We start from the raw sequence: 60,948 nt of genomic DNA on the forward strand, positions 1-60,948 counted from the left end.
TTTGTTTAGTAAATATATTAGATACAATTATATGCAATTATATGCAATATATTTAATAGTTACAATAGATGTGCAGACATTTTAAACGAGTGATGTTTGCAAACAATTAATCTGTTGTTGTTTTTCAAATACAGGTCCGTACATGATTATTTTAAAGTATTTACCTTCCTATTCCATACTTGGGTCAACGTCTAAATAAGTATTGCTTATTTCAGACAAGTAGCTACGATACGATAAAGTTATCTTCTCAGAATACCATATTTGCAGGTAATTGTCTTCTCGCGTAACCGGTTCCAGTGGTCTCAAAAAGAGCATTGAGAGTACCTTTTGAGAATAATATTAAACCGTATGGGCCAATTTCTTCTTGAAAATGATAGTTAGTTTCATCACAAATTATTTCGTTTGCTTCAAGCAGAAAAAATAATCTATGGAAAACAATACATATTTGAAAACTGATGCAATATATTTTTTCTATATTATTTTCAATTATTGGGTCTTGTTTAAACTCAATTATATATTGCTTTTTGTAACTCAATTTATAGTTCTAATTTGTGGAATGATGAAGGCTTATTATTGGGTAACATGCACATAGTACATGGCATCATATTAAATTAATAAAATTGTCTAATGAACAAATAAGTTCATACAATGAACAAACAAGTGCGTAAAATAAAATGTTTTTATCTAACGTATATTATATCCGTTTTATCTTTATTTTCCGAGGGTAACTCATTAAGACAACACATACAAAGTCATGCAAACAGTTTAAAAATGGCAATCTTTTTTCAATGAGGCCTTCAAACAACTATGGTATGTATAATGCAATTTTACATTTTCATGCGAACATGTTGACTTTGAGTAATGTAACAGTGTAATAGAAGTGTTATAAAAAGCATGTCTATTACATCACAGGTGGTTAGCGTGTGGCTATGCTATTAATTAGTGAAAACATCATTTTGAATGATAAATAATCATATTATAACGAAAAATTAACTTTTCTGAAAAAAAATATTTCACTATCAAATATATATATATAACAAGGTATGCAACTCAAAATCAGCCCAAAACGGGGTGCATCGCTTTGAACAGCCATATCTTCATCAATTTTGCAGCGATTTTCACGATTTCGGTCTTATTCAACGCAGAAATGAATTTCCTTTCTGGAAATGTATATGTCTTGCAATATTTTTACAAATGCTGGGTCAACTTTTAAGAAATAACACGATACACAACACGCATGACCCAGTTGACAGTGATCATGCTGTCTTTAAGACTGAAATCTTCACGGAGTAAAGGGCAACTTCCCTATAAAGTTCATGTAGTTCGATACCATAATTCAATAAAACGTATGAAAAAAACATTATTACCGTTCTTGTCGTTACATTCTGCATCAAGACTAACTGTCCAGCGCCGTTTGAAACCTTTGTTTACATACATTTCAACTAACTGACATTTTAAACATACGAGTGATTTCATTGGTCCAATGCGGAGGTGTGTCTTTACAACTGGAGATTTCATTCATAAAGAATACATGATCACTGTCAACTGGGTCATGCGTGTTGTGTATCGTGTTATTTCTTAAAAGTTGACCCAGCATTTGTAAAAATATTGCAAGACATATACATTTCCAGAAAGGAAATTCATTTCTGCGTTGAATAAGACCGAGATCGTGAAAATCGCTGCAAAATTGATGAAGATATGGCTGTTCAAAGCGATGCACCCCGTTTTGGGCTGATTTTGAGTTGCATACCTTGTTATATATATATTTGATAGTGAAATATTTTTTTTCAGAAAAGTTAATTTTTCGTTATAATATGATTATTTATCATTCAAAATGATGTTTTCACTAATTAATAGCATAGCCACACGCTAACCACCTGTGTATTACATGACTTCTCTTATATTATTAATTTTTCCAACCAATTTTGAAATGGTCTCAAGGAACATTTATTTATTTACAGAAAGTATTTAAGAATACAGATTTCTTGTTGATAACATTTTCACATATGCACACACTCGCACGCAGGCACGCACACACACGTACACATACACACATATATACACACATATACACACACATACAATTATCATATCTTAATTAACACGACAGATAACAATAACAAGAAGTTAATACGACAAGCCGCGTACATTATTCTACAAAGTCAGAGTTTAAAAACGTGAAATACATTATTCTTGAAATAATTTACAATTGACGGAAAGTGGCTGATATACACAGATATTATAAATACAGAAAACAACATTCATGACCAGTGTTCACAATAGGATATGACATCACACAACTGTTATGAAGAATAGCTTGCAACTCCTTGCGAAATAAATAGTTAGAAAAAGCAATATGTATATATTTGTTTGCAGAAATTAAATCTACAATAATCATTACGGCACTTATGTAGTATTTGACTTTTGAATAAGAGCAAGACAGAAATGTTTTTCACGCGTGAGACTCATTTTGCGCCTCAATAAGGAAATCTTTCTTAAGCCTATGTTTGAAAGTGGTGAGAGTGAGAGATTGTCGAATACTTACCGGAATGTGGTTCCATATTCCCATACCAGAGTAACGACTTTTTAAAAGGTTTGTGTTTTATGCGTCAAATCATTGTTTGATATCGATCTTACATTGTAATTATTGTTTTTCACCAGTTTTATCAGGTCGTCGATATATGTGGGCGTTAAATTATAAAGAGATATGTAAATTATTATACTTGTGAAATATTTACATATGTTTTCAAAAGAAAGCCATTGTTTGAAAATAATCTTCAAAGACGAATCCGAAAAATGATATAGTTTTAACTTGTGCAGAAGAATGTTGTGGTTTACTAAGTCAAATGCTTTTTTGAAGTCCACAAAACAGTTCCTATCAAATAACCATCGTCCATACAATTTAACCATGAATCAACGAGTCTAATAAAAAGCAGTTTGGCATGAGTGGTTTTGTCTAAATCCCGATTGGGGTTCATTTTGTATACAGGTATCTTTTAAATATTTATTCAATTGAATGGCTACATATCTTTCAATTATTTTAGAAATTGTAGGTAATACAGAGATAGGTCTAAAATTATTAGGTTCATGTTTATTTCCTCCTTTGTGGAGAGGTACGACACTTGCTAATTTAAGTAAGTCTGGAAAGATTCCAGTTTAAATTCAAGTATTTATTAATGTCGTTAGAGACTGTACAATATAATCTTTGCAAAGTGTTAGGATATCATGTCTTATTCTGTCTAAGCCACTACTTTTATTAGGATAAAGTTTATCAATAAGTGTAAGAACTTCCACAGGCGTTATATATTCTATTTTGAACGCTCGACTACCCAATTTTTCATCTAAGAAATATTTTAAATATTCAAAATTTCAGGTTTGAAAACTGTTTTCTTAATTATATGAGATATGTGTTAACAAAGTGTTTGTTAAGTTCATTAACACCAATCTGTTTCCCACTAACATTAACATCGTTTATGTTTAATGTTTCAGGTAAAATTGCACTTTGATTTTCACTATCTTTGGATATGCGTTTGATAGATCGCCACAATTGTTTAATATATTTCTTCTCTTTGATAACATTATTGAAAAACGCTCTCTTATTTTTCGTAATTATGGAATTGCATTTGTTTCTCCATATTTTATATTGGTCAAAATTGTTGCAAGCTTTAAATGTATCCCTTTTTAATCTAGCCTGCTTTATTTCATCAGAATACCATCCAGGCTGATGTATTTGTTTTACCTGCTTACTTTTAATTGGTGCATGCTGGGATAATACTGTGTGTAATATATTGTACATTGTCCTTAGGGCCAAATTCGGATCATTGGTAGTCTCTATAATATTCATATCATACTGACCTAGATCTTGTAGAAACAGTGTTTGGTCAAAAATTTAAACGATAAAAAAGTTATTAGTCCATGTTCGGATATAGACTTACTTTGAAGTTTCAAAGGAGTGTACACGTGATTGGATAGTGGTCACTGAGGCCTATTACTGGAACGTTAACTTCTGATACGCAAGATACTGATGTTGTGTATACATGATCAATTATTTTTGATGACGTTTTTGTTTTTGTTATTTAGTCCTTTTTAACACGTATATTTGTTCTCGTAGTGGGAGGTGGACAATTATGAATTGGTAACATGCAGATACTTCAAGAATTCATATTTAAAGGGTGTCATTTTGAACAAACAAGAACATAAAAGATACTGCTGTATTAAGCATACCGTAATATTCAAAAGATGCCGTAGAAAGATCAGCAGCTATCGTACTCTGATCAGAATAGTTTGGCATTTCTCGCTTTGGTTACTTTAAAGGTGCATCAACGCATACCTCACTTAGAATAAATTAATGATATGAATTCTGCTTGTAAATAGACATTATGAACAACAGGTATGGAGAACTATGGCACCAGAGTCATAAATCACCATGATAATGGTATTTGCAAATTGAGCAGAAATTCGTTTTCCGCTTGTAGTAAGATTTACGAACCGCTTTAATAAAGCTTGGTGAAATTTTTATTGATGTTCAATTCAATTTCTAATATAGATGCAATTAAGGAAGAACATTCTTTGTATTGAAGAACGACTAAATTGCATAGGTACTAAGGGGAAACATAAATAATTAGCTGGGTTTCTATTGAAATCATTTGCATCACAAAGAAGCTATGATGACTAGTTTTTTCTAACAAAGTAATATTCAAAATCTTATATTAGTATATAATATTAGCAGTAATCACGTAATTCGTAATGTTCATATTTGTTTTACAATTTTCACCTGTACATTTCTATTATCTTGATAGATAACAAATATGCAATTAATTTGTCATAGATGGCTCTAATATTTTGTTCATTCTATTCATGACAATAATTCTTCGTCAGTGTTAGTTTTTTGTCAGATTTATCGCAAAAATTATGTCATAAAAATAGATGATGAATTCATGGACTTGAACAGTTACAGACATAACTTCAAATAAATGTAATAACACATTAGGTGTTCGTTGTTGGTTTTCTTTGCTTTAATCCGAGTCAAATTGATCAAATAATTAATAATATGATCATGACATTATTTTAATGAATACTTTGTTTAGTAAATATATTAGATACAATTATATGCAATTATATGCAATATATTTAATAGTTACAATAGATGTGCAGACATTTTAAACGAGTGATGTTTGCAAACAATTAATCTGTTGTTGTTTTTCAAATACAGGTCCGTACATGATTATTTTAAAGTATTTACCTTCCTATTCCATACTTGGGTCAACGTCTAAATAAGTATTGCTTATTTCAGACAAGTAGCTACGATACGATAAAGTTATCTTCTCAGAATACCATATTTGCAGGTAATTGTCTTCTCGCGTAACCGGTTCCAGTGGTCTCAAAAAGAGCATTGAGAGTACCTTTTGAGAATAATATTAAACCGTATGGGCCAATTTCTTCTTGAAAATGATAGTTAGTTTCATCACAAATTATTTCGTTTGCTTCAAGCAGAAAAAATAATCTATGGAAAACAATACATATTTGAAAACTGATGCAATATATTTTTTCTATATTATTTTCAATTATTGGGTCTTGTTTAAACTCAATTATATATTGCTTTTTGTAACTCAATTTATAGTTCTAATTTGTGGAATGATGAAGGCTTATTATTGGGTAACATGCACATAGTACATGGCATCATATTAAATTAATAAAATTGTCTAATGAACAAATAAGTTCATACAATGAACAAACAAGTGCGTAAAATAAAATGTTTTTATCTAACGTATATTATATCCGTTTTATCTTTATTTTCCGAGGGTAACTCATTAAGACAACACATACAAAGTCATGCAAACAGTTTAAAAATGGCAATCTTTTTTCAATGAGGCCTTCAAACAACTATGGTATGTATAATGCAATTTTACATTTTCATGCGAACATGTTGACTTTGAGTAATGTAACAGTGTAATAGAAGTGTTATAAAAAGCATGTCTATTACATCACAGGTGGTTAGCGTGTGGCTATGCTATTAATTAGTGAAAACATCATTTTGAATGATAAATAATCATATTATAACGAAAAATTAACTTTTCTGAAAAAAAATATTTCACTATCAAATATATATATATAACAAGGTATGCAACTCAAAATCAGCCCAAAACGGGGTGCATCGCTTTGAACAGCCATATCTTCATCAATTTTGCAGCGATTTTCACGATTTCGGTCTTATTCAACGCAGAAATGAATTTCCTTTCTGGAAATGTATATGTCTTGCAATATTTTTACAAATGCTGGGTCAACTTTTAAGAAATAACACGATACACAACACGCATGACCCAGTTGACAGTGATCATGCTGTCTTTAAGACTGAAATCTTCACGGAGTAAAGGGCAACTTCCCTATAAAGTTCATGTAGGTCGATACCATAATTCAATAAAACGTATGAAAAAAACATTATTACCGTTCTTGTCGTTACATTCTGCATCAAGACTAACTGTCCAGCGCCGTTTGAAACCTTTGTTTACATACATTTCAACTAACTGACATTTTAAACATACGAGTGATTTCATTGGTCCAATGCGGAGGTGTGTCTTTACAACTGGAGATTTCATTCATAAAGAATACATGATCACTGTCAACTGGGTCATGCGTGTTGTGTATCGTGTTATTTCTTAAAAGTTGACCCAGCATTTGTAAAAATATTGCAAGACATATACATTTCCAGAAAGGAAATTCATTTCTGCGTTGAATAAGACCGAGATCGTGAAAATCGCTGCAAAATTGATGAAGATATGGCTGTTCAAAGCGATGCACCCCGTTTTGGGCTGATTTTGAGTTGCATACCTTGTTATATATATATTTGATAGTGAAATATTTTTTTTCAGAAAAGTTAATTTTTCGTTATAATATGATTATTTATCATTCAAAATGATGTTTTCACTAATTAATAGCATAGCCACACGCTAACCACCTGTGTATTACATGACTTCTCTTATATTATTAATTTTTCCAACCAATTTTGAAATGGTCTCAAGGAACATTTATTTATTTACAGAAAGTATTTAAGAATACAGATTTCTTGTTGATAACATTTTCACATATGCACACACTCGCACGCAGGCACGCACACACACGTACACATACACACATATATACACACATATACACACACATACAATTATCATATCTTAATTAACACGACAGATAACAATAACAAGAAGTTAATACGACAAGCCGCGTACATTATTCTACAAAGTCAGAGTTTAAAAACGTGAAATACATTATTCTTGAAATAATTTACAATTGACGGAAAGTGGCTGATATACACAGATATTATAAATACAGAAAACAACATTCATGACCAGTGTTCACAATAGGATATGACATCACACAACTGTTATGAAGAATAGCTTGCAACTCCTTGCGAAATAAATAGTTAGAAAAAGCAATATGTATATATTTGTTTGCAGAAATTAAATCTACAATAATCATTACGGCACTTATGTAGTATTTGACTTTTGAATAAGAGCAAGACAGAAATGTTTTTCACGCGTGAGACTCATTTTGCGCCTCAATAAGGAAATCTTTCTTAAGCCTATGTTTGAAAGTGGTGAGAGTGAGAGATTGTCGAATACTTACCGGAATGTGGTTCCATATTCCCATACCAGAGTAACGACTTTTTAAAAGGTTTGTGTTTTATGCGTCAAATCATTGTTTGATATCGATCTTACATTGTAATTATTGTTTTTCACCAGTTTTATCAGGTCGTCGATATATGTGGGCGTTAAATTATAAAGAGATATGTAAATTATTATACTTGTGAAATATTTACATATGTTTTCAAAAGAAAGCCATTGTTTGAAAATAATCTTCAAAGACGAATCCGAAAAATGATATAGTTTTAACTTGTGCAGAAGAATGTTGTGGTTTACTAAGTCAAATGCTTTTTTGAAGTCCACAAAACAGTTCCTATCAAATAACCATCGTCCATACAATTTAACCATGAATCAACGAGTCTAATAAAAAGCAGTTTGGCATGAGTGGTTTTGTCTAAATCCCGATTGGGGTTCATTTTGTATACAGGTATCTTTTAAATATTTATTCAATTGAATGGCTACATATCTTTCAATTATTTTAGAAATTGTAGGTAATACAGAGATAGGTCTAAAATTATTAGGTTCATGTTTATTTCCTCCTTTGTGGAGAGGTACGACACTTGCTAATTTAAGTAAGTCTGGAAAGATTCCAGTTTAAATTCAAGTATTTATTAATGTCGTTAGAGACTGTACAATATAATCTTTGCAAAGTGTTAGGATATCATGTCTTATTCTGTCTAAGCCACTACTTTTATTAGGATAAAGTTTATCAATAAGTGTAAGAACTTCCACAGGCGTTATATATTCTATTTTGAACGCTCGACTACCCAATTTTTCATCTAAGAAATATTTTAAATATTCAAAATTTCAGGTTTGAAAACTGTTTTCTTAATTATATGAGATATGTGTTAACAAAGTGTTTGTTAAGTTCATTAACACCAATCTGTTTCCCACTAACATTAACATCGTTTATGTTTAATGTTTCAGGTAAAATTGCACTTTGATTTTCACTATCTTTGGATATGCGTTTGATAGATCGCCACAATTGTTTAATATATTTCTTCTCTTTGATAACATTATTGAAAAACGCTCTCTTATTTTTCGTAATTATGGAATTGCATTTGTTTCTCCATATTTTATATTGGTCAAAATTGTTGCAAGCTTTAAATGTATCCCTTTTTAATCTAGCCTGCTTTATTTCATCAGAATACCATCCAGGCTGATGTATTTGTTTTACCTGCTTACTTTTAATTGGTGCATGCTGGGATAATACTGTGTGTAATATATTGTACATTGTCCTTAGGGCCAAATTCGGATCATTGGTAGTCTCTATAATATTCATATCATACTGACCTAGATCTTGTAGAAACAGTGTTTGGTCAAAAATTTAAACGATAAAAAAGTTATTAGTCCATGTTCGGATATAGACTTACTTTGAAGTTTCAAAGGAGTGTACACGTGATTGGATAGTGGTCACTGAGGCCTATTACTGGAACGTTAACTTCTGATACGCAAGATACTGATGTTGTGTATACATGATCAATTATTTTTGATGACGTTTTTGTTTTTGTTATTTAGTCCTTTTTAACACGTATATTTGTTCTCGTAGTGGGAGGTGGACAATTATGAATTGGTAACATGCAGATACTTCAAGAATTCATATTTAAAGGGTGTCATTTTGAACAAACAAGAACATAAAAGATACTGCTGTATTAAGCATACCGTAATATTCAAAAGATGCCGTAGAAAGATCAGCAGCTATCGTACTCTGATCAGAATAGTTTGGCATTTCTCGCTTTGGTTACTTTAAAGGTGCATCAACGCATACCTCACTTAGAATAAATTAATGATATGAATTCTGCTTGTAAATAGACATTATGAACAACAGGTATGGAGAACTATGGCACCAGAGTCATAAATCACCATGATAATGGTATTTGCAAATTGAGCAGAAATTCGTTTTCCGCTTGTAGTAAGATTTACGAACCGCTTTAATAAAGCTTGGTGAAATTTTTATTGATGTTCAATTCAATTTCTAATATAGATGCAATTAAGGAAGAACATTCTTTGTATTGAAGAACGACTAAATTGCATAGGTACTAAGGGGAAACATAAATAATTAGCTGGGTTTCTATTGAAATCATTTGCATCACAAAGAAGCTATGATGACTAGTTTTTTCTAACAAAGTAATATTCAAAATCTTATATTAGTATATAATATTAGCAGTAATCACGTAATTCGTAATGTTCATATTTGTTTTACAATTTTCACCTGTACATTTCTATTATCTTGATAGATAACAAATATGCAATTAATTTGTCATAGATGGCTCTAATATTTTGTTCATTCTATTCATGACAATAATTCTTCGTCAGTGTTAGTTTTTTGTCAGATTTATCGCAAAAATTATGTCATAAAAATAGATGATGAATTCATGGACTTGAACAGTTACAGACATAACTTCAAATAAATGTAATAACACATTAGGTGTTCGTTGTTGGTTTTCTTTGCTTTAATCCGAGTCAAATTGATCAAATAATTAATAATATGATCATGACATTATTTTAATGAATACTTTGTTTAGTAAATATATTAGATACAATTATATGCAATTATATGCAATATATTTAATAGTTACAATAGATGTGCAGACATTTTAAACGAGTGATGTTTGCAAACAATTAATCTGTTGTTGTTTTTCAAATACAGGTCCGTACATGATTATTTTAAAGTATTTACCTTCCTATTCCATACTTGGGTCAACGTCTAAATAAGTATTGCTTATTTCAGACAAGTATCTACGATACGATAAAGTTATCTTCTCAGAATACCATATTTGCAGGTAATTGTCTTCTCGCGTAACCGGTTCCAGTGGTCTCAAAAAGAGCATTGAGAGTACCTTTTGAGAATAATATTAAACCGTATGGGCCAATTTCTTCTTGAAAATGATAGTTAGTTTCATCACAAATTATTTCGTTTGCTTCAAGCAGAAAAAATAATCTATGGAAAACAATACATATTTGAAAACTGATGCAATATATTTTTTCTATATTATTTTCAATTATTGGGTCTTGTTTAAACTCAATTATATATTGCTTTTTGTAACTCAATTTATAGTTTTAATTTGTGGAATGATGAAGGCTTATTATTGGGTAACATGCACATAGTACATGGCATCATATTAAATTAATAAAATTGTCTAATGAACAAATAAGTTCATACAATGAACAAACAAGTGCGTAAAATAAAATGTTTTTATCTAACGTATATTATATCCGTTTTATCTTTATTTTCCGAGGGTAACTCATTAAGACAACACATACAAAGTCATGCAAACAGTTTAAAAATGGCAATTTTTTTTCAATGAGGCCTTCAAACAACTATGGTATGTATAATGCAATTTTACATTTTCATGCGAACATGTTGACTTTGAGTAATGTAACAGTGTAATAGAAGTGTTATAAAAAGCATGTCTATTACATGACTTCTCTTATATTATTAATATGTTTTCAAAAGAAAGCCATTGTTTGAAAATAATCTTCAAAGACGAATCCGAAAAATGATATAGTTTTAACTTGTGCAGAAGAATGTTGTGGTTTACTAAGGCAAATGCTTTTTTGAAGTCCACAAAACAGTTCCTATCAAATAACCATCGTCCATACAATTTAACCATGAATCAACGAGTCTAATAAAAAGCAGTTTGGCATGAGTGGTTTTGTCTAAATCCCGATTGGGGTTCATTTTGTATACAGGTATCTTTTAAATATTTATTCAATTGAATGGCTACATATCTTTCAATTATTTTAGAAATTGTAGGTAATACAGAGATAGGTCTAAAATTATTAGGTTCATGTTTATTTCCTCCTTTGTGGAGAGGTACGACACTTGCTAATTTAAGTAAGTCTGGAAAGATTCCAGTTTAAATTCAAATATTTATTAATGTCGTTAGAGACTGTACAATATAATCTTTGCAAAGTGTTAGGATATCATGTCTTATTCTGTCTAAGCCACTACTTTTATTAGGATAAAGTTTATCAATAAGTGTAAGAACTTCCACAGGCGTTATATATTCTATTTTGAACGCTCGACTACCCAATTTTTCATCTAAGAAATATTTTAAATATTCAAAATTTCAGGTTTGAAAACTGTTTTCTTAATTATATGAGATATGTGTTAGCAAAGTGTTTGTTAAGTTCATTAACACCAATCTGTTTCCCACTAACATTAACATCGTTTATGTTTAATGTTTCAGGTAAAATTGCACTTTGATTTTCACTATCTTTGGATATGCGTTTGATAGATCGCCACAATTGTTTAATATATTTCTTCTCTTTGATAACATTATTGAAAAACGCTCTCTTATTTTTCGTAATTATGGAATTGCATTTGTTTCTCCATATTTTATATTGGTCAAAATTGTTGCAAGCTTTAAATGTATCCCTTTTTAATCTAGCCTGCTTTATTTCATCAGAATACCATCCAGGCTGATGTATTTGTTTTACCTGCTTACTTTTAATTGGTGCATGCTGGGATAATACTGTGTGTAATATATTGTACATTGTCCTTAGGGCCAAATTCGGATCATTGGTAGTCTCTATAATATTCATATCATACTGACCTAGATCTTGTAGAAACAGTGTTTGGTCAAAAATTTAAACGATAAAAAAGTTATTAGTCCATGTTCGGATATAGACTTACTTTGAAGTTTCAAAGGAGTGTACACGTGATTGGATAGTGGTCACTGAGGCCTATTACTGGAACGTTAACTTCTGATACGCAAGATACTGATGTTGTGTATACATGATCAATTATTTTTGATGACGTTTTTGTTTTTGTTATTTAGTCCTTTTTAACACGTATATTTGTTCTCGTAGTGGGAGGTGGACAATTATGAATTGGTAACATGCAGATACTTCAAGAATTCATATTTAAAGGGTGTCATTTTGAACAAACAAGAACATAAAAGATACTGCTGTATTAAGCATACCGTAATATTCAAAAGATGCCGTAGAAAGATCAGCAGCTATCGTACTCTGATCAGAATAGTTTGGCATTTCTCGCTTTGGTTACTTTAAAGGTGCATCAACGCATACCTCACTTAGAATAAATTAATGATATGAATTCTGCTTGTAAATAGACATTATGAACAACAGGTATGGAGAACTATGGCACCAGAGTCATATATCACCATGATAATGGTATTTGCAAATTGAGCAGAAATTCGTTTTCCGCTTGTAGTAAGATTTACGAACCGTTATCATCTAAAATTATCTTTAATAGCTTAGACTATGACGATGTTAAACTGATATGTACATGCCAGTTCATAAGTACAAGAAAGTGCGTTCATAAGTACAAGAAAGTGCATTAAGAAGGCTTCTTTTTTACTCGTTAAAAGATAGTTTCCAGATAAAAGAATGGACATATAAAATTGAATTGATATATAATAGTTGTTATCTTAATAAAATACGTACACATTAAATGGACCTTTTCACAGATTTTGGCAGATATTGAAGCTTGTCATTAAATGCTTTATAATGATACATGTAAACATTGAATCTAAAACGCTTCAGTAAAAAAAAAAACAAGAAAAATACAATTAAAGAAAGTAAAAAAGCAACCCTCAACTGGGCTCGAACGACTGACCCCTGGAGTAAAAGACTAACGCTTAGGTCACTAGGCCATCCATCCTCATACAATTAGTCATGTATTTTATGCTTTATATAAGCAATCCTCGTAGTTTCATAAATTATAACGACAACATAACTCTCCAAATTATTCAATCGTTTCGCGTTGAAACGCTTTATAATTTTCAGGTTTTTAAATCGTCAAAAGATGCATATAATTGATATTTTAGAGCATGGTAAATGTTCAGTATTACTGTTTCCTCACAAATATCATAACAACAACGAAATTTTGCATAATCTGAAACAATTTTTTTTTATTTTGTCAAAACGTGAAAAGGTCCTTTTAAGGTATCCATCAGAACTATTGCACGAATTATCAAAGAATGTACCGAAATGTGTACACTTTAACATTCCGGTGACCCGTTTGCTTTATTTGTAGGTAACTCTGTCAAACTATAAAGTAAAACGCGCAGTAAAGTGATTCTGAATAGTACATATTATAATAATAATTGTCATGTAAATAATTGCAAACCTTTTTAAAAGTAATTTACAAGTAATTGCAGCAAGAAATATTTACGAAACCTTTTAGATTTTACGGCGTCGTCCTGAAATGTAATACGATGATCTTGAGCTAAACGAAATTTTTGGGTTTTGAAAAAAAGGTATTGATGTCATACTTAAACTATAATATACTATAAAACATAAATGATATCATTGTGCCTCAGAAAATTGTTATTATATTTAACTGATAAAATGTTATACTATTAAGTAATTAAATTGTAATTTAACTTACTTGACATTCTTTGTTATTTATCTCATGCAATACCCTGTTTCCCATGTAATATAACCATTACGAATATTTTTATCTTTCACATAGTGTAATGTACTTTTCAAGCGTTTTCATTGGCTTAGTTTTCGTTCGATTGACCAATCGCCTTTTGTCATTTTGCTGAAATGACGTTGCAACGTCAAATGACGTCACGAAATGTAAACCAACATTCGGGACTTATCATTATGTATGCGTAAATATTTATTTATTTTGCTCATTTAAAAGCATGTGATAACAAAGATCTGACACTCGTTGTTATTTCCTATCATATTTTATTAAACTCGTCCACAAAATTCGTTTGTAAGCTCGCCAAAGGCTCGCTTACTAACCAAAGTCCTGAACTCGTTTATTAAAATATGGTATAATATGACAACTCGTGCCAGATCCTATATGTCTCTTTAGTTTGAGTTAATTTGAGCTTAAACATAATATTGTCATAAATTTGGAGTTTTTAATAGTTTGCCGTCTGCAGATAATATTTGCATTTGAACTTATTTTAGTCTTTGAAAATATTAGTATATGTTATCATAAACATGTAGAATTCTCAACATATATATTGCAAGGGATTGGATTACATTCGTTCAGTTGATCCCTTTTTACTACACACATGTATAGGGAAACAAATAATCTATTGTGTCACATTTTGTGATTTTTGACGATGCTGGAACAGCATCGTCTTAGGTATGATAACCATCAAAAAAAAATCACAATGGCGACCGATGTAAAAGACCGAGCCAGTCCGATTGAGATAACTCGATTTTCAGTTACTTCCCTTGGCATTCGCCACTGCGTAGGAGATTGCTCGTTGATTTTCATTGATAACATTCTCCTAGCAGAGTTGTCGTTCGTGTTTTGAACATTCAACAATGGCCGCCCCGTGAGAGTCTCGATTCAAAACTTTTTTTTATTATTCAATATCATACATACAATGTAAACATGTATATGATCATACAACATAGTGATTTTACAAAGCAATAAAGTTCAGACATGTTATACAAGATATGCTAATATATATATTTTTTAGAGAGAATAGAAAAGAACAACAGAGGAATAGTTATGAAAAATGATGAGTTGTATAAAGTCGGAAGAAAGCATACTGGACTTGTGTGTTTTGTTTTATATTCACAATGATCTTGTCAGATTGAAAATAATAAACAAAACTATTTTAGAAAGATAAACTAACATTAGAGTGAAATGTATAAAAGTGGACAAAACATTATGAGAATTTAATCCGATTCCATTTTAGTTCAAAGATTTGTAATGTGTCATTACTGAGGGCTATTTCTTTCTCAATCTGGATTTTAAGTTTAAGACTATGGACAAAACAATTAAAATTTGGTACTTGTTTTTTGTATTTCATGTTTAAAAAAAATAAACAAAACTATTTTAGAAAGATAAACTAACATTAGAGTGAAATGTATAAAAGTGGACAAAACATTATGAGAATTTAATCCGATTCCATTTTTGTTCAAAGATTTGTAATGTGTCATTACTGAGGGCTATTTCTTCCTCAATCTGGATTTTTAGTTTAAGACTATGGACAAAACAATTAAAATTTGGTACTTGTTTTTTGTACTTCATGTTTAAGATAAAATATTTCATCAATATAACCATAAAATTCACAATATTATTACCGTCTATTGATTTCAATGAGTTAATTCCGAAGATAGTTTAACGTTTAGTTGCTGTTGTTCAAGAAATGATATTAATTGATTCCAAATAGGCTGGATGTGTTTGCACTCCCAAAAAAGATGTTCTATAGTTTCAATGTTTTCACTGCAGAAGTCACACAGATTTGAGTTAGCTAATTTGCATTTAAAGAGATAATTATTTGTAGTTATAATTCTATGGATGTATTTATATTGAAAATTTCTCAGAGTGCTTTCAATGGTTGCTTTATATGGCATGGTAAATATGTGTTTCCAATTAAGTTCATTTTCTACAAAAAGGTCTTGCCATTTATTTTGGATTTTGGAGTTTTCTGTAGGGTTTTTAATTTGTAGTGTGTAAAATATTTTATTTGTTTAGTTTTTTCTTCCAAGTATGTTTTCTACAAATGTTGTTTGAGTACATGGTGTATTATTTGTATTGATTTCAGATTTAATATGTATGGGTATGCTTTTGATTAGTGTGTAGTACTTCAGAAAATTATTATAAGGTATTCCGTATATGTAGCATATATTATCAAAAGAGTAGAAATCCTTAATTCTGTAGTCATATAATTGGTCGACATATTTAATGCTTCGTTCAAACCAATCTTTATAGAAAAACGTCTTATTGTTTGAAGTTGTGTCTTTATTGTTCCATAAAATTGTTTTACTGCTGGTTTGGGTTTCTAAGTTATGAGTGACATCACTCCACGCTGATAGAACATCAGACAGAAATATGTTTTCGTTTGCAATTTCATGTAAGATAGTATTGCTGATGTTACATTCAAAGAGTATGGAGTCACCATATTTTTTAAGGATTTTCTGGTAGAATAATTTCCATTTACTCGTATTGGTATTATCTAGGTATCTTTTAACCCAGCTGCATTTGATTGCATTCAAGAATGAGTCAATGTTCGTTAATTGGATACCTCCATTTTCTACAGATTGAATTAACTGAGTTATTTTTATTTTATCAGGCTTACCGTCCCATATGAAATTAAATATTGCTGATTTTATATCGTTAATTACATCGTTTGGTGGATTTGGGAGAACTGTTAATACATATATTAATTTAGGAAGTTTAAACGTTTTCAATACTGTGTTTTTTCCGAGTAGTGTAAGTTTACGATGATGCCATGATTTTAAGCAGTTTTTAAAATTCTGTAATTTAGGTAGTGTGTTTTTAAGAACTGTATCCTTTTCATTATTTGTGAAAGTAATGCCTAACGTCGTGGCTTCATCGGATGTCCAATAAAATTTCATTTCTTTTTTATATTGAACAGTACTTTGTTTTAATTTACCTACTCGTAGCACAGTACATTTACTTTTGTTTAGTTTAAGACCCGATGTCATTCCGTAAAGGGTTAGCGACTCTATTAGGTTATGGAAAGAATCGTAATTGTCGTTTAAAAAATAAGTTGCATCGTCAGCAAATAGGGATTGTTTGATTTCTTCGTCAGGTTCTAGTGATATGCCTTTTATGTGTTTATTTGATTGGATTTGATGTGATAGATACTCGATGCAAATAATAAATAGCGATGATGAGAGTGGACATCCTTGTCGAACCCCTCGTTCGATGTTAAAACTGTTTGAAAAGAAGCCATTGTTAATGAGTATACTGTTAATATCGGTATAGAATAGTTTGACCCATTGAATGAGACTTTCACCAAAGTTCATATTTTCTAAGCAAGAGAACATAAATGAATGATCAAGCGAATCGAATGCCTTTTCAAAGTCGGCAAAGAATATTAGACCAGGATTATTTGAATTGTTGAAATAGTTTATGCATTCTTGGATAAGACGAACGTTTTCACCAATGTAACGTCCTTTTATAAAACCAGATTGAGATTTTGAAATGATTGATGGTAATATTTTTTTAATTCTGTTTGCTATACTTTTAGTTGCAATTTTATAATCATTGTTTATTAAACTAATCGGGCGCCAGTTTGATAAGGATTCTAAGTTTTTTCCAGGTTTTGGAATAAGCGATATAATACCTTGTTTTTGTAGCGTAGTTAAGTTTTCGTTGTTAAATGAATAGTTAAGTGAATTAATTAGATGTGTTTTTATCTCATTCCAGAATATTTTATAAAACTCGATTGTGATGCCATCAGATCCTGGGCTTTTGTTATTTTGCATTTCTTTTAGGGCTAATCCACATTCATATTCATTAAGCAATCCGTCGCACAGTTGTTTTTCCTCTTGGTTTAAAGCGTGATGTGTATTTTTAAAAAGGGTGTTATTTTCAACATTTTTTCGTTTATAGAGGGTTTCGAAAAATAAACGTTGTTCTTCTAGTATTTCAGTTCTGTTTGTTATATCTTTGCCATTGACTACTAATTTTTGTACAGTTTTTTGTTCACTTCTACGTTTTTCAATGTTTGCGAAATCTTTTGTATTTTTTTCATTGTGTTCAACATGCTGTGCACGCGCTCTTAGTATTATTCCATTGAGATGTGTATGATAGATTCCATCTAATATTTGTTTTTTTAATGTTATTTCATTTTCAATGTCGGTGGTATCATTTGTGTTTGTTTGATGCAATTGTTTTTCAAGTGTTTCAATGGTTTTGATGGTTTCAGTTTCAAGTTTGTGTGTTTCTTTTTGTTTAAATGATGTGTATCTAATTGTTGTGTTACGTATATTTCCTTTAATTACTTCCCATAAGGTGTTTGGGTTTGCATCTTTATTATTTTGAACTGTATTTAATATTTCCTGTTTTATTTGTGTTTGATATTGTGTATCTAATAAGATGCTGTTGTTAATTTTAAAGTATCCTGGGCCTCTTTCAGGTTGTATATTGTGCAGTTTAAGTTCAACTAGAGAGTGGTCAGTCATAAATCCTGGTTTTATGTTACATGTGTCAATAATATTGCCAAGAGATTCAGATATTAAAAAATAGTCTAATCTACAAAATATTGTTGGTTTTGTGTTTGAGTGCCAGGTGAATTTGCTTTCGTTTGGATATATAGTACGCCAGATGTCTACCATATTGTAGTTTTCAATTATGTTATTTAAAATGTTTCTATTTTTAGGATGAGTATAAAGGTTTCCATTCTTTTTGTCTAATAATGGGTTAAGAACAGTATTAAAATCACCACCGACTATGATGTTTTTATCTTGGTTATTAATTATAAAGGATTGTAATGTTTCGTAGAATGTGGAATCATCTATGTTAGGGCCGTAAACATTAATTAATGTTAATTCTGTTTCGTGTATTTTGATATCTATACTTGCTTGTCTGCCAATTATTATTTCGTTAAAGTTATTGACTGTGATCCCTATATTATTTTTTATAAGAAAGGCAATGCCTTGTTTATAAGTATGTTCTCCACTGAGATAGATTTCTCCGTCCCATTCATCTTTTAAGGTTTGTGCTAAAGTAGGTGTCAAATGACATTCTTGTAAAAGGCATAGACTATTTTTTTTTCGTCTAACCATTTGAAGATTTTTATGCGTTTGTCTTTATTGTTTAGCCCTTTTACATTCAATGTACATAATTTAATCATTTAAAGGAGGGTGATGTAAATGATGATTTGTGTGTGCTTGTCCAGTTAGTTTCAAATTTAAAACATCTCCAGTTAGTTTCTATTGTAAGATAAGATACGTCTCTACATACAAACAAAATATGGAAACAAAAATGAGCAGAAAAAAAGTTATGTTTACACCCCGAAAAGCAACGGGTACACATGATAAAAAAAACTGTTTACAATGACAAATAGGAAGAAAGGGTTCCGCCAAAAAAAAAAATTGTGTAACAAACACTATCATTAAACAAGTGAAAAAATGCTTAAGAGAAAGAAAAACAGCACACAGAACAACGCAAACACAAAAAACACTGGCATGCAAAAACAACAACAAAGTTTGCGTGGCGTTTGCGTATTTAAACTGTACGTGCTTTTGTTTCCTATGCCGTAATCTCAAGTAATAAATATGTTTAGTTTGTACGCCTGCTCGTTGATATAATGTGATTGTTAATAAGTATATGCGCAAGTTCGTGCATGTGTGTGTGTGTGTGTGTGTGTATATGTACATTCATGCGCGCGTGTGTGTGTTTGTGTACGTTCATGCGTGTGTGTATGTGTGTGTGCGGGTGTGCGTGTGTGTGTGCGTGTGGGTGTTTGTGTGCGCGGGCGTGTGTGTGTGCGTGAGTGTGCGTGTGTGTGATTTTTGTGCGTGTGTAGGCGCGCGTATATGTCCCGGTGTTTTGTGAAAATATATAAAACATCTAAAGGGACAGAGAAAAAAACAAAAGAACTACATTAAACATACATAAGATACAACAACCAAACATGTTGAAAATTCTTTTGAACATAAATAATAAAATTGGTAATTCGTTTGTATTCGAGAGAGCGTGGTTGCTTGCATGTAGCCATGCATTGGTGTGTTTTACTGTGTGTGTGTGTGTAACACTGATTAATTTTTCACCAAAAAAATAAAAGTGTAGTTTGTACGCCTTCTTGTTGATGAAATGTGATTGTTAACAAGTATATGCTCACTTTCGCGCATGAGTGTGTGTGTGTGTGCGTGCGTGCGTGCGTGCGTGCGTTCGTGCGTGCGTGCGTGCGTGCGTGCGTGCGTGCGTGCGTGCGTGCGTGCGTGCGTGCGTGCGTGCGTGTGTGTGTGTGTGTGTGTGTGTGTGTGTGTGTGTGTGTGTGTGTGTGAGTGCGTTCATGCGTTTGTGTGTATGCGTGTGTGTGTGTGCGCGTGTTTTTTGTGTGCGCGTGTAAGCGTGCGTGTATGTCCCGGTATCTTGTGAAATATATAATACACAAAAAGAAACAAAGAAAAAAAATATTAACAAACAGAACAACATTAAACATAGTAGAAAAAAACATAAGGTACAACAACCAAACATGTTGAAAGCTATTTTAAAAAAAAGGTAATTTGTTTGTGTTCGAGATAGCGTGATTGCTTGCATGTATGCATGCATTTGTGTGTTTTACTGTGTGTGTAAAAGTGATTCATTTTACACCAACAAGGAAATACAGCAACAAAACAGCAATGTACAAGAAAACAAAACCGAGCGTGACATATAGTTTTTAATGATATACAACACATTATTTTAAGAATAAGTTTTTCCGATCAAGTGAAAATTTTAAGTTTAAGTGAAATTAACGTGTTAAGTTCGTTGTTGGCATTTTCACAATTGTAACACAGAATAAGTTTGAGCAATAAATAAGTAAAAGAACCATTTGGTTTTACTATCAACTATCACTAATTGTTGGACAAAAAGGAAACACAGCAACAAAACAGCAATGTACAAGAAAACAAAACCGAGCGTGACATATAGTTTTGAATGATATACAACACATTTTTTTTTAAGAATAAGTTTTTCCGATCAAGTGGAAATTTTAAGTTTAAGTGAAATTAACGTGTTAAGATCGTTGTTGGCATTTTCACAATTGTAACACAGAATAAGTTTGAGCAATAAATAAGTAAAAGAACCATTTGGTTTTACTATCAACTATCACTAATTGTTGGACAAAAGTTATTTTATCTACCAGCCATAGACGCAGTATTAACGCAAATCATTTCAGAGGGTAATACAATCAAACGACTTATATAAACTTTTCAAAAAGAGTTCATTCGTCTGTCTTTTGTGTGTGTACGTGCGTAATGCATCCATCACTATACAACTGATTAATAATGTAAAAGCAGTAGTTGCCTCTACCAGCTCTTGCAAGATTAAACAAGAGACACAATCACGTTACAGGCGTGCATTAGAAACGCACAATCCGTTTTTGTTGTTTTAACATAAAAGATATAACTAATTTACAACCAACAATTATTGAATCTATTTATGTAAAGAATAGATTCATCTATTTGGTTTTGTAATGTTATAGATATCGTGGGGACTTTTATTATATAAGACGATCTTTGTTAGAAAAATCTACTGTATAGTGTATCGTTCAATTTAATTTTGTTAACAGTATGTTGGGTTCAAAAACAATACAGCTTAGACTATTGTGTATGCTTCCTTTTAGATGTAATTTTTATAGTAGATAATTAACGGGGATTTAAGTTACAATATGCAGAAAAGAATGGTGTGTAAAAAGCTACTAAAAAAATCAATCAATAACAGCGATTGTTTCGAATGAAAAACCCAACAGTAAGTGCGGTTATAAAAACATCGTTAAAGTTCGTTTACGTTTTGCGGTTTTCACGCCCCCTTTATATGAACAATTAGTTTTTTTTAATCCCACAAGTTGGCAAGTCTAGCGCGAAAATGAAAAACTAGATAAGCCTCATGGCTATATAATTTCAATGATAGTTAATAATTATTAATAACTCTGTTAATATAAAAAGTGTATGTATTGATTGTATTAGTTGTTTGCGTACGTATAAATTGTAAACCTAAATGTGTACTGGTTATTCAACACGACATCAAGCAAAGTATAATTTTATCGATAAGAGACAATTAAATTAGTGTTCCTGCGAGTAGAATCGTTTTTCTCGCCCTCTCGTTGCGCGGTCTGCACGTCATATACAATGTTCAACTGTGAAAATCTCGTGGAGCGTTTCTGGTTTATGGACACAGTGTTTATAAAAGAAAAGAGATCACATTTTCAATACTGGCTTAAGTGCTAGGCCATGGTAGATCCAGCCAGTATTGGTATTGGTCTTTGACGACTTTGTGTACTATCTCGTTGACGTCGCGGTAGTACACATTTCCCTCGCGTGACCAGGTCGACACGACTATGTCTCTCTGCTTTTTCCTAACGCAAGCAAGTATTGTGGTATTGAGCTTTGTAAGGTGATCATTCACATACACCGGGTCTTTTAGTGTTCGCAAGGCTTTCGCGTTTCTCGTTATTTTGTTTTTTGTCATTCTCGAGATCATTTTCATGATTATTGGTCGGCTTTTTCGAGAGTTGAACGGCCCAATTCTATGAGCAATGTCAATGTCGTCGCGATTTAGTTTAAGGTCTGTGATGTGTCGATTGAGAAGTTCTATTACTTTGTCTGCAGTTTCCAGGCTAGTTTCGTTTTCCTTGTCCTGTACTCCATCTATCTTAATATTGCTGCGTTTGCTATACTGTTCAATATCGTTGAACCTGAAATCGTTTGCAGTTTCCTTAGCTTTGATGGTCCGTTTCAGCATTTCATTTTCATCCTCTTTATCTTTCAGTCTTTGGCTCATTTCTTCTATCTGCTTCGACAGTTTGCTGTTCGTTTCCGCCTTCTCAAAAATTTCGCTTTCGAGAATTTCCACTCTTAAGGTTATTGAGCCTAAGAGCTCGTCTTTCAATTGACTAATGATATCTTTTATCATGGTTTTTAGTTCTGTGCTATCTTTCGTAAGAACATTATTTAGTTTAATGTTTATTTCTTTTAGTTCTTTCATCACAATGTTTTCCGTTTGATTAAATTCCTGGTCTTTTGATTTTTGCTTTTTCTTTGATTGTTTCACTTGTGTTTCATCGTTCAAACTTGTATCTGTTTCACTAACGCTACTCAAACTTCCTACATGTCGGCTGCGTTTATCATCTGCTTTTGGATACGGCTTAGGGTTAAGTTCAACATCACATTGTTCTCCCTTTTTTGAATTTGCTTTGTCATTCATGCCTGCAAGTATTTTCTCTTAACTTCTATATAATTTACTTATTGCTGTCTTTTCTTTATTGCGCAGTATACTTTTACATTTTCATCACGTGGACAGCTTAGGTATTGTTTGTTACGTGCGGCATCAATTATGCAAGAGAAAAAATGGCGGCACCCATTACACGTTTATGAAAAGATTATCATGTTTATTTACTTAGTATTAAGTTTTAATATGTGTTCTTATAGCTAACAAACTGTTACCGTTTTCTTACTGATTTAAAAAATCCATTTTCCAATATTATCCGAAGTTTATTTTTATTGTTTAATTGATTTTAACACTCATCACTTTTCTCGTGCTTTCAACATAAAGGCAGACCACTCTCTCTCGATTCAAAACTTTCTTACTGCATAAATTGGCTTGTTTCGCTATTGTGAAGCTGTCATTTATGATATATGAATTATTTATTCACTAAATCTCCGCTAATGACAACAATTGATGGAATTCGAAGGATATATTCGATGTGAATGGATCACTTTCTACAATAATAATAAATAAGTGAAATGAAGCACTTTCTGAATTCTGGATCTCGACATTTTGACAAGGCAAAACTGGCATACTGATAATACTGGTATTTTAGTTATCAATTTAAGTCACATTTTGCTTTAAATAAATTGTATTCGAGCATTTTGCGACTTATTGAATGACTATGATACCCGATATCAACATTTCATCGGGGATTTGCAGATCACCAAGCTGTCCTCAATTCAACATTGATTTCAAACTCTTTACTGGTTTGTACTCTCTCTTCTATGTTAGTACTTTTCATCATTTTAAAGTTAAATAAACTGTGTCACAGTGAAAGAGACATTAAGGTGATTGTGGCCAGTTTGGATCTAGATCAGCCTGCAGTCGCTTTCAAGAAAGCTGTTTGCTTAAAAGCGTTTTTCTGACAATAACAAATAATTTAATTGGATACTGATTGGACTGCGCTTTTCCTGTGACCTGGCTCAAATAATAGAATTGTCATTAATCAAATTATTTATTTCGAACATTAATCAATAGTTTTTCTTGTCCCTCGGGACCAATGACTCCAGCACTTTCCTGTTGAGAATTGAATACTGCTAAAGGCGATGCTAGGGGACGTGAGAGATGTTGCACCTTCCATTATCGCTCGATTGTTCATTGTCGGCTCGGGTACTAGGTACATGTACCCCGGGTACTCTTAAGTATACTTACATGTATCCCGGGTACGGTAAATATACTAAAATGTACCCGGGAAATTTAACCCTAAATCAGTCGTTGTCGACTATTTTTTTTTGTTTTAATTATATATTCACAATTATGTCAATTTTCTGTAGAATGGCCTGTATATTATCGGAACACATACTCAAAAAGCATGTTGATGCAGTGTTTTTTGAAGAGAAGTGTGTTAAGATAATCGGTTGCGCGTTTTACGACATCCGATTTTGGGCGCGAATACAATTCGGGTACAGTCTAATATGGACCGAGTACAATTACGTATATTTACCGTATCTGTGGTACATGTAAGTATACTAAGAGTACCCAGGGTACATGTAAGTATACTTAAGAGTACCCGGGGTACATGTAAGTAGTACCAGAGCCGACAATGACCAATCAAGCTCCATTATCCCTCATGAACCGACTCAAAAAACCGAGTCGGCAATATTTGACTTAATTTTTGGTTTGGTTGCTCTCGAGGGATCGAACATTTCAGAATCTTCCTAAAAGCCCTACGGGTTTGATCCCCAGAAGCGACATTAAAAACTAGCAAACTTTGTTATCTAAAAGGCTGCTAAACCTGATATACAATGATAATGTGAATTTTTTCTCTCCTGATGTTCATCAGTTATATTATATAAAAACTCACAGCAGTAGTAAACAACTGGACAATAATTAATGAACGCATCTTTCATTTGTATTTGACACTTTGATTTTGACATGGACTAGATTTAAATATGTGACTGGACTTTACCAGCACTCTTGTAACAAAGCTAAAGTTTAAATGTACCATTGAAGATCCAGTTAAATCCAGATTTGCTATTATAGACGTGTGGAAAGTTTTAAGCGTGTGACAAGTAAGCAAAAATTGGTCATTACCCAGAGGCCACAACTGATCAATGACTGTATTAAAACAAGAAAAATCAGTGCCTGATTTAGATTTCCTTAGATAGTTCAATAAAAACTAATTTCAGAAGACTAGAAACAGTTTAACGGTAATTTTACCAATGTGTCAGACCAGGGCCTTGAATTTGAAATCTAGGACATGCATGGTCATTTCTTCATGAAATCAGGACACAAAATTGTATTTTAAGTCCTTAATTGACCTGGCTATAGTTCTCAGATTATTATAAGCTCAATCAGTATATTTATATCATTATTATGCTTTGTGTATTGTAAACATATACACAATCATGCAGTTACATGAAAGCAATAAATAATATCAAAGCTACCCATACTATAAAGGTCATCGACAAAGCCTATGGTCAAAATGTAAACACATTGAGTGTAATCGCCCTCTCGTGCCAGCAAAAACAACACGTTGACAGGTTGTCATTTTTGACAGTTCTATTTTCACTATCATTTTGTGATATCAAACTATTAACAATTATGTGGCTGAGAAAAATATCGCCATTGCTTTTTATGACCCCGGTAGGGTGGCCTATAGCAGTTGAACTGTCCGTCAGTCAGTGTGTCAGTCTGTCCGTCCTTCCGAAAACTTTAATGGCCATAACTTTTTCAATATTGAACATAGCAACTTGATATTTGGCATACATGTGCATCTCATGGAGCTGCACATTTTCAGTTGTGAAAGGTGAAGGTGAAGGTCATCCTTCAAGGTCAAATGTCAAATATAAAGCGTCTGTCTGTCTGTCCGAAAACTTTAACATTGGCCATAACTTTTTCAATATTGGCGTGCATGCGTATCTCATGGAGCTTCACATATTGATTGGTGAAAGGTCAATGTCATCCTTCAAGGTCAAGGTCAAAGGTCAAATTTTGCAATATTGAAGATAGCAACTCCATATTCGGCATGCATGCGTATCTCATGGAGCTGCACATTTTGAGTGGTGAAAGGTCAAGGTCATCCTTCAAGGTCAAAGGTAAAATATATGGCTTCAAAGCTGCGCAGCAGGGGGCATTGTGTTTCACAAACACAGCTCTTGTTAAATATTTTCTGCACATGTCTTCAAAAAACTTACATCAATACACGATTTTCTTCGTTAATTCAAACATTCCTGATAGACTTGTTTACATATTTCGCTTACATTTTGACGCGCGTAGGTAGGACCGCATTACCGCTTCCGAAATGTGTACTCATACTATTGCCTTCGAGGAACTTATCTGATGTTTGACGGAAAGGGCCGAAAATTTGCGAGTGTGAATCAAGTTCCCCACAGGTACTACTTTCCCGTTCCCCCAATTTTTTTTCCGTACCTAAAATTTTTCGTACCCAATTTTTTTTCGTACCCATTTTTTTTTTCGTACCAAATTTTTTTTCATCCCCAAATTTTTTTTCGTACCCAAATTTTTTTCGGTCCCAATTTTTTTGTTCCCAAATATTTTTTCGTACCCAAATTTGTTTTTGTACCCAAATTATTTTCGCAAAATGTTTGTACCAAATTTTTTTTCGTACCAACATACACAATTGTGGTGATTGTGGTGATGTAGATAAACTTAACTTGATGCTTTTATATCCATCCTCTCAAAAGCATCGTCACTACCAGTACTGTCAGTACTTTGATTTAAACATACTAACAAGTCAATATTAAATATATTTTGATTGTTTTAAATAAATAGTTAAATAACGATATTATTTTGAAGACAGCAAATTATTTTGGTCACAGCCATGAAGTTATTACCAAATCCCATAATATCGGAGATATGTGTCATGTCGGAAAACAAGACAATGAAAATTCTTTGATTTATTATGACATTTCTACGACTGCGTAATATGGTTTAATTAAACAAAATGGGTAAACGTGGAGACAAAAATTAAACTATCTTGCAATAAAATACATAAATAACAGATTCGGGAAAAGAAAAGTGTGTTCTAAAAACCAATAGCAATACTTCGACAATATCCCACAGTAATAAATAACGGACAACGAGAAAACGAAAGACTTCTTGTGACAAAACACTCTCATATTAAATCTCATGATTTATTAGTTTTTAGTCAAAGTATGTTGACAAAAATAGTGGTCGTATGCCATTTAAAAAATACCGTGTATTCAAACATCGTGGTGGGCATTCGTTGAAACGATGAGGAATCTTTGTGATAAAGAATTCGATGAAAGCGATATGCAAAAATAAACCGGTGGTGCAATAGGGGTAATATGAATTGTGCGTCTCGCGTCTCTCCTATGGGAAGGTTGATGCAAAAATCTTATAATATTAAATGTTACAATTTGCAACGTATATATCTCTGTGTTATACAAGTATTTAGCATTAACATACACCTAACAATTTATGTTACACGATGATTTTCTCATTTAGGGTCAATAAGAAAACTTATATTTGATACATTTACAATGTTTTTTTCTTTATTTTTTTTCTTGATTCTCGAAACATGATAATACCTTTTATGTAGCTTATATTGGTTTGTAAAGATGAATATTGAAATTAAAGATGATCCGTATTACATGAATAATAAATAATCTAAGGTGTGAAGATAAGTCTACCCAAACAATATTATCTACAAAATTATATAAGTACCTTTTCTTTGACAAAATCATCACGCTGTCCGTCTCAAATAAATAGAAGTCTCTATAAATCATCGTGTAGTAAATGATCGTTTTTTAAGAAAAGGGTTATTATTGGCATATGCTGATTAAAAAAAAATACTTAAATATATGAAGGTGCGATGAACATACTGTATCTCTGGTAACTTTAAATTATCAACTCCCATGCACTACTTTAAAGAAAAAAAGTAGAATTTATTGAATCGTCGTGTGGGTGCATATGAAGAAGTGTTTTTTTCCAAATCTCTGGCATCAATCTTTCGATAAGGACGATAAGTTGCGATTTGCTGGTTATCCAGTGCACGATAGATCGGTGATCAGTGTATCAGGCGAAGTCAGAGAGAAAAATTGCTGTAAAAAAATATTACTGCAACATGACGTTTTTATGGAAGATGTTGTACATCATCGAACTTCGCTGCTTACCTTAATTTTATCGGTAATGCAAGAATGGTTTACACTTGCATGTGTATAGCATAATAGTGTGATGTGGAAGCTCATTGCATTCGCGTGCTGGTTAAGTTGGGTAGTCATTAGATGTATCTTCAATTTTGTCGTATTTTAGCCTATTACTTTTTATGTGGATGAAACATATTAACGATCTTTCTTACAGTTAGTTTGTTTGATAGTTTCTGTAGATACATCGATCGCTAACTTGGTAGTTTATTTTTTTCTTTAACAATCGGACCTTATTTCTTTGTTTACAATAAATATATCCGCTATTCATTGTTTGCTATATTTTCGTGAAATGGCGTTGAATGTAGCCAGAATAAATGACATGAAACATGTGAGTTTGTTTGATAAAGCAAGGTTAGTTTCGAAACTAACTTTATGCCTTTAAAAAAATGTCTGCTGGGTAAAAAAGTTATCACATCTTAAACACGCTTCATGATTAAACAAAATCTAATACAAAGATGTCTAATTGCCCAATGAGCCATGTGCAGCGTTGAATTGAAATACTCTTATTTGCACACACAATCTTTCAGATAGGGACTGAATCAAGCAGTAAAACGAAATATAATCAACTAGAAATGGCGCTGAAGAGGCTGACGCGTATCCCCACACCGCATGTTTGACCCAGGGGCGTCCCAGGGTTGGTAATGGGGCCATGCATAGTTGAGATTGACCGTATTGTCATAAGAGATGTTCATAAACAATTTGAAGTAAATCGGTGTAGAAATGAAGAAGTTAATGTAAAATAACCTAAACAAATGAGTGAAAATCTCTGACCTGGCCCCACCCCAACCCCCATAAATTTTGATCCAGGGGTCAGATAAAAATTCCAAATAGTGCACTGTCGCACATATGCTCATGGCTACTAGGTGTGTAAGTTCCAAAGTTCTCGTGCTAATAGTGTAGGAGGAGATAGTGGTCAGGACGGACAGACAGACGGCGGAGATAACCACATAATAATTTCAAAATCTAAACGCGGACCCTAAGTTCAAGGTCAATGTCACAGGGATCGAAAATTTTATGCGTATGGAAAGGTCTTGTCCAGATACACATGCATACCAAATATGAAAGCAGTATCTTAAGGGACACAGACGTTATGAACTTTTTTGAATCGCGGTCGCAGATTTCGAAACCTGAACACGGACCCGAAGTCCAAAAATTCCATGCGCATGGAAAGGTGTGATCCCAGAAACACATGCGTACCAAATATGAAAGCAATATCTATCTGAAGGGACACAGTAGGTATGAGCCTTTTTCGAATCGCGGTCGCAAATTTCGAAACCTGAGCGCTGACCTCAAGTTCAAGGTCAAGGTCACAGGGGTCAAAATTGTATGCGCATGGAAAGGTGTTGTCCAGATACACATGCATACCAAATATGAAAACAATATCTGAAGTGACACAGTTGGTATGAGCCTTTTTCGAATCGCGGTCGCAGATTTCGAAACCTGAACGCTGACCTCAAGTTCAAGGTTAAAGGCACAGGGGTAAAAAAAATATGTGCATGGAAAGGTCTTGTTCAGATACACAGCCTTTTTCGAATCGCGGTCGCAGGAAAATCTTTGACCCGGCCCCACCCCAACCCCCATAACTTTCAGGGTAGCATTTTCTTAGCTGTAGGCCCGGTAAAGATACATAAAAACGGGGGGTCCGGGGGTCCTTCCCCCGAAAATTGTTAAATCCTATAACGCCTGAGGTGAGATTTAAAGCATATCTACACAAATAATAAGATAAGAAAATATAAGACTTTGGCCTGTTTTTCTTTGATATTTTACTGTTTTATCTCAATGTCAGAGAACTAAATTTTGTTTTTGTTCGGCATCAAGGGACCAAACCGACCCGGACTCAGTCAATGGATCGGGATACGGGGGCAAGTGATCCATTTTAAATTTCCGCGGTCATAAACATCATTCGGAATGTTTCTTAAAAATCTTGAAAGGGAAAGAAGAAGATCTTCATGTAGATCTATGTAAACTTGTAACGGTCACGTGAACAGAAGCGAGCTAGAATTTATGCACATAGAAAGAAGTAGAGTTGATAATTGGAATATATGTCATTTGAACACGACCAGAATCCAGTGTCTGAGGATTATGTCAATATGAAATGCAGATTTCTTACACCTCACCCCCCTCCATAAGGGTTAACATTTTAATGCGTTTTTCGAAGTTGTAGCATTTTTATTTTTTTCATGTTTCAAAAAAATTGTAGGCCCGGGCCTGCTGTGCCTAATAGCAGCTACGCCCCTGACTTTTGACCCAGGGTTCAGATCGAAATTCCGTCGGCGTTACCGTAGCACATATGCTCATAGCTACCATGTGTGTTAGTTTTAAGTTTTTAGTGCTAATAGTGTAGGAGGAGACAGTGGCCAGGATGGACAGACGGCGGAGATAACCACATAATCCCCACTTTTCCTCCGAATTATGCATGTTGGTCTTGTTAAAAAGCGAAATTTACTAGTTCCTTTGTAAAGGAATGTATGCTAGTTAGAGTTTGAAGGAGGAATTAAACTAACATTTTGTGTGAAGGTGACTTTTTTCTAGAAATAGTATAAAACGAGTTCATTTGGGACCAGTCGAGTTGTGATATATGTCACTTGTACTAAAAATATGGGGAAACATGTTTCTGCTCAATAACTTTTATTTTGGCTGTAGATGTTGTGCTACGATTGTGTCATTATGTAGCTGATATACATGTACATCCCTAGATTATAATTGCAATTGGGACCAGTTAGGACAATATGAAGGTCGCTGTATCTAGAAATATAACAACAGAGGCTTTTTAAAAGGCTTGAGTTTGTATGTGGGTTCCATTCTGAAATGGTGTGTATTTCTAGCGTACACGCAGAACTAACTTGGTATTGCATTTGAGACCAGTTGCATCAACCTCATTGTTAATAAAAATAAACCAATAAATTGAAGAAAAATTTATAAACTGCTTATTTATACAAACAAGAGCACCGCATAGCGGATGTCAACGCTCGGCTGCGGTGCAGTTTTGAATAAATTAAAGCTTGTCAGAAGAATTTTTTTAGAGGTCACAGTGACATTGACCTTTTACCTAATGACCCAAAAATGGGTGTGACGTGTAGAATAGTTTCAAAGTTGTAGGTGGAAGCACTTTGATATTAGAGCCAATGTAAAGGTTTTAGCACGATGTTGGACGGCGGACGACGAGCTGGCTATGACAATACCTCGGGTTTTCTCCGAAAACAGCCGAGCTAAAAATTAAATAACGAACAGCGAGAAATCGTAAGACTTTCGTTTGCAACGCCATGAATACTACAAGTTGTAAATCATGAGTTTGGTAGGGAAAATCTGCTATTCGAATCAGCGGTATATTGCATTTTTGTTAACATTGTCTTGTTCAGTAAAATGAGTTTAAATTAAAATGTTCGTTCTTTGGGTTTGCATTAGTTATTTTTATTTTCATTTTTACTTCAAAAAATATATCCAACTATGTTACGTTAACCTATAGGGAAAAAACCACTGAGAGATATTTTAAATCACTCTTACCCAGAGTGGTCTCCCTTCTTGGAAACCTGTGAATAGCCTCAACTTGAAGCATGTACACTATATATTGCTTAAAAATTTATTAAGACTTACAGTGATCAAAGACGTGAACCCAGATACTTATATTAAGGCAATTGATTTAAACATAGTGTCGTTAGGATGGGAGGATGGGTTCGTGCGAGTGACTGTGGTCTGAGCGGTTCGACATTTTTGACACCACACAGTTTTTTGTTCAATCTATTGAATTGTTAATAGAGACATATAGGACGTTAACACCATATTTTGCAATAATTACGTGTTAAAGTATTTATTCAATAATTTGAACATAACCGATGCCTTTTGCTTGTAATAAAAAACAAAATAAGTGTATAGGAAAACCTCTGGTAAAAGGTAGAATGCAATGGTCACAAATTTACACCTGTCAATCATGTTTTTGCAGGTAATGATCGGACAATGCCTACTCCTATAAATATGAGGTAGATTACGTCTAATTATTTGGACTAGGACAAGGCCTCGACTGATGTTACCTTAAAATTTAAATCGTGACCTTGATCTTCGGACTTGGATCATGCGTGCGCTATTCCGTCTCAATATGATTGTAACTGTTGTTATGGAACTTTTACTTTTGACCTTGAATGTTTAATAAATAAAGGTATAACTTGTTGTGCAGCACCCTCAAACCATGCATGTCATTTCTGCCTAGTTATTTCAAAATCCATTTATGATGGACACATTTATGATCCCGGCGGAATGCTTTGAATGAATTTTATATATCTCATGGTTGGCCTTGAAGTTTGGAATATATCTTTTATCTAGGGTCTTGGTTTTGTCCGCGGCATTCTATACCATCTTTCTTAACACTTTTGTCAATTTGTTAGATAATCAAACAGGGTACTGAAAGATATCTACCGGATCCATTGTTCCGCCGCCGCACGGTAACCGCCCGCTCAGGTATTCCAACATAATGGCCGTTTTATTAACTAGTCGTGTCTTAGCCAAGAAAGCAATTTATCATACAAAGACACAGTATTAGTTTTAAATGTCGCGCAAATGAGCGAGGAATAAAACAGGTTGTGGGATTTGTGCACGGAGTCCCAAAATATGGCTTGCACACAAACTTGCACGGGTAAACTTTTTCGTTAGAAGGATTGAAAGCAATCCGAGTTGCGAAAATGATTTAAGGACAGTCTTTGTTTTAAAGTTGTTTTAAGCGAATAACTATACTCACATGTGTGTAAGTTATTCCGTGGATATGAAACTGTCCATTAAAGGGCCACATCGCGCTTTCCTTAATATCAATGTGACTACACATATTTCCGATAATATTTATTAAACAGCAACAAAAACGAACAACAATAACATTTAAATAATTATTTAACATTGAATACGGATATGCATATACGAGCCGCGTCATGCGAAAATGGATCTTGTGTTATTTGAGGTCAGAGTAGCTCCAGACAAGCCTGCGCAGTCTGGTCAGGAGCTTCACTGTCCGCTCATGAGACCACAAAAGATTGCATTACTTTATAAAAAACATACTTTTGATTAAACACATATGTACATGTGTTGATATCTTGAGGAGTATTGAATTAAAATAATTAAATGTTAGTATCATGATGAAAACATGGATTATTTTATGATGTTAATTCATTTGTTTGTTATAAAGTACATAACAAGAATCACACGTAAATAATATATATTGCATTTATATTGCACTGGTCTGACTCACGTAAAATTTTCATTTCTCAATTTTTCAACATCTGTTTTGTTAACCAAACTTTCTCATATTAATCAACTTTACTTTGCATTTAAACTTTAACTTCTTAGACATAATCGCAAGTCACCTCACGGTAACTTAACACATTTTGACAAATACGACATCGAGTCTGAATTCTCATTTTGGTTGTGTGTTTATGGGGTCAGTTTTTATTTTATTTTTCATGCAAAATCCTTTATACATGAAATAAATTAAAATTATTAATGCACTATGTGGTTTTATATCTTGCTATAAAGGTTGACATTTAATTTTCGTTAGTAATTTACCCTTGAAATTCGTGTACTAAATAACGGTAAGTAATATCAAGTTAGCTTCAAGATACGTTAAACACCGAGAAATTGAATTTTCCACTTCCAGTAAAGCAGTACATCATTAAAAATCTATCACACGATGACCATTTTTTACAAATCCGTCAGCGTTACTACCATGGACACTGATTCGGCTAGAGGTCTCGTAGTGTCGACATCATTTCCTTTTTTTATTTGAAAGGGGTTTACACAATCGCCTGAAAGGATATTTTCTTATAAGAAGACTTTTAACCGCCGTTTCTTCGTTTGCACTCATTTCCAGCGTCTTCAGAAGCACTCGGGGTTCAACAGTTGGAAAAAATACCATCAATCTCGCCAGGGCTTTTGGAACACCCATGGACAGCGTGTTCACCCCAATGTTTTCAATTTTACGTTGGTATTCGGCCTGTATAGAAGCGCGTCGTCGCTCCAAATATGCTTTCTGCAACTCCGCCTCCCGTTGGATTCCTGCAAATCTTCCAAGCAAATATGCGTTCGTCTGTACGTCTCGATTTCTTCGACAAGTCTTGACAAAAAGCAGACATAATCCCGCTAGTGTAGCCATTCCAATCAGAATGTAATACCAATGCGACGAAAACCATTCTTTCACCTTTTCAGCTTCGTCCCTGCTAAACATGTCATACAGCCTTTTGATTGTGCTTTCTGGATCAAGTGAAACACATTCGCCGTTCTTGTCACAAAATCCATTTCGGTCATTACAAGAAATTCCCTTAGAACGGTAAATATATTCGCCCGAGTCTTTCTGAGCAGGTTTACAGTGCATATCAGCATCCAAACAGCACTCAAAGCAAGAAAGGTCACCACTGCACACACATGACGCATAACCAGTTGCGGTACAAACGCTTCCCATGCATTTCCCATCCAGGCATGCTTTTCTTCCATTGTCACATAACGTTCCGTTACTTACATGCTTCTCAGACGGGCAATTTGACGAGTTTGTTGTACATATTGCGGGCAACGTGCATTCAGTCGAATCCTGGCAAACGTACATTTCACCGGTGGAACGATACCGGCAACTTGATGAACAACACACAGACGCAAGCGGTGAGCACTGGTTCCCGGTCGACCTTTTAATGGTACATGGTCGATCTGCTCCTTTCGCGTCGCTGGGTGTGCAGCAGTGATCCAGTAGGTGGCACATCTCTGAAGATCCACAGTCACATTCCTCCCCTGCCTCAATTTCGCCGTTCCCACAAATCGACGCTGCCCTGTCTGTAAGACACGTTCCTTTCGTTTCCAATACGGGGTAGATGTAGCTGATGCTACATGGTGAAAATACGAAATTGTTCGGCTTATTGGCATCTGAAGTGTAAGGATACATCAAGTAGTTTCCGTAAGCGCTGTTTGGAACGCAAGATGGGTTTTGCGAATCGTCATGCGGGCTGCCAAAATTATGCCCGATTTCGTGTGCAAATGTTAAAGCAGTCAAGAAAGACGGTAGTATCCTTCCTGCGTTAACATTCGTTACAAGGTTAGTGTTAGTCCATATTCTTTTCCCTTTGTAGAAAATCGGCCGCTGACAAATTCCCCCCGGTGATCCATGTAAGTTGGAGCTTGCCATCCAGGCTAAACCAACTACACCGCCGTCAAAATCCCTGCTAGTGAATACCGATGCTAAGCAAAAATTATCAAAGTTATACTCCGAAAATGTCTCAAGATAACGTGTAACATCCTCCGTTTTTGCCATGTGGTAAGTTTCATTTTGATACACAGTGATTTTCTTTATCGAAACCCCAACTGTGTCGCCCATCCCATCGCCGTCAAAGTCTGTACTTCGGAAAATAAGATCGGCTTGTTCAGTCATATAAACAATTTCTGCAATTGTCTTTGTAACACTGGTTTTACCGGTTTGTAAATAAAATGTATGATCAGCGATAATATGCAATAGGCATTCTGTTTTGAATGAACTTCTTTTCATACGACGCTTAGAAATTGGCAGAGATCCAGTTGCGTGTAAATCGTACAGAAAAGAGGAATTCGGCGGAAACGTTGCAACCGAATGATTCAATTTAAGGCTTACGTCATTAGAACTGTAAAATATTGAGTCAAATGTCATACGGGAAGAAGAAACGTTTTTTGGTTGTGGAGGTGACCTTTCGATAAAGTATCTTGACCTTGGTTCAACCACGAATGAATTATGTTTAGTTTGTATGGTTATGTCAATATTGCCCTCAAACAGCCTTACCACGGCAGAGCATTTGGAAGGCTCTGTACAAACGGCTCTATACATGTGTACTTCATTATTCCATGCATTAACAATATTCACCGAGCTACCATCCACATCTACCTCGATATCGTCGTGCAGCACATATCCATGAGTAAACTTCAACGCAAACTTTTGTCCATGGTTTACTGTAAATGTTATTATGCCAAAAACACTCGCCTTTCTGTAAAGTTCAACATCGACAGAAATATTCTGGTAAAATTTCAAAAAATCTTCAGGTCGGAAACCATCCATATGTAAGTGGCTAGATGAATGTGTGTGTGTGTAAGTCGCTAATACACATATAAGAACGTTCAGATAGAAAACGTTCAGATAGAAACAATTATCTGGCATCTTTTACTTCAAAATTGGCTACCAATACAGGTTCTGACGATTTTTTTAAAACTTTCCCGCGCATGAAACTTTGGTTTTAAAAACCGAATCTTTCAAGAATCGAACATGATTATTAAAAACAGAAAATAAACATCAAATCAGTTTTCATTTCGTACTAGATCTTGTATAATTCTAATTATTTTTTCCATTTCTTCATTTTGTGGATATGATCTTGTGGGAGCTATTTTACCCAAACACCGACTGAAACCAGTCGTACAATCGGGATCTGGAAACGCTTGACTTTCAAAACAGAAACAAAATGTCGACGTTTGTTTACAACATTTGTTCTCGGCACACATTGTGTGTTAATCATAATGAATTTAAGAATGTGCTTGAATTAAAACATTTTATAACACAACAACAGGTACGTTTTCTACCGCAACATTTATATTTTGACAGTGTTTTTTTTTCGTTTTCAATGCAATATAATTTCGCGAGTACACTGTAGTGTATTAATAATAGCGAAATCAATCTGGATCGGGATGAGGACGTCGGAGATACCATTCCTGGCTTTTATTCGACGGTGGGGTCGCGCGATATGACACTATTGATGTTAAATACACTGTCTTTTGACATGTCTATTGTTGAAGATAGTGATGCAGCAATACGCCAAAAAGCGTATTGCGATATATTGTCAGTTCAAAAACCTGTATTGCAATATAATGCAATATATTGCTTACTTTTACCAAAATTATAACTTGCCAATTACCCGATCATCCCGTATATTACAGTTTTAAAGCAAATTCTGGTTAATGTTTAATATAAAAATGCTCTAGAATAACACAAAACACAAACATTCACCAATTGTCTTAAATATCGAATACATTTTGGCATTTGTTACTATTTAAAGATGTGATGAAATAACTTCCAATTGAGCATTTTTTTCCCCACTGAACACGCGTAAATCGCCTGATGTGATGTTCCCGTTTTATACAACACAAATACACCCACACTTTGCACGCGACGTTCTACATGTCTGTATAATTTTCGTGCGCTTTTTATTGAGAAAAAGAATAAAGCACTTTTTTATTGTCGCGTTAGCATTACATTTCGGAAGCGTGTTTCCGAAATTCGGATAACAAATTTAATAATGCTCATTTCAGAATCGAACGAAACATTTAGTTGTGCGTAATTAATTCAACGATTATTCGTTTAAAAGCATAGAATGAATGCTCCCATGTAACAACGATACTCTGTATAATAGACTTTTTAGAATGCCATTTTTACGTAACAATTTATTTTTACAAAATACCGCTTTGTTTTGTTTACCTTGATATCATTATTTTGGATGGCTTTTCTGAACCAAATGTAGATGCATGTTTGTAAAATTTTCGTACCGGTATGACGAAAATCGTATCGAAATACAATATGCGGATTGCGATATATACCGGTATATTGTTGCAGCACTAGTTGAAGAGTTTACAATCTGCTCACTCAGGCTTTTTCCGCTCCATTTTGGGAAAACGCCACACTGGAATTTTGGGAATTTCGCGTCGTGAAAACCCCCATTTGGGGAAAAAATTAATCGCAAAATCGGCTCAAATGGGATAAATTATCACATGTTAACAGTGTTTCTAATATTTCAAAGAAGGCGTTAACTGGTAAATAATGACTATTTTGATAACTTATTATTAAAATTTGACAAAATATTATGAACATAAGTGCAGGTTTTTTTTAATCTGAATTTGGGGAAAAGGCCTGGCCTTTTTTGAGGTGAAAAAAATCAGGCGAAGTGCCAGATTTTGAGGAAAATAAGGAAAGTCTTAAATAATCATTAACATATTTTACAGTTTTTAAAACAAATTCAAGGCATCAGATAATTTAATTATGCAATACTTTCTATTTTCTACACTGGATAAGGTTAACTTATATATTTTAAGGTTAAAAAAAAATTATATTATATTTTATTTTTTTTTGGAATTGGTAACTTTTTTTCAATTGGGAAAAAACAACCAGATTTGCATTGGGAATGGGGCCGAATTTCGGACCCGTAGCATAGGGCGGAAAAAGCCTGTCACTTAAACTGAGTTCTTACTTGAGGTCGCGGTAGTGTTGTGGATGAGGTGTCCGCCTAGCGATCGGTAGTTCGTGGGTTCGCTCCCTACTTGGGGAGCTTTCTCATTATCTCCTCTATAGACACCAAGGGTTCTTCCCAGGAAACGGACTCGACAGTGTCCGTATCTGCCTGTAATACTCGAAAGAGCGGTTGGCAGTTAACAGAGATAGATATAGTTTATTCAAAGATGCATAAATACACAAATATTGTGAACATCCATTCTTACCAATAGAAAGTATCTGAAATTCTCACCCCAAATACAAGATGATCTGGATCACAAAACATCAATTGGGCATTGGCTGATCTCCCTCTGTTATATATTGCGATATCAATCGCTATGGCAGCGTGTCAGGCTGTTAGCCCGTTTTATTCCAATAGACAAAATTGCATTTCTACATAAAATAGAATTGAAAACATGTGAAACATTAAAAAGTTCCCATATTTGTAGTAGTGTTGATACATTAAAAGTGATTTAAAAATAAAACAATGGATTTGGATAATTCAATTACATCTAACAAAGTATTTTATGATTTTGTACTTTTAATTTTAATGATTATAAAGTGTTATATCAAATTTAGTATTTCCTTAATTAGTGGACTTTTCGTGTGGAAAAAAAGGCTAATGAATTAATTTTCCCAATTTCATGAAAATGCCTATAAAATTCCCAATTCCAAAACCATGGGCTATCTTCCCAAAAAGTGAGAAAAAAAACCTGATATGTAATAATAGTATTTAAGGCCAAGTTACTTTTTTACAAGTACACCTTTCAATAAACTATTCCCCTTAAACTTATTTATTTCTTTTTGGAAATCAGTATTTAGGTATTAAAATCTTTAGTCTAAACTATGTGCTTTCAACTTAAACATTTTCGCAGGTGATAATTAACAATACTTTGAGAGATTTCTGGCCAAGTTATCTGCCTTTGCCTATAACTGTATTGTTTCTCTATAAATACCGGTACCAGGGCCCTGGATTTGCACTTTTTACTGCCGGCCCGAATATCGGCGGGTTCCCCCATGAAAAAAGTATACTTTTTCCCCTATTTTGTGGAAAAAATTCCCCCTGGAAAAAACAAACGAAAAACCCGTAACCCTGAACATATATTGTTAGTGTTTTCTAGTCTCATCGATACAGCTTTAGACGGGAAATATAACGTTTCACGCACCTGCCTGATTTATACATCTACACCGTTTCCGAATACCGGTAATGAAATGTCACACAATGCTAACTCATACCGAAAAAAGCTTAGGAAAAAAGGTTTAAGGTCCAGCATGAAGCAAAAAACAATTGAAAACATTATCAGTGTTAGTAATCTGCTGTTGACCTGCTCATATTAATGATGAACTGTTGGATAAGTCTATTACTCACTCTCGTTCTCAGAAAAATGGAAAGTTTTAATTTTCAGAACGAAAGAGAGAAATAGCCTTATCCAACAGTTCATCACTAAGAATGAATATGGTAGGGAAGTCAATTCTTGAGTACATAGCTGACAAAGAAATTTAAGAAATTTATCTTTGAAGAAGTATGTACTACATTGTTACATGTGATTGTCGAAAATAGTTTTCGTTTGTTTTATTAATAAAGTAATATCTTTATTTTTCATCAGTATTTTATTTTATTCACACTACTCAATACAGTCATGTTCTTATCCAATAGTTCATATTTAAAGAAACATATTGGCTGACAAGTTATCCCCACGCTTTTCGGAGAAAAAGTGGGGATCTGTCCGTCCGTCCGTCCTGGCCACCTGCTCCTTTTACACTATTAGCACTAGAACCTTAAAACTTACACACATGGTAGCTATGAGCATATGTGCGACGGTGAACTATTTGGAATTTTGATCTGATCCCTGGGGGTTGGGGTGGGGCTGGGTCAGAGATTTTTACTCATTTTTTTAGGTTATTTTACTATAATTTCTTCATTTCTACACCGATTGTCTTCAAATTAATACTGAACCTCTCTTATGACAATACGGTCAATCTCAACTATGCATGGCCCCATAACCAACCCTGGGGCGCCCCGCCCACATAGGCCACACCCACCCAAAATTGCCTTTTACTATAATTTCTTCATTTCTACACCGATTCACTTCAAATTGATACTGAACCTCTCTTATGACAATACAGTCAATCTCAGCTATGCATGGCCCCATAACCGACCCTGGGGCGCCCTGCCCACATAGGCCATGCCCACCCAAAATTGCCTTTTATTATAATTTCTTCATTTCTACACCGATTCACTTCAAATTGTTACTGAACCTCTCTTATGACAATACGGTTAATCTCAACTATGCATGGCCCCATTACCAACCCTGGGGCGCCCCGCCCACATAGGCCACGCCCACCCAAAATTGACTTTTACTTTAATTTCTTCATTTATACACCGATTCACTTCAAATTGATACTGAACCTCTTTTATGACAATCCGGTCAATCTCAACTATGCATGGCCCCATAACCAACCCTGGGGCGCCCCGCCCACATAGGCCACGCCCACCCAAAATTGCCTTTTACTATAATTTCTTCATTTCTACACCGATTTACTTCAAATTGATACTTAATCTCTCTTATGACAATACGGTCAATCTTAACTATGTATGGCCCCATTACCAACCCTGGGGTGCCACGCCCACCCAAAATTGCCTTTTACTATAATTTCTTCATTTCTACACCGATTCACTTCTAATTTATACTAAACTTCTCTTATGACAGTCAATCTCAAGTTTGCATGGCCCCATTACCAACCCTGGGGCGCCCCTCGGTCGAACATGCGGCGTGGGGATACGCGTCTGCCTCTGTATGTGTGTAAAATAGGAGAGAAATACTGCTGGAACAACAGACGTTTCACCTCTTTATTATATTGACATTCACTTTATAATACATCATTACTGATAGTCTAATATAAGTGTCAAATATACTTAATTATAAAACTAAGAGAGACTAAGTAAAAAAATCCCCCATAAAAGGTAATCGGCGCAAAAATTCCCCCTCATGAGGGATGTGGGTGGCTTCCACTGGCGGAGAGAGGGCCCTGGGTACATTGGAGTTAGGTATCATTTTAAAGGTAATATAAAAATGAACACGGCTACGAAAGCCTTTTGATTTATATTCATAGGCGAATTTTTGTACAATTTCTGGCAATGCATGTTTTCTTATTGGAAAGTACATATCCAACTTTGTCTAAATCTGTATTGTTTCTTTATAAGTATTTCTGATTGATATATCTTTTTATTCTCCCCCAAAGTTTATTTTGGGGGGAGCATAAAGTCGCCGCTTCGTCTGTCCGTCCGTCCGTGTGTCCATCTGTCCGTGCACAATTTTTGTCCGGGCTATTTCTCAGCAACTACTGAACTAGTGACCGGAATTCAATGAAACTTTATGGGAAGCTTCACTACCAAGAGGAGATGTACATATTATCAGCAGGTTCTGGTTGGATGATTTTTCACAGAGTTATGGCCTTTTGAAATTTTCCATTAACTGTACATATACATGTAGTGCAATTTTTGTCAGGGCTATTTCTCAGCAACTAATGACCGGAATTCAATGAAACTTTATGGGAAGCTTCACTACCAAGAGGAGATGTGCATATTATCAGCGGGTTCTGGTCTGAAGATTTTTCACAGAGTTATGGCCCTTTGAAATTTTCTATAAAAAAATTATTGTCCCAACTACTGTGCCCTCAAGACGTTTCCTTTTATCTGAATATATAGTGCAATATTGTGACAAAAAAAACTTTGGGGAGCATCACCCGTCTCCGACGGTTTCTTGTTAAAGGTTGTATAAAAGTGTACACGGTTACGAAAACTTTTAGATTTTAACATAAATAGTCTCTGAGGTGTTCAAAAGCTAATCTTTGTAACATTTCAGGCCGAAGCAGATTTTTATATTGAAAAATACATATCTGCCTTTGCCCTCAACTGTACTTTTTCTAAATTAACATTTCTTGTGTTAATAATAAAGGTTATATAAAAATCTATAGCCGATAATAAATTAAGCGATTTAAACTGTAGTTGTTCAGAAGATATTCAGTGGAGAAACCTTGAAAGATTTCAGGCTGTGGTATATTTTTTTTATTGAAAAGTTCGTATCTGCCATTGCAATGATGTTCTCTATATTTCCTCAACTGATATATTCCTTTATTAAATGTTCTTTATTAAGGGCAAATTTTAGATTGAACTATAAAACAGAAAACAAATATATTGATTTTTCCTTCACTTATTACCAATAAATAATATTAGCAAAACAATAAACATTTTAAATACACATCTGCCGATCTGTGATAGAGGCGCAAACGCATTCTCCAAGGGAGGCCATGTCCCTTTGTGGATTAAGAGCATTTACTGGTATGCCTGACACCACATGCCTGCACATGTGAAGATAAGATTATCAGGATAAGATGACGTGAGCCATTTCTCATGTGACTGAAATCTTGTCGCCAGGCGAATTTTTGTGAAACCCGATAACGCTTATATTTGTTTTTTTTGATAGATCTTTGGTTTATTCCATTAAAGCACATATTTAACAAAGAAAGAGTTTTTAAAGACCAGAGGACAAAAAATTCCACTCGTATTGAAAGCTTAATCTTTAAACAAGTATACTTCTGAAAAGCTCTTCCTGCAGGACAGGTAAAAAAATCTGTATTTTCTGACCAGAATCTTTTTAATTGAATTAAATCCTTTTTGAAGAGTAAATACATACCGAAAAAAGATTTCAAACATTGTTTTTATTCACTTTAAATAGTCTTTAATTTTCTGTATAATCTGAAATGCACAACTTAATCCAGTTTGCTCCAGATGTTTGTGCCTTCATTGTTCATCACATTCACGATTGTTGTATAGTCTTTCAGATCCTTAGATACATTTTCTGTGACGGCTCTGTGAGTCCATATTCCCCCCTTTCATAAAAACAACCGCAGTTTTCCCCAGCTGATTAATGCGCATCCCTAAACAGACATTGTTCGTAACAAAATAAGGAAAGCCATGAATAAACTTCAAAAACACATAAAATTTACTATTATTTACATTTTTATGCTCCCGGTAGGGTGTCATATAGCAGTTGAACTGTCTGTCAGTGACTCAGTCAGTCAGTATGTCAGTATGTGTGTCAGTCTGTCCGTCCGTCCGAAAAAAACGTTGGCCATAACTTTTTCATTATTGAAGATAGAAACTTGATATTGGGCATGCATGTGCATCTCACGGAGCTGCACATTTTGAGTGGTGAAAGGTCAAGGTCATCCTTCAAGGTCAAATGTCAAATATATGGCATCTGTCTGTCCAAAAACTTTAACATTGGCCATAACTTTTTCAATATTGAAGATAGCAACTTGATATTTGGCATGCATGTGTATCTTGTTAAGCTGCACATTTTGAGTGGTGGAAGTTCAAGGTCAAGGTCATTAATGCGGCGTTCTCATGAAGCTGCACATTGTGAGTGGTGGAAGTTCAACGTCAAGGTCATCCATCAAGGTCAAGGTCATCTTTAAAGGTTAAAGGTAAAAAAAATTTAAAAAAATTTCAAAGCGGCGTTTTATGAAGCTGCACATTGTGAGTGGTGGAAGTTCAAGATCAAGGTCATCCTTCAAGGTCAAGGTCAGTGTGTTTTTTTTCACCTATAGGGAAATGGTGGCGGGGCCCGTCCAAAGGGGAAAAACGCGTCGTTTTTTAGGAAAAGGGGAAAATAAAAAATTTACTCTTTTATATGTAATGATATTTATTATATGAATGCACATGTATGCATGAATGTAATATTCACAGCTGAATGTCTTTGTCCTTTTTCTTAAATATATATCAATGATTTTTTCAACATTAGTTTCAGTCAGTTCAGCCTTCATGCACAGTCTTAGTTTTCCTAGCCATTTTGAGTCTAATTGGGATTTTTTAAATCGATAAAATGGAAAATGTGAGCATTTTTTATCAATAAAATGGACCAAATTGGATTGTTTTTATCAACGAATATTGACACAATATAGATACATCAGGTCTTTCCCTGGCCATTTTGGGAAAAAAATGCAATTCATGTGAAATTAACTGATTTGGGAAAAACTAACTTAATATAACTCTTTATAATAATTCAAAATCATATTAATTATAGTTATAGTTATATACTTTATTTGTTGTTTATGAAATAAATTTGAGATATATCAGGGCTCAACATTAACCAAAAAAACCAACTTGCCCTACCAGGCCAGTACTTCCAAAATCTACTTGCACTGAATGTAAAGCAACTTGCCCAAACATGAAATATCACATCAACTGTAAACCTCATATTGTTTAATAAACCAAAACGATACACCACAAAACCTTATTTATTTTTGAACTTTTAACAAAATGATTACAGCAATTAAAGTCTAAATTAAATGCTCTTTGTTCTTTTTTGCACTTTTCCGGACGGACAACTAGATTATAAAATAACTTGCCCAGACCCAACTTTTACTTGCCAGGGGCAATAGGACAACCATTTATGTTGAGCCCTGTACATTTATCATAAGACAGTTATTTTAAAAAAAAAAAAAACATTTTTTTTTTTTTTTTACTTTTGGAGGGGATTTTTTCTACAAAATGGGGGGAAAATATATACTGTTTTTTTAGGGGAATGGGGCCGAATATCGGCCCCGAAATTGCCATAAAAAAACACTGAAGGTCACCCTTCAAGGTCAAAGGTAAAAAAATATAAAAAATTTCAAAGCGGTGTTCTCATGAAGCTGCACATTGTGAGTGGTGGAAGATCAAGGTCAAGGTCATCCTTCAAGGTCAAAGGTCAATTTTTTTTTTTTTAATTCAAAGCGGTGTTCTCATGAAGCTGCACATTGTGAGTTTGTGGAAGTTCAAGGTCAAGGTCATCCTTCAAGGTCAAAGGTCAAAAAAAAATATATAAAAAAATTCAAAGCGGCGTTCTCATGAAGCTGCACATTTTGAGTGGTGGAAGTTCAAGGTCAAGATCATTGTTCAAGGTCAAAGGTAATTTTTTATATTTTTTTCAAAGCAGCGCAATAGGGGGCATTGTGTTTCTGATGAACACATCTCTTGTTATGTTGTAATTTGGAACATTGTAAATATTTGAAAATTGTTATTGACCTAGGCCTCATCACAAATCACGATGTGCAAAAGATTGGTGTACAGTCACTGAGTACTGTACTGGATCCTTACCAATAGCGTCACTATGTAGTTATGGCTGAAATATTTTCAATTTTTTTGTGCGGTCTTGTGTTGTGGGGAGAAGCTGGAGTACCAACTGGGCCTGTAACACATTATTATGCAATAAGAATGTTTTATAGTTTTGAAAATTGTGGGTTGTTGATGTCAATATCCCAACTGAAGGAGGTATTTTTCCCCTAAAAGTTTCAGAAAAGGCCTGTGTAACCATCTATAGGTCCCATTAATACATAATTAGTATTTTTACCTTGATTTTAGATTGGTTTAGCAGACTGTTTCTTAACATGCAATGGTGCAATTGTTGCTGATGATGAGCCAGTCAGAGAAAATGTTGTCTATCAGACATGCTTCAGAATACCAGGCGGAAAGGGAGGTCAGTTGTTTGAACTTTAAAGTTTGTAGGTTTATAATAATTTTCATTTAAAAGAAACTTTATGAGAAGCTTCACTACCAACAGGAGATGTGCATATTATCAGCCGGTTATGGTCGGATGATTTTTTACAGAGTTATGGCCCTTTGAAATTTTCTATAAACTGTACATATACTGCAATTCTTGTCCGAGCTATTTCTCCACAACTACTGACTGGAATTCAATGAAGCTTTATGGGAAGCTTAACTACCTTGAGGAGATGCGCATGTTATTTGTGGGTTATGGTCAGATGATTTTTCACAGAGTTATGGCCCTTTGAAATTTTCTATAAACTGTACATATAGTGCAATTCTTGTGCAGGCTATTTCTCCCCAACTACTGACTGGAATTCAATGAAGCTTTATGGGAAGCTTAACTACCTTGAGGAGATGCGCATGTTATTTGTGGGTTCTGGTTAGATGATTTATTTAGAGAGTTATGGCCCTTTTAAATTTTGAAGTTGCTAAACCATCCATCCTATTATATTGTCCAAAGTTATGCCCCTCAAGACGTTTCCTTTTATCTGAATATATAGTGCAATATTGTGACAAAAAAAAACTTTGGGGAGCATCACCTGTCTACGACGGTTTCTTGTTTTTATTTATTTTTTTATTAAACCTTTAATTTTATTAGTTAACCTGATCCAGTGTAGAAAATAGAAAATATTGCATAATTTAAATATCTGTTGCCTTGAATTTGTTTTAAAAACATTAAAATATGTTTAATTGTCAATAGATTTTTTAAGACTTTCCTTATTTTTCCCCCAAATCCGACTTTTGCACGATTTCTTCCCTTCAAAAAAGGCCAGGCCCTTTCTGCAAAATCAGATAAAAAACCCTGAAGTTTTTATCTTAATAAATACCACTTGAAATAACTCATGTCAATTACAAAGAAATGATTTGGTCTCTGTTTGCCCATTTTCCACATTATTTCCTTGCTGACAGGTTTTGGTTCCATGTTACGTGCTATTGGTGCCCAGATTGAGAAGACGACCAATCACGAGGCTTGCAGGGATCTCAGTGGACGTAGAATGAGGGATGTGAACAACGAAAAAGAGTAAGATTTTAACATATAAAATTCATAGCCTTCATGTAATGGAATTAAAATAAGCTTACTTCTTTCTTCTTTATGGACAGATTTTTGTTTTAAAAATGAAAATTGTAGGTAATATTGACGGTATTAAATACGGAACTTTGAACAAACAAATATTGATGAATAGTTCAATAAAGCATTCATGTATGGACTTTTTATGTCCCCCACCACTATAGTGGGGGACATATTGTTTTTGCGCTGTCTGTTGGTTTGTTTGTTTGTGTCAAACTTTAACATTGCCATAACTTTTGCAATATTGAAGATAGCAACTTCATATTTGGCATACACGTGTATCTCATGGCGCTGCACATTTTGAGTGGTGAAAGGTTAAGGTCATCCTTCAAGATCAAATATATGGCTTCAAAGCAGCGCAGTAGGGGACATTGTGTTTCTGACAAGCACATCTCTTGTTTACAATTAAAATGCAAGATTTCAATGTACTCTTCTTCATCAACAATAAATGAATATTGTTATATAGAAGATATCAAGCGATGAACTCAAATGTTTACTCCAATCTGTTTTTTTTTTTAAATAATACACATTTTAGAAAGAAGTCACAGCAATTTGAAAACATCAATATACTTATCGTGATAGTCAGGACTTAAATTCGAAGCAGCCATATATTTACCCATACACCCCTATTAAACTTCAAAAAGGACTGATGGTAAACAAACTTGAAATTTATTGCTCTTCGTCAAATGTAAAATGCACAGGACTTCTATTCTATTTTTAAAACATCACAATAATATAAGAAACTCTGAAAGATTAATCAAAATTAAAGTCACAGAAGTCAAATTTGCAGTTTTCAAACATTAATTAAAGCCCTGTATAAATAATATGGCAATTAAGTTAATATTTTAAAACTACTCTTAACTTGCATTTCTGTTGATATATTACCATCTTGTGAAATAACAAAGTTAAAAATACTATCATCACCATTGTTTATTAGGCACAAAATTGCTGGTGAATTATTATACATTTGTGACCTCAAGGGTTTTCTTTCTATTTTAAAAAGGCCTTAAAACAGACCCGATCCCAAACCAAAATTAAAAATAAATAAATAAAGAAGTGTCTAATCATTATTATATCTCAATTTTATTTAATAAACATCTAACAAAGTATATAATTATAATTCATATGATTTTGTTCTCCTAATTTGAATTATTATAAAGAGTTATATTAAATTAGTTTTTTTGCAAATCAGTGGACTCGACTTAGCGCCAATTGATTTTTTTCCAAAAATGGCTAGGAAATGGCCTGATGTGTCAATATTTGTTGATAAAAAATCCCAATTTGGGCCATTATGTTGATTAAAACTTCCCAAAATTGCCATGTCATCGATTTATAAAATCCCAATTTGACCAGACTCCTTTTTCCAAAAATGGCTAGGAAAACCGCTGGACCTATTATCTCTGCCCACTCCTTTTTGTTTATTATTGTTTACAAGTGAAATTTAAAGGTATCATTCCTGAAAAAAAAGTGTGTTAATTATCCTATCACAAACTGTTGTCAAAATTTTGAGCAGCTTGAAGGACTGGCTGGCCAAGCAGGCAGACCGAGAACGAGAGAAGGAGGAGAAGCGCCAGGAGAGGTTGGCACGACGACGGGCCCTGCCGAACCACAAGTTTGAGGACCCCACGTACGAGCAGCAGCGCTCGCAGCTGGCGGAGAACCTTGACGATGCCTTACAGACTGGTGGGTGGCAATGTAGAGATTTAGGGGGTTCGGGTTTTAATTGTTTTATGAAATTAAATACCTTGATTGGTTTACAATTGAATTAGCAATGATTTTGTCCATCCTATTTTTATGCCCCTTTTCGAAGAAAAGGGGGCATATAGTGATCGGACTGTCCGTCTGCCTGTCTGTTCGTCTGTCTGTCCGTCTTTCCATCACACTTTGCGTTTAGGTTTCGAAAAATGCTCATAACTTTTATGTCCCTTGAGATATAACCTTCATATTTGGTATGCATGTGTATATGGACAAGGCCTTTCCATACGCACAAAAATGTTAACCCCTGTGACCTTGACCTTGAAGTTAGGGTCCACGTTTAGGTTTTGAAATCTGCATTTAGGTTTTAAAAAAGGCTAATAACTTCTATGTCCCTTGAGATATAACCTTCATATTTGGTATGCATGTGTATATGGACAAGGCCTTTCCATACGCACAACAATTTTGACCCCTGTGACCTTGACCTTGAAGTTAGGGTCCGTGTTTAGGTTTCGAAATCTGCATTTAGGTTTTGAAAAATGCTCATAACTTCTATGTCCCTTGAGATATAACCTTCATATTTGGTATGAATGTGTATATACGGACAAGGCCTTTCCATGCACACACATATTTTGACCCCTGTGACCTTGACCTTGAACTAAGGGTCCGCGTTTAGATTTCGAAATCTGCGTTTAGGTTTCGAAAAAAGCTCATAACTTCTATCAAGCGTTTATAGGGGGCATAAGTCATCCTATGGTGACAGCTCTTGTTTGTTTTGCTCGTTTGCTCGATACCAATGACAATAATTATCTGAATTTGATGAAACTTAATATGCAGCAACTCTATGGAATGGACATGTTCATTGCTATCAGGTTGTTCTGAAAGAAATGATTTTCAGGAAGTTATTTCCAATTTATTATTTATATGTAATTTTTAAATGGATTTTTTATTTGCGATGTTTCAGGAACATTGATCGGAAAGCAATTTATTGTGGTATCTTGCTAATAAATTTGAAAATTTGCTTCTAGTGTCTGGTCATTCTTCATCAGTGATTTGCAAGGGTAATATTGACAAATGCATGATAATTTGTTTCTTTGTGTGAACTTGGACAATTATGATCTAATTAAAAAAAACTTAAAGCATCATGGGCTTGACCTGCACAAATTGTCATATAATTCAATGCCAGTACATCAGTTACTCATACATCAACAAAGCGTCTCAGTGTGGATCATCCCTCGGTTTCATTAATATTCTTGTATGAAATTGAAGCCCTTTGTTTGTTGAAAGTAATGTGGCTAATTACTATGAAATAAGAAAATTGCAACAGTTGATAAAAAACAACACAAGAGCATTGTCTGGGCATGAATGACCCAATATTATGTGTTAGCGAACTCAATTTTGATTGTCCAGCTACCATGTGGGCTTCAATAACAATAAGGTGAAGTGATATCTCATGTTCTGGTGCAGACTGGTTTTTGTTTATAGTTCAAATTGCAAACATTTTCGTTGAAACAAAGAGAAAAATATAGAAAACCAGTCTGGATTTAAATGGTGGATGTTTTCAATGAAATTTTACGAGATTTTAGCATTTTCGCAAATCAGATTTTTCTTGAGCCAAATTCTCAATATTTTTGCAAATGGCTCAAATGAGGAACGACAGAGCGTGCCCTGAAGGGGGGATATTTAATAATATTTAATTTTAACAAGAAAGAAAATGACTATTGAATTATGTTTATGTTTGTAAACTGATCATTTTTGGCCGAAGGGGGGGGGGGGGGTTTCTTTAAAATACAAAAAAATATTTTCAAACCAAAATTAATTATTTTGGGACCTGAAGTTGTGAAAAAGGAAAAATGACTACCAACAAACATTTATACTGTAAACACATTTAGCCTAGAAATTGCTTTAAATATCTGAGCAAATATCCTTAACATCACTGTAGGTTTAAAAAAGCTGGTTCCTAAGCCAGGGACTTCATGCACTGTCACCTTAGAGACAGAGCTGGGAACCAAACGGAAAAACAGCAGTCTGGACGCAGGGCCCAGCAAAAAGAAGAAAGATGTAGAATGGTAGTAGAAAGGTTTCTTTGCCTATTTGTTATTAAGTATTGCATTTGAAGTTTTTTATAATATGATTATTAGTCCCCTTCCGGTTTCACTGGAGGGGACTTATGGTTTTGTATCCGTCCGTCCGTCCGTCAGTCAGTCACACTTTTCTGGATCCTGCGATAGCTTTAAAAGTTCTAAATATTTTTTCATTAAAATTTGAAATATGGATAGATGGCAATATGGACATTATGCACGTCATTTCATTTTGTTCCTACGTCAAAAATTCTGGTTGCTATGGCAACAAATAGACTAGAAATACTGCTGAAAATGGTGTTTTTTTCTGGATCCTGCGATAACTTTTAAAGTTCGTAATATTTTTTCATCAAACTTGAAACATAGATAGATGGCAATATGGACATTATGCACGTCATTTCATTTTGTTCCTACGTCAAAAATTCTGGTTGCTATGGCAACAAATAGACTAGAAATACTGCTGAAAATGGTGTTATTTTCTGGCACCTGCAATAACTTTAAAAGTTCTTAATATTTTTTCCTGAAACTTGAAATATGGATAGATGGCAATATGGACATTATGCACGTCATTCCATTTTGTTCCTACGTCAAAAATTCTGGTTGCTATGGCAACAAATAGACTAGAAATACTGCTGAAAATGGTGTTTTTTTCTGGATCCTGCAATAACTTTCAAAGTTCTTAATATTTTTTCATGAAACTTGAAATATGGATAGATGGCAATATGGACATTATGCACGTCATTTATTTTTGTTCCTACGTCAAAAATTCTGGTTGCTATGGCAACAAATAGACTAGAAATACTGCTGAAAATGGTGTTTTTTTCTGGATCCTGCGATAGCTTTAAAAGTTCTAAATATTTTTTCAGTAAAATTTGAAATATGGATAGATGGCAATATGGACATTATGCACGTCATTTCATTTTGTTCCTACGTCAAAAATTCTGGTTGCTATGGCAACAAATAGACTAGAAATACTGCTGAAAATGGTGTTTTTTTCTGGATCCTGCGATAACTTTTAAAGTTCGTAATATTTTTTCATCAAACTTGAAACATAGATAGATGGAAATATGGACATTATGCACGTCATTTCATTTTGTTTCTACGTCAACAATTCTGGTTGCTATGGCAACAAATAGACTAGAAATACTGCTGAAAATGGTGTTATTTTCTGGCACCTGCAATAACTTTAAAAGTTCATAATATTTTTTCCTGAAACTTGAAATATGGATAGATGGCAATATGGACATTATGCACGTCATTCCATTTTGTTCCTACGTCAAAAATTCTGGTTGCTATGGCAACAAATAGACTAGAAATACTGCTGAAAATGGTGTTTTTTTCTGGATCCTGCAATAACTTTCAAAGTTCTTAATATTTTTTCCTGAAACTTGAAATATGGATAGATGGCAATATGGACATTATGCACGTCATTTATTTTTGTTCCTACGTCAAAAATTCTGGTTGCTATGGCAACAAATAGACTAGAAATACTGCTGAAAATGGTGTTTTTTTCTGGATCCTGCGATAACTTTGAAAGTTCTTATTTTTTTTTCATGAAACTTGAAATATGGATAGATGGCAATATGGACATAATGCACGTCATTTCATTTTGTTCCTACATAAAAAATTATGGTTGCTATGGCAACAAATAGACTAGAAATACTGCTGAAAATGGTGTTTTTTTCTGGATCCTGCGATAACTTTAAAAGTTCTTAATATTTTTTCATCAAACTTGAAACATGGATAGATGGCAATATGGACATCATGCACGTCATTTCATTTTGTTCCTACGTCAAAAATTTTGGTTGCTATGGCAACAAATAGACTAGAAATACTGCTGAAAATGGTGTTTTTTCCTGGATCCTGCGATAACTTTAAAAGTTCTAAATATTTTTTCATGAAACTTGAAATATGGATAGATGGCAATATGGACATTATGCACGTCATTTCATTTTGTTCCTACGTCAAAAATTCTGGTTGCTATGGCAACAAATAGACTAGAAATACTGCTGAAAATGGTGTGTTTTTCTGGATACTGCGATAACTTTAAAAATTCTTAATATTTTTTCATGAAACTTGAAACATGGATAAATGGCAATATGGACATTATGCACGTCATTTTATTTTGTTCCTACGTCAAAAATTCTGGTTGCTATGGCAACAAATAGACTAGAAATACTGCTGAAAATGGTGTTTTTTTTTGGATCCTGCGATAACTTTAAAAGTTCTTAATATTTTTTTATGAAACTTGAAATATGGATAGACGCAATATGGACATTATGCATGTCATTTCATTTTGTTCCTACGTCAAAAATTCTGGTTGCTATGGCAACAAATAGACTAGAAATACTGCTGAAAATGGTGTGTTTTTCTGGATACTGCGATAACTTTAAAAATTCTTAATATTTTTTCATGAAACTTGAAATATGGATAGACGCAATATGGACATTATGCACGTCATTTCATTTTGTTCCTACGTCAAAAATTCTGGTTGCTATGGCAACAAATAAAAAAATATTCTGACAATGGTGGAATTTCTGACAATGGTGGAGCCGGTAGGGGACTTTAATTGCTTGGCAATAGTCTTGTTACAACTTGCTACATATTACAACATGCAATGTCATTCTGGTATTTGTAGCTCTAGATCCAAAGATGTTTAATATTTGTTGCAGTAGATTAATTATTTTGAACATGTGAGAGACGGAGACCAGTTACTGTATTTGTTTGTTTTTGTCCCCTACCAGTGAAACCGGAGGGGACTTGTGGTTTACGCTCCGTCTGTCTGTTTGTCCATCACACTTTTCTGGATCTGGCGATACCTTTAAAAGTTCTTCATATTTTTTCATGAAACTTGAAACTTGGATAGATGGCAATATGGAGATTATGCATGTCATTTCATTTTGTTCCTACGTCAAAAATTCTGGTTGCTATGGCAACAAATAGACTAGAAATACTGCTGAAAATGGTGTTTTTTTCTGGATCTTGCGATAACTTTAAAAGTTCTTAATATTTTTTCATCAAACTTGAAACATGGATAGATGGCAATATGGACATCATGCACGTCATTTCATTTTGTTCCTACGTCAAAAATTCTGGTTGCTATGGCAACAAATAGACTAGAAATACTGCTGAAAATGGTGTTTTTTCCTGGATCCTGCGATAACTTACAAAGTTCTAAATATTTTTTCATGAAACTTGAAATATGGATAGATGGCAATATGGACATTATGCACGTCATTTCATTTTGTTCCTACGTCAAAAATTCTGGTTGCTATGGCAACAAATAGACTAGAAATACTGCTGAAAATGGTGTTTTTTTCTGGATACTGCGATAACTTTTAAAATTCTTAATATTTTTTCATGAAACTTGAAATATGGATAAATGGCAATATGGACATTATGCACGTCATTTTATTTTGTTCCTACGTCAAAAATTCTGGTTGCTATGGCAACAAATAGACTAGAAATACTGCTGAAAATGGTGTTTTTTTTTGGATCCTGCGATAACTTTAAAAGTTCTTAATATTTTTTTATGAAACTTGAAATATGGATAGACGCAATATGGACATTATGCATGTCATTTCATTTTGTTCCTACGTCAAAAATTCTGGTTGCTATGGCAACAAATAAAAAAATATTCTGACAATGGTGGAATTTCTGACAATGGTGGAGCCGGTAGGGGACTTTAATTGCTTGGCAATAGTCTTGTTACAACTTGCTACATATTACAACATGCAATGTCATTCTGGTATTTGTAGCTCTAGATCCAAAGATGTTTAATATTTGTTGCAGTAGATTAATTATTTTGAACATGTGAGAGACGGAGACCAGTTACTGTATTTGTTTGTTTTTGTCCCCTACCAGTGAAACTGGAGGGGACTTGTGGTTTACGCTCCGTCTGTCTGTTTGTCCATCACACTTTTCTGGATCTGGCGATACCTTTAAAAGTTCTTCATATTTTTTCATGAAACTTGAAACTTGGATAGATGGCAATATGGAGATTATGCATGTGTTTTCATTTTGTTCCTACGTCAAAAATTCTGGTTGCTATGGCAACAAATAGACTAGAAATACTGCTGAAAATGGTGTTTTTTTCTGGATCTTGCGATAACTTTAAAAATTCTTAATATTTTTTCATGAAACTTTAAACATGGATAAATGGCAATATGGACATTATGCGTATCATTTCATTTTGTTCCTACGTCAAAAATTCTGGTTGCTATGGCAACAAATAGACTAGAAATACTGCTGAAAATGGTGGTTTTCTGGATCCTGCGATAACTTTAAAAGTTCTTCATATTTTTTCATGAAACTTCAAATATGGATAGATGGCAATATGGAGATTATGCACGTCATTTCATTTTGTTCCTACGTCAAGAATTCTGGTTGTTATTGCAACAAATAAAATATATAAAAAATTGTACTGACAATGGTGGAGTTTCACTGGTAGGGGACAATATTGCTTGCTCTTGTTTATAAGTAACATTTTGCCAGTAATTTCCCGCATAATTCATCTGGAATGACAGTGCTTCCTGAATGCTGAACACAATTGCAGGTTGGGTATCAATGTTGACATCAGTGACCTGGACAGTGGAGAAGATGACCAGTCTGAAGATTCAAAAGGGGAGGCAACTGGTGGACCAAACAGTGAAGATTCATCAGGGGCACGTAATTCTGACAGTAATCAGGCAGGGGATAATTCAAATGATGGCAAAACAGAATTGGGGAGGGAAGACCAGGAGGAACCTTGTGCTGAGAAAACAGATGTTCAAGAGAACAAGAGTAAAATGTTCATTTCAGAGGAATGTACTGGAGTACAGGTAGGTTTGGTAATTTTGTATCACAACATTTGTGACTAATGGCTTGATATTAATGTTGTTGTAAAAAAGCCCTATGACGTCATGTATTGTTACTGGTAAACTGTATTAACTGTTAATAGAATTGTAAGTTAACTACCTGTAGGAATTAATTTGTTTGTTGTTTTTTATTGTCCAACAAAGTGTAGGAATAGCTCGCCGTATTAAACTTGCAGTGATCGTTCTTTGTCATGTGAAGATGTGCACGAGCTATTTTTACATATTATGTTAACAATTTGTAACTTTGTTCCCAAATTTCCACTAACAAGTTGTTCATCTTGAAACGACATCAGAACATGAGGCCTCTGCAAGATATTCATCACTTCTGTGTTAATTAATCTGTCTCGATGTGTTATTTAGAACATGCAAAATTCATCATGGAAATACAAAAATTTTAAACTGGCTTTGATTGTCTCATAGTTGCAATGATCCAACTCCCAGCCATTGATCCTCCTGGTCACTTCTCTATGTATTTACTCATAAAAGCTCAAAGCATTCATGAAGAAATAATTGTTTGTTTTGCCCCCTCCGAAACGCAGAGTGTTATAGGATTGGCTTCCATCTGTCTGTCAGTCCGTCCGTCAGTCTGTCACAAAAATTAGCTTTATCTCAGAAACTATATAAGATATCAATATGAAACTTCATAGGTGTATAGATATTAATGAGAAGAAGTGCCATGCACAAGAACCATAACCCCACATTTTCTTTACTAAGAGTTATTGCCCTTTGTTGTTGTTTTATTTGATATAACTTTTCAGGGCTATATCTCAGATATCATGCAAGCTTTCAACTTGAAACTTCATAGGTGTATAGATATCAATGAGGAGAATTGCAATACATAAAAACAATTACCCAACACTTCAATTTTTATGCCCCTGGATTGATTTATCGGGGGTATATTGTTTTTGGCTTGTCTGTCTGTCATTGTATGTGTGTGTCTGTCCCAAAACTTCAACCTTGGTCATAACTTTTGCAATATTGATGATAGCAACTTGATATTTGGCATGCATGTGTATCTCATGGAGCTGCACATTTTGAGTGGTGAAAGGTCAAGGTCATCCTTCAAGGTAAAATATATGGCTTCAAAGCAGCGCAGTAGGGGACATTGTGTTTCACAAACACAGCTCTTGTTTTTTTATGCATACACCGTTTATCAAGGAATTCGCACCCTTCCATAAACAAAATTTATTTGGGGGAGGATATCAATTCAACCAACTGGCTTGTTATCCCCGCCGAACTCCAAATCTATTCAATGGATTTACTTTAAACTTAGAATACAAATGATGGCAACTAGGAGAAGTGCAGTGACCAAGAACCATAACTCTATCTACCTTAGTTTTTGAATTATCTCCCCTTTTATAGAACTTTAAAGTAAATTTTTGTCCGGAGCATAACTCTTAATATACTAAAGGGATTTACTTGAAACTTGAAATATAAACAGATGGCAACTAGGAGAAGTGCAGTGACCAAGAACCACAACTCTATCTACCTTAGTGTTTGAATTATCTCCCCTTTTATATAATTTTAAAGTAAATTTTTGTCCGGAGCATACATCTAAATCTACTGAAAGGATTTACTTGAAACTTGAAATATAAACAGATGGCAACTAGGAGAAGTGCAGTGACCAAGAACCACAACTCTTTCTACCTTAGTTTTTAAATTATCTCTCCTATATAATTTTAAAGTAAATTTTTGTCCAGAGCATAACTCTAAATCTACTGAAGGGATTTACTTGAAACTTGAAATATAAACAGATGGCAAGTAGGAAAAGTGCAGTGACTAAGAACCATAACTCTATCTACCTTAGTTTTTTAATTATCTCCCCTTTTATATAACTAAAGTAAATTTTGTCCGGAGCATAACTCTAAATCTACTAAAGGGATTTACTTGAAACTTGAAATATAAACATATTGCAACTAGGAGAAGTGCAGTGACCAAGAACCATAACTATCTACCTTAGTTTTTGAATTATCTCCCCTTTTATATAATTTTAAAGTAAATTTTTGTCCGGAGCATAACTCTAAATCTACTGAAGGAATTTACTTGAAACTTGAACAGATGGCAAGTAGGAGAAGTGCAGTGACTAAGAACCATAACTCTATCTACCTTAGTGTTTGAATGATATCCCTTTATTTAATTTCAAAGTAAATTTTTGTCTGGAGCATAATGAATTATCTCCCTTTATTTGTTTTTACAAATATTATTCTGCTCTCTAAAACAAATGTCATACAAGCAAACACATTTCGGCGGGGATTTGGCACTACTGTGACAAGCTCTTGTTTAGTTTAAAGTTTGTGTTACTATATTTTAGAAACCAACTGAAATAGTAACCCTGGAGTTAGCTTGTAGTGCTGAACACCTGCAGAGGAATGGCCTGGAATGGCTGAAACAGGAACTGATGGAGAGGGGGCTTAAGTGTGGAGGGACCCTTGAGGAGCGGGCACACAGGCTGTTCTCTGTTAAGGGTCTCTCTCGCGACCAGATTGATCCAGCTTTGTTTGCAAAGGCATCGAAAACTGCGAAGAATAAGAACAATAAGAATTGTTAAAACTGACATTTAAGCATTTTTGTGATGAATGTATGAAACTAGTTGAGTGACTGACAATGAATAAATGAAAAAGAGATGAAGATATGATATGGGCTGGCCTTTTTTCATTTGTGCAGACAGAAAAAAGACAATTGAAAGATATTTACACACATTTCATTTTCCTCAACTTTTACAGTTCTGCTTACTGGTACTTAACATGAAACATTGTATAAAAGTTGTTTGCAATTTTTAGAGAATTATATTTTCTAAGTATATCTTCTAAGTACATCCCACATGTTCCTGTAAATAAAAAAAAATAAAAAATGGATGCTGTAAATACTATGGTGAATGTATTATGTTACATTACTATAAATTGAAGTTGTTCATGCTCTCCAAAATACACAGTCATGTTTGTTTTATTTGTATAAAATGTGAGGATTTAATAAATGTTTTCATTGTTTTAAAGTAACATTACTATTAAAAAACCAACGAACATTTCGTACAATTGTTCGTAAAATAAACTTAACCAATTAAAAATCAGTGTTCCTTATGGCAATTGCCGAAATTTCAACGTCAGATGTGGTCTGGTAAAATAGATGTTTGTAGATACAAAATGCTCGTATTTATTATTGATTTGAATATCTATTCATACGACACATGAACACTAAAATGGTGTCCGTGTGTCGTATGAACAGATATATTCGCGGGAATTAATTGTGGCCACAAATAAATAAAAACAAGCATTTTGTATCTACAAAAATCTAAGTAATCATACCACATCTAGCGTTGACATTTTGGCTACTGCTATAAGGAACACTGATTGTTAAGGTGTTAACTTTATTTTACGAAATACTTAACGAAATTTTCGTTGATTTTGAGCGTTAATAGAGACTTTAATATTTTAGCATGTGATTTTTAGAGCTTATGTGATCAGTCTTGTGCGTTGTCAACCTTCGCCTTTCTGTTGTTGCCACTCTAGAGGCCACATTTTTCATTCAGTCTTAATAAAACTTGGTCAGAACGTTTACCTTGACAATATCAAGACCAAATTTCAAATTTTGGTCATGTGTGTCAAAAAGGTAATTCATGGGGTCAGATTTTAGGAAACCCTTGTTAACACTCTAATAACCACATGTATAGCTCAATCTTAATGAAACTGACTTATCTCCACAAATTATGACCAATACTCAATCTGGGTCACTGCTCACAGATGTCCAAAAATTATGTCACTTTCAAGTATAAGAAAAAACAATGTTACCACGCTAGAATCAACCTTTATGACTTGATTAAACATATTGAGAATGTTTATCTTTACAATATCTATGCCAAGTTCTAAACTTACGCATATTTGTCCAAACACTAGGACATTAGGTCAAATCTTACAAAAAACATGTAACCACTCTAGAAGCTACATTTATGATTTATTCTTGATGAAACTTTGTCAAATGCCTCTCCCTGCTAGAACTATGTCACCAGGTCAAATATATTGCCACTATAGAATCAACATGTATGACTCAATTATGATGAACCATGGTCAAGATAATGTCTTGACAGTATGAAGGCCATGTAGTGCCCGTTCAAACACTAGCATACCGGGTCAAGTCTTATAGATTGGTTTACCATGAACTCACATGAGCACTTTAGTGGCATCATGACCCTCTCATTTATGTGTTCTTATGTGCATCATTTACTATTGACTGTTTGTTGTGTTCTGACACAGAAAGATTTTAAACTGTTTGATATTATTAGCTATTTCGTAAGATGGATTGCTTTCAACATAAAAATATGGATATACCGCATTATGTATTAATTATCCTTCTCTGTGTGTAAACTTTTTGCTGGTATGTAAATTATATGAAAGAGTATTTGCATTGAGGAGAAGTTAACTGAATAACAATTGTTGAAGTAAAATGAAATAAATGATAAAAAGGTATTTAAAAAGGTGCTGAACTGTGTTAGCATTTTTCGGTTTATGTATTAAAGTGCACAGGCCCTCAGCATTAGTTGCTACCCCACCCCGCACCCCAGCTGCTACCCCTCTCCCAAAACCCTGTAAATTGTCCATTTGTAGTACAAAATATCAAAACAAAAAAATAAGTTGATTTTTTGTAATAATATTTACAAATGATTTTAAAATTATTGACCAACTTTATATTTAGTACTAATGGACAATTTAGATGGTTTTGGGAGGGGGGGAGTAGCAGACGGTGTGGGGGGGGTAGCAACTAATGCCTGTGTTAAAGTGTTGACAAAACCATTACCTACAATGAATTACAGTCCATATCTTAGGTTTTAAACTTTAAACTTGCATAAGCAGTAAAATTACGAATTAAAACAAAATTAAGTTATTGCGGCGCAACAATAAAATAAACGTAAAATAAAATATAAAAATACTAAAATTTGTAAATGAAATAAGAAAGAGGAGTGTTAAAGAGACCGTCCAA

General features: G+C 33.9%; 2 protein-coding genes across 2 annotated transcripts; one reads left to right on the top strand and one right to left on the bottom strand.

The window, feature by feature from the left end:
* Positions 1–33,259: 33,259 nt before the first annotated feature.
* Positions 33,260–36,836, bottom strand: LOC127871710 (disintegrin and metalloproteinase domain-containing protein 10-like). The gene has a single exon (XM_052414849.1). The coding sequence runs from the start codon at positions 36,586–36,588 to the stop codon at positions 34,189–34,191; it is 2,400 nt and encodes a 799-aa protein (XP_052270809.1). The 5' UTR covers positions 36,589–36,836; the 3' UTR covers positions 33,260–34,188.
* Positions 36,827–60,448, top strand: LOC127871714 (replication stress response regulator SDE2-like). The gene is made up of 7 exons (XM_052414857.1): positions 36,827–36,991; positions 46,091–46,205; positions 47,186–47,297; positions 48,859–49,028; positions 50,983–51,109; positions 55,677–55,941; positions 58,289–60,448. The coding sequence occupies exons 1-7, from the start codon at positions 36,887–36,889 to the stop codon at positions 58,523–58,525; spliced, it is 1,131 nt and encodes a 376-aa protein (XP_052270817.1). The 5' UTR covers positions 36,827–36,886; the 3' UTR covers positions 58,526–60,448.
* Positions 60,449–60,948: the final 500 nt, after the last annotated feature.

Source organism: Dreissena polymorpha, chromosome 3, assembly GCF_020536995.1.
Source record: "Dreissena polymorpha isolate Duluth1 chromosome 3, UMN_Dpol_1.0, whole genome shotgun sequence".
NCBI lineage: Eukaryota > Metazoa > Mollusca > Bivalvia > Myida > Dreissenidae > Dreissena > Dreissena polymorpha.

Bases quoted from the DNA above. Each gene is read 5' to 3' on its own strand.
- LOC127871710 (XM_052414849.1), bottom strand. From the start codon at position 36,588: ATGCCAGATAATTGTTTCTATCTGAACGTTTTCTATCTGAACGTTCTT.
- LOC127871714 (XM_052414857.1), top strand. From the start codon at position 36,887: ATGTCGACGTTTGTTTACAACATTTGTTCTCGGCACACATTGTGTGTT. The intron at 49,029-50,982 runs GTGGGTGGCAAT...ACATCACTGTAG, and splicing joins TGACGATGCCTTACAGACTG to GTTTAAAAAAGCTGGTTCCT. The intron at 51,110-55,676 runs GTAGTAGAAAGG...ACACAATTGCAG, and splicing joins AAGAAGAAAGATGTAGAATG to GTTGGGTATCAATGTTGACA.